General features: G+C 41.4%; 2 protein-coding genes across 2 annotated transcripts; both read left to right on the top strand.

The window, feature by feature from the left end:
- Positions 1-4,855: 4,855 nt before the first annotated feature.
- Positions 4,856-24,557, top strand: LOC138794942 (mast cell carboxypeptidase A-like). The gene is made up of 11 exons (XM_069973879.1): positions 4,856-4,932; positions 5,064-5,139; positions 6,621-6,745; positions 7,285-7,381; positions 7,453-7,554; positions 8,168-8,269; positions 10,857-10,967; positions 11,881-11,971; positions 21,293-21,495; positions 22,428-22,512; positions 24,283-24,557. Exons 1-11 carry the CDS (start codon positions 4,862-4,864, stop codon positions 24,468-24,470), a joined length of 1,251 nt encoding a protein of 416 aa, XP_069829980.1. The 5' UTR covers positions 4,856-4,861; the 3' UTR covers positions 24,471-24,557.
- Positions 24,558-28,045: 3,488 nt separating this feature from the next.
- On the top strand, positions 28,046-46,495 carry LOC138794941 (carboxypeptidase B-like). Its single transcript, XM_069973878.1, has 11 exons — positions 28,046-28,153; positions 28,238-28,313; positions 34,697-34,821; positions 35,741-35,843; positions 36,774-36,875; positions 38,435-38,536; positions 40,257-40,367; positions 40,545-40,635; positions 42,772-42,974; positions 44,120-44,204; positions 45,720-46,495. Exons 1-11 carry the CDS (start codon positions 28,083-28,085, stop codon positions 45,905-45,907), a joined length of 1,257 nt encoding a protein of 418 aa, XP_069829979.1. The 5' UTR covers positions 28,046-28,082; the 3' UTR covers positions 45,908-46,495.
- The last annotated feature ends 14,453 nt before the right edge of the window (positions 46,496-60,948 follow it).

Here is a 60,948-nt window from a genome sequence, read left to right as displayed (position 1 = left end):
CCTGGCAATGCGGGAGTTAAACTGATTAGTGGGAGACTTAATTAATGCAGCTGAGTGGGTCTTTAGACTGACTTGTTTCTCTGCCTATGTGGAACCTGGAAGATCAGAGCGCCGGTCCAATGGGGATCTGGACCGGGCTCTTGTTCAGCATCAAAGAAAGCTAAGGCAGTCTCACAGCGCTGGCTATTAGGTTCATATCCTGATCCCAGCTCCCCCCTATCTATTCCTGCAATCCCCGTACCTAATCCTTCTGCTTGCTCGACTTTGTTACCTGACCTCTTGCTTGACTTTTTGACTATGCGATTGTTACCTGATTTTGTACTGTGCTGCTCGTTTGGTTCTGACCTTGCATGTTTGACTATCCTTTATTGTGTTTGTCTGTCTTGTTCTGTGTGCATGTATCCAGTAAAGGGAACATCTTCCTGGTTGTCCGCGGCTGCCTAGGGCCGTTTGAGGCAAGTAGGTAAGGACAGTTGGTGGGTTCAGTATTAGGGCTCACTGTCTTGTCCCTGCCTCCCTCTCCTGACAATACTGTAAATCCTCCAGTATGCCTTATTTTCAGAGGATGTAGCATCAGTATTGTATCAGCAGTAAAATATATCTCAAGATACAGTGCATAGTACACTTGCCCATAAGGCAAAATCTGTGTAAAGTTTCACTCTGCAAATGTGTAAAATGAATTTACTGTGTAAGATCTAATTTATGTCTTCAAATCTATAAAGATTGATTTGTACGAGTAAAATAGTTCTGTTAGCATGTACAACAACTATGTTCTGTACGTTCATGTAAGATTAACACATCATACCTCTATCCCTGATTTATGAATCAATTAATTAATGACGTGTATATGAAATACATGTAAATGACACATTCAGAATTAACAAAAAACACACAAATAAAGGACCTTTAGGACATTCAATGCATAAAAGTCCACCAGCTGCTGAGGGATGTAGCACTTCTGCTGACTAAGAGAGAGTAACATACGGGACACATAAACATCCCCACAAAACATTGTCTAAACAAATGACAAACCGCTTTAAAAAAGGGCAAAGAGCAGAAAATTACAGTTATTTACAGAATACAGGCTGAATAATAATGGGCTTTTATAGCATAGCAAATAGATAAGAATAAAAAAAATGCAAGGTAATAATAAAAATGGGAAGAATATTCTAGTGTGGAAAAGCAGTCACTTGAGTACCAAAGGCCAGATCAAGGTCTTTGAAGGCCCCTTGAATAAAAACATTGGAAAAGATTTATTTTTAATGTGATAGTGTAAAGTTAAAGAGGTTTTCCGGTTAAAATTTATAAAGGGAGTATACACATGTATCCTTACTGACATGTGGATGAGGCCTTACTGAGAAAAGGGCTAAAAGTAAATTGGCATGGAAAATTAGCAAACTTTTGCGCAACTGCATAGCTGCAAAAAATTCTACAATTTTCCTGGACATACAAAGATAATGCCTACTTTAGCATACACTGAAAGTAGGCATGCTTTATCATGTGCAACTATTTAAAGGGAACCAGTCACCCTAGCACCCGGGGTAGAACCCACCCTACTTCTGGATTTAGGATCATATATTTACCCTCTTCTGTTGGTCCCACTCCGGGACCAGTGATTTTCTATAGTAACCAGCATCTGGGACAGCAGTGGGACTGGCATCCAAAGCGGCACCTTCAGGAGAGAGTAAAAATATGATCCTTGACCCAGGGGTAGGGTGGGCTCTGCCCTTGGTTCCAGAGTGACAGGTTCCCTTTAAAATAGTCACTTAGGGGTCGCACACTGACTCTACATTAGAGGTGGCGCATTCAGCTGCAATAGTAATAGCATCCCCACTCACTTCCTAAGCCCATACAGTAACAAGCGCTGCATAGAGCACCGCTAATTACTTGCATAGGAGTGATGAATTCCTTCATAATGCCAGGATTCCCTGCTCTGTACATTGTTTTCCGTCCAAGAGCAGAAAGCTTCTGTTCTTGAGCAGCCTATTTTAAATCCCTTGGACTACCACCTGGACAAGCAAGTAAGAGGTTAAGTAACGTAACCCCATACTTGCTGTTCCGTGCACAGTGTGCTTAGCCCAGCAAGTGGGGGGAGGTGCCAATACTATGCAGCTATGCTGCTCAGTGTCTGACCCCTCCCCTTCCCATTTGCTTAGCACAGCGCCCACACCAGCAAGAAAGAGGTAAGGGCACAGAATCCCCACTTAATCTCTTACTTTCTGGGGTAACAAGTGGGGAGGGGCCAGAAACACATCACTACTTACGGTCTGGCCCCTCCCCTCACTTGCTAACCTCAGCAAGCAAGGGGTTACTTGGTATTTGTTTTTCAGACACCTTTATCTAGAGGACTACTGAATTCAATTGGACTACATCAATGACTGGCAGATTTTAATGTTAAATAAAATCGTCAAGAGGGATGTGGGGGTGTTTGGTTTTTTTGTAAAAAAAAAAAAATGTTAGTGTATTTTTTTTAAATTAGTAGAAGTTGTCTGATAGACAACATCCATAACTAAGGCGGGGCTTAGTGTTAGACCATAAAATTGGTAACACTAACCCCTACATTATTACCCCAGTACCCACCTACACCGAGGTAATGGAAAGAGACGGATACCAGCAGTCCTAAAGCATCAAAAAATGTCGCTCCTGGTCTAGGCAGTGGCAAGCTAGTATTATTGGGCCTTCGGACCCTGGTATTACTAGGCTGCTGCTGTTTTTGCTTTGTTTTTGTTTTTTTATCTGGCTGGTTTTGGAAAAGAGGGGGTCCTACATGCTTTTTTAAAAATAATAAATAATCTAAAAATGTAAGAAAGAAACTAAATGAATTTTCCTGTAGAAAAAGGCTGAATAAAAAAAAAATGAGGAACACTTGACCATCTAACAATAGGAGGGACATTTATTAAGTTGTTTTTTGCGCTGGGCTTAAAAATGTCCCTGCCACGCCAACAGTACACAAATGTATGTAGAGGCACACTGCTCTGAGCTGGCATAGGTTTCCTTATCATTTTTCAGTGCAAAAAATCATAAATTCAAGAGACCTAGAGTCCACGCCCCCAGTTCCACCCCCTCCCCACCCCTTCCCCACCCCTCTGGCGCAAGCAGCATAAACTGAGCTGATGCAAAAATTGTGTTCGCAAAACAGGCATTTGCAAATAAGTTGATTTGCATCTGCCAGCTTTACAACGAAAAATAGAACTATTTACATTGATAAATTCCCCTTAATATTTAAAATAAAGTGTTTTCTTGTTTTTCCATTAGCACTTAAACCCATGACTAGTCTTGGAACCGAGACTAGGGTATCCCTTTTATTTTAAACCAGTATGGCCTGAGCCAAATTAATTAAGGTTTGGAGAAGAAACATCATATGTATTTAAGATAGTGGAATTGTCAGTTTCCATATAGAGTGAGAGGGTCTGGATGGACTGCAGACGTAGTGATACCTGTTTTCATATTCATATAACACTAAAAGTGTTGGGGGGGCTGCTTTTAATTATTTTCATGTCTATGGTGGGTCTGTATCTTGCTGTTGCGGTGAGCTGTTGCATTTTTCTGTGTTTTAGTGTGTTTGCAATTTCAGCCATGGCAACGTGCTCCTGCCTAGTGTGAACGGTGTTCCAGGACAGCTGACCAATTTTTTCTTTTTTTCTGTGTTCCAGTTGGCGGAGTGGCTGCCTACATTTGGTCGTGCACTCCACCTGTCTCACCCAGGTGGTGCAATCATATTTGCAGGTATTAGACGGATCTTGCATGCCCAGAGCATAGGCATATTACATGCCATGGAGAGGCCATTACAGTGTAGGGTCTGCCTCGATGTGAGTCCACCTTATCGTGGTGAGGCAGTTTACACTGTTTTCAAATAGTAACCAAGAGACTCATTATTTTTGTGGAAGTTTTTTTGGCAGTTGGGGGGGCTGCTTTTAATTATTTTCATGTCTGTGGTGGGGCTGTATCTTGCTGTTGCATTTTTCTGTGTTTTTGTGTGTTAACACTAAAAGTAAAAGGCATCCTGCAGTTTTTAATCTCCGAATTACAAAAATTAAAATCATCGAACTGTTAAAATGTCACCAGTTATGTTGCTACTGTAGATTGTATACTGGTATTGGTAATACTAGTTATAAAGGACAAATACCATATTTTATGCTGTATAAGACACACTTAGCCCAAACCCACCCAACACCAGTTAAGGGGCAAAATCTATCCAACCACAATATTTTGTTTTGCTGTGTAATGTTTTCAGATTTCATGCAGAAAGCAACTACTTCACAAAGACTATTGTGTTAGGTGTTTGTACTTGTCACACTGATGCCCTCTAGTGGTAGTTCTTAAATTCTTTTACAAACAAAATATATTAAAACTTTTTCATTATACTGGACATGAATTTATGTTGTAGCGCATGATTTAATAAAAAAAAAAAACTGTATTCAAATTCATAAATTGCAATACATATGACAAATCTAGAATGTGCTGCATTGCTGTATATTTCTATGAAACTTTTGGAAGCAGTATTTTTTAAAATGTGCAAAAAAAATCACATGAAATAAGGTTCTGAACGGGTATACACACAGCATTATATCCGAAAAAACTCATCCCTTATCATTCTTGGTACTCTGACTTATACATCTGCTGGTTATGATTCACTTTTGATGAATCACAACTTTCTGGTGGTTTCTGGTTTCAGTGGGCAACACTCTGTTGTTTCAGATTGGAGATATCCTATATGATATTGATTGGGACAATATGTTGATTAAAATGTTATCTAGTAATATTTCCTTAGAATAACGGAAGATGATCAGATGGTGATCACATGTAGTTGTCTGTAAAAAGATATAAGGGGGAAATAAATTAGAAAAGAACAGCAGACAATATGAAGCTGTTCCTTCTTCTGAGTACTGTAGCAGTCAGTCTCAGCGTTCCACATGGTCGGCGATATGACAAGTACGGTTCTTTTCTATGCCTGGTGAAGCTTTTCATTTAATGGCTGATCTGATGACCCTTTAATACTTACAATAATATATCTTTCATATTTCTGATTGTACCTTCTAAATTTATACTTTTTCCCTTTGCAGTGAGAAACTATTTCATGTTACTCCTAAAAGTGAGGATGAGGCACAATTCATAAAATACTTGGACTCCACAATGAAGGTGAGTTTGTGTTCATTAGGTTATGGCCGGGTTCACACACAGTATATTTCAGTCAGTATTTGATCAGTATTTTGCAACCTCAACCAGGAGTGGATTGAAAACACAGGCTATGTTCACAAAATGTTGAAATTGAGTGGATGGCCGCCATATAAGGGCGGGTTCACACTACGGAATTCTCGCGCTTTTCCGCTGGCTCCATAGACACCATTCTATGGGCCGGCGTATTCCGCGATCCGCTAAAAGAAGTGACATGACACTACTTTCAGCGTATAGCGGAATACGCCGGCCCATAGAATGGTGTCTATGGGGCCGGCGAAAAGGCGCCCAGATGTGCTGGCGGACAGCTGACGGAATTCCGCGGACATTGTCCGTGAGAATTCCGTAGTGTGAACCCGCCCTTAGGCTGGGTTCACACTGCGTTTATGCAATCCGTTTTTTTCATCCGTTTTTTGCAAAAAAAATAAAAAATCATGCATTTGTGTGCATCCGTTTTGATCTGTTTTTTCCATAGACTTCCATTTCCATTCCATTTCCATTGACAATACTTTTGTGTCTGTTAAGAAAACGGATCCGTTTGATCCTTATTTTTATAATGGAAGTCAATGGAAAAACGGATCAAAACGGATGCACAAAAATGCATCAGTTTTTTGCAAAAAAACGGATGGAAAAAAAAAACGGATTGTAAAAACACAGTGTAGACCCAGCCTAACAGTAAAAAACTGCCAATATTTCAATATAACAGCCGTTGTTTTTAATTAACAGCAAATATTTGCCGTTAAATGGCGGCTAGCCACTCAATTTCAACAGTGTGTGAACATAGTCTGTGTTTTCAATCCACTCCGGGTTTTGGATGCAATATGAGGACCACAATACTGACTGAAATATATTGTGTGTGAACCCAGCCTCATATTGCAGGCTTCAATACTAAGGATAGCAGAAAGAAATATAATACTGGTCAAGTGGATACTCATAAAGTTATCTTATCTTATAATACTGGTGTTATATGTAGTAGAGGGGCTTTGGGGGCTCCATCAGTCACCAGGGCCTAGATGTGATTTCTACTGTTGTACTGTACCCCTTATAGTTACTGCCCTGTGAATGTCTCATTGCTCTTTAAACTGATTCAGAGCCAAAGAAAAGAAAGATTTACATTTTTATTTATAAAGCCATCTCTTTTACTTAATAAGGACAACTTCCTTTCTCTTACCTACAGAGTTCAGCCACACATGTAGGCTGTGTCCCGACAACGCCTTTTTTCTTTTGGCAATTTTACAGCCATCTTTTTGGACGTCCATCATTTTGGTGCCAGAATATAATAATAAATAAAAAAGGCAGGTGTAAAACAGCCAAAAAATGAAGCTGTGTGAACATAAACATAGAGCAATTCATACTGCTGTGGATTTTCATAAAATCTCGATCACAACTTTCAAACTATAGTAAATGTGTATAATTATATCAATTAAAATCCATGAATTTTACAGCTTGACTTCTGGAAACCCAAATATGCTCATGGTGTGACCCCAAAAACCAAAGTGTATTTTCATGCTGATGCACAACAATCTAAAGTGATCGAGAAGCTCCTAGAACAAAAAAGAATCGAGTACAAGTAGGTAATATATAGCATCTATGAAATCACAATGTTTGACTTCACATAGTTCTTCCCTTTTCTGTGTTTCATGGCAAAATGGCATGAGAGTACCCCTGCCCCATTAATCTTCACATTAATTCATGGGCTGCTAAGGATGAAGGCCATTGATCTTCACATTGATTCATGGGCTGCTAAGGATGAAGCCAACCACTAATCAATAGGGGAAATAATCAAAATTGTGCAGATATGGCTAGAAAGAATGGTATATTCCATCTTGAAAAGTTATCCACTATTCACATAATAGGGGATAACCAACTAATTGGGGAGGGGGTGTTGGGGAGGCTTGGGGTTGCCCAGCAGTTGGACCCACCTTCCAGTTGGCTATTTATCTCTTATCATTTTTAAATGGGAATACCCCTCTATTGGGGTCATGGAAGACAGATTTGACTCCATATTGTGGCTCTTCTTATAAGCTGGCATACAGTAGCTATATCAGAACATACATTGTGGGGTGCTGTTTGTTATGTTTCATTATAATCCGTTATATTTTCCATCAGGATAGTTTTTCATGATTTACAAAAAACTATTGAGAATCAACGTACTAAAGAAAGAAAATACAAGAAAAGCTTTACCCGCTACCATGAATGGAGAGAGGTCAGTAACATTTACAACCTTCTGAGTCAATCATCTGAGCAGGACAATTTACATGTGTCCTGTTTTATTAGATTGCTGTGTGGGCTTATTCCATCTCGCTAAAATATCCAAAACTGGCCTCCTTAGTACAGATTGGAGAGACATATGAGGGGCGTCCCATGCTTCTTCTGAAGGTACAATTCTGCTGTCTTCGAATGCTCATATAAATACATCATCTGATATCTCTATACTGTATATCTATTCATATAGTATTCCTAATGATATAATATTCTTTAATCTGTTGACAGTGTGTTCAGCTTAATAATAATAATAATAATTCTTAGAGTACAAGAGAAGTGGAATCATCCACAGCTACAGTCTTAGTTGCCCCAGGGATCATCCACACCCATCAGATTTGACCTTTCATTTTTCAAAGAATCTGTGATGAATGAAAAGTGGAATCTGATTGGTTGCTAGGGGCAACTAAGAAAATTCTACTTTACACCAGTTTGATAAATCTTCCCATTGGTCTCAAAATGTAGCCTTGCATCACTACCTGTCAAATATCACTATACAGAGCTATAAAATAATAAACAGTTGTATCACCATCAATATTGACTTATTTGGTTGGGTTTGATGAAAAGGGCTGCACAAGGGGTATAACAGCCCTCCATGCATCATCAATGTATCCTAATAGGACATGCATAAGGGGGTTCTTTTAGTGAGAGGAAAAGCTGATTTTGTAACATTGAGGAACTCCTATTCATGTTATGTCAAAATGATGGTGTTTTTTTTTACCCTTAAAAGATTGGAAATAAAATATCTGCCAAGAAGGGGATCTTTCTCGATTGTGGAATCCATGCTCGGGAATGGATCTCTCCTGCTTTCTGTCAGTGGTTTGTGACTGAGGTAACTGGAACAGTTTTTGAATGAAAGAAGTACACCCATCTAATACTAAATCTCTCTCACTATTCCTGCAGTGCAGCTTGTTTCCTCCCAGCTCAGCTGCACATGATCTCCAGTGTAAAAATCAATACAAGATATGCTCTGATATATAGATGGAATGTTAGTCTTCCCTGTGTTGCTGATATGTTGTAAACTACAGAATTATATCATCACCTATCAAATCCCTCCTGGCATTTCTAAGACCACTCCCCCACGCCATTCAGCTCCTCTCTCTTTCTTCCTCTGTTAATTCCACCATGTATAGAATATTGCTGGAGATAGAATATCTGCCTTCTCTGAGAGATAAGGAGAGCAGTGATACAGTTGGTGAGTCCATAGATTGTTCTACACCTCCCTGATGACACTGCCTGTATCTTCTATAAGGAGATTCTCTATTGTGTCCCATGAGATGACACATTCTCTACTGTGCAAAAGAACACTGCAGAGAAGGGAAGGAACAACCAAGCCAAGGAATGTCTACAATTAAGGAAACCACCTAAGCAAGGTATCCATCCACAGACAGCTGTTTCGGGGTTTTTGCCCCTCATGAGTGTGGAGTAGGTTTCTGGCTAGTGGGAGCAATGACTAGTAAGTGCATGCAAAAGGACGCTGGTTGACCTCAGGGAGATCAACCGAAACACCACAGGGATACCATCACGTGTCTCAACGTCAGTGTATTCTAGAACATTGCCCCCTGGGTCAACCAGCGTCCTTTTGCATGCACTTACTAGTCATTGCTCCCACTAGCCAGAAACCTACTCCCCACTGATGAGGGGCAAAAACCCGGAAACAGCTGTCTGTGGATGGATACCTTGCTTAGGTGGTTTCCTTAATTGGAGACATTCCTTGGCTGGGTTGTTCGTTCCCGGAGGAAGGTCTGGCTAGTTCACTGACGTTGAGACACTTGATGGTGTCTCTGCGGTGTTTTGGTTGATCTCCCTGAGGTCAACCAGCATCCTTTTGCATGCACTTAATAGTCATTGCTCCCACTAGCCAGAAACCTACTCCACACTGATGAGGGACAAAACTCCCGAAACAGCTGTCTGTGGATGGATACCTTGCTTAGGTGGTTTCCTTAATTAGAGACATTCCTTGGCTTGGTTATTCCTTCCCGGAGGAAGGTCTGGCTAGTTCACTGATGTCAAGACACGTGATGGTGTCTCTGCAGTGTTCTTTTGCATATTTGATTTCCCAGGGGGCAATGTTCTAGAATACACTGATGTTGAGACACGTGATGGTGTCTCTGCGTTGTTTTGGTTGATCTCCCTGAGGTCAACCAGCGTCCTTTTACATTCTCTGTTGTGTCCCATGAGATGACACATTCTCTATTGTATTAAATAGAAAAAGACCGGCACAGCATGCTTATTTAAAAACGCTTATGGGGAGCACTATGTGCTTAGCTGGACTTTATATTCAGACCAAGTACCTTTTCACGAGTGGGGTGCTCAGCTATATGGTAGCTTTAAGAGACAGTCATAGATCATTCATAGAAAGATAGGAATGAAGCGGCACTCACCACTGTAATCGTGCAAAAATTCAGTGCTTGTTTATTCGTCCATACATGGCAAACAAATTTTCTTTAGCAGGTAAGACGCCAACACTTCATAATGGTAACAGGTGACAGCTGTTTCGCTTTACTAAGCTTCTACAGACCTGTATTTATAAATAAATAAATAAATAAACAAATTATATATTGTGATATATATTTTGAGATATATATATATATATATATATATAGCGATATATATATATATATATATATATATATATATATATATATTGTGATATATATATATATATATTAATAATAATAATAATTTTTATTTATATAGCGCCAACAGATTCCGCAGCACTTTACATTTCTGGAGGTACATACATAGACAAAAAATCGACATTACAGAGATACATATAATTATCCATACATGAGGAGTGAGGTCCCCGCTCGCATGCATGAGCTTACATACTATCAGGAGGGGGTGCGAGACAAAATGGCAGAGGGGCAAAGTGCATCGTTGTTCTTATGGTCCGGCCATCTTTATAAATAAGGCAGTGCGGGTAAGAGGGGGTGAACCTGCCACCAGCCAATGCCTGCATGCACAGGTCTAAGTGCTTAAATGCTTTGTGTGTGTGCGTGTATGTATGTGTCTGTGTGTGTGTGCGTGGTGGAGGTGTGTGTGTGTGTGTGTGTGTGGAGGGGGGGTTGAGGGTTGAGTCAAAATTAGGGAACCTGGTAAGCCTGTTTGAACAGATGTGTTTTGAGGGCACGTTTGAAGCTTTGGGTATTGGTGGTGAGTCTGACAGTCTTGGGTAATATGATATTAATAAAAACTAAAGATCATGGCAGGTGGAAAAATAAAAGAGCTATGGCTCTTAAAAAGCAGGGAGGAACATTGCATTAATTTGACCCGGACATCCGGGCATCGAAAGGCTCTGTCTTAAAGGGGTTAAGAAATGTTGTTTTCTACATCTTGTGTTGTCACACCTTGTGTTAATTCTTTAGGAATATTTTTACACTGTAAATTCAAACAATCCTCTTTCACATCCTAACCAGGCAATAAGAACATATGGAAAAGACAAAGAAATTACTAAACTCTTGAACGACTTCACATTCCATGTCTTGCCTGTATTTAATATTGATGGCTATGTTTTTTCTTGGACAAGTGTGAGTATATCAACAATTACTGTATGTTATATATTGTAAAAGAACCAAATTAATGACGTCACTAAAGGTCTGCAGCATGATCTACGGTCATCAGATAGTGTTGAAAAAATGGAGGATAGGCAAGATTTTCTTTGAAGACCTAAGCTAAAGGAAGTTACCATGAGGAAAGTGCTATCAACTAGCTAACAATATCATCTGATCTTTTCTTACCCCACCCAATCAGTTAGCTTGGGGAACTTGATAAAGTCCATAGCAGGAAAATGATGATCATTTGACAGTCTGGTCAGATCACCCCAATGGGACCACAACTTATAGGGGTTGTCCAGCATTAAGTATTTTAACATATTGTTGCTAGTGCATATAAAACAATAAACATGTTATACTTACCTCTCTGCACTATCCCAGTGTCCTGTTCTGGTGTCGCTGGTGTCCCCTACTGACTGCAGAGACTCCACTCCTGATACAAACTCATCTCAGGAATGACAGCCCGCTCAGCCAATTACTGGCTAAGACGGTCCCGTGGCCGGTAACATCACTGCCGAGGAGTTAGTCTCAGAGTTGGAGGCTCTGCATTCAGTGGGGGACACCGCAACAGGACACCAGGGAGTGCATAACATGTGTTGTGTTTTATATGCACCAGCAGTAAAGTATTAAAAATGCTTATCACCAGACAACCAGATAAGTTAGGGCTGTATGCACACAGGATTTATGGCCACATAACAAATGTTTGCAATGCTGCACTGGTATATGCGGAACGCATGATCCATCTAATTAGCAGGGGGGGGGGGGGGGGGACGCAAAAAAAAAATTAAACCCAATGCCTCTTAAACTCTGACAGTCTTTATAATAATAGTTATTCTGAAGCATTTTGTATACACTATAAAGTGACGTTCACATTTTGTAACATTTACAGGATCGTCTTTGGAGAAAGAATCGTGCTCCAACATCTAATGATAAATGTATCGGTACAGATCTTAACAGAAATTTTAATGTATCATGGAATGGTGAGAAACATATTCCAGTCACTAATTAAATTAGATTTGCCTCCCAGTTAATTATATATTATATGTATATTATCATTAATAATGAGTATCAGGCTGTTAACCCCTTAAAAACAGAGTGAATCTTGGCCTTAAGGGAAGAGCCAGTTTTCATTTTTGAGTTTTTGTTTTTCCCCTCGCCATCTAAAAGCCATGGCACTTTTATTTTTCCCATCTACTGGGCCATGTAGGGATTTACTTATTTTTTTCAAGAACAATTGTAGTTTGCAATAGCGCCTTTCAATACACCATAAAATTTATGACGAAACACCCTAAAACCTTTTATTTAATCCTGGTGTTTTTTCTCTTTTTCTTTAAGATGTTATTTGTGCAGGAATAATATTGTTATATTTTAATAGATCGGAAATTGTTCACACTATTATACCAAATATGTTTATTTATTTTTACGTTTTATTTGTAAAATGTGAAAGGCAGCCATTTAAATTTTTATAAGCAAAAGGGGCTTTGTAAAAAAAAAACTTTTTTTATTTCACTTTTTAATTCCCCATAGGGGGCTATTACAAGCAATGATTAGCTATGCCATTGGATAGCATTGATTAGTATTATTGACACTCTACACTCTACATCCAGACCGCTGATCAGACTGCATGGCGAACAAGTATTTTACCTCCAACAGCCAGGGTGACCGATTGGGACCCCCGCAGTCACACTGTGGAGATCCCAATCCATCAGTGACAGCAGCCGTTCCTGTGTCTCCTGTTACTTAAACACCAGTCGCTGCTTTCCATCATTGACAGTGAGGACTTTGCCCTCTTTAAAGCAAGCTTAGCTCCTGAGCTCAATTCATAGTTCCATACTAAACGGAAGGGTACACCTATGGCACTTTGAACTAAAGTGCAGGTACCGTTTCTGTAAATGTACGTTCCATGAAGAGGTTAAATGGGCATTGACACCAAGAAAAAAATTGATATGTCACAGAAAGAAGTCAAAAGTTTTTATCCATCTGAGGTTTCAGATCGCTATCAATCAGCAGAATGAGCTGCTAGAAGTCTGTGCTTACCCCTTCTCTCCTTTTTCTGTGTCACATTACCAAGACAGCTGTATAATCTAAGTCTTGATGTACAACAGGTGCACTAGTTCTCCTGATCAGTAATGGTCTGAACTTCAGACACCAACCGCTAAAATTTTTTATTATTATTATTATTATTATTATTATTAACCCCTAGACGACCCAGGGCGTATAGTTACGCCATGGAAGTCTGTCCCCAGACGACCTAGGGCGTAACTGTACGCCCTGGGTGTTTCTCCCGCTATGAAGCGTGCTCCGGAGCGGAGTGCGCTTCATAGGAGGTGGGGGCCGGCTGCCGCGTGTCATTAACTCCTTAAACACCACGATCGCTGCGCGACCGCGGCGTTTAAGTGTAAGTGACAGGGGGAGTCCCCTGTCACTTACCGATCGGGACCCCCGAAGTGTGACTGCGGGGGTCCCGATCGGTAAAACGGACTGCCGGAGGTCTCTCACCTGCCTCCGTGCGGTCCGATCGGCGATCTGCTACACTGAGCCTGCACAGGCAGGCTCAATGAGCAGATCGCCGATAACACTGATCAATGCTATGCCCAGGGCCGGTTTTAGGCTAAGTGAGGCCCTGGGCAAAATTAAAAGTGGGGCCCCAAAAAGGTACCATGTTTGCTGTAGATTGGATGTGGTGTTTCGTCATTCATTTTCACAGCATAGTTCACAGTGTGAAATCTGTAGCGTAAAATCTTCAGCAAACATAGTACATGTAAATGTCCCCTTGAAGATACGTTCTCATGGAACAAGTTAGCAGCGGATCTCACGCTGCAAGTTTCTCAGCAAATCCGCTGCGATACTCGGTATCATTATGTTCTCTGGCCCTGCATTCTGAATATCTGCTGCTAGCATGTAGTGACCGCCATGTTTACCTAATTACCTGCCAGTAAAAATAATAAGGCTGCATTCCCACGTTCTGTGATCCGTTATGTGGAATGCATGTACCGGAGTCCCCCCGCGCCCGGACAGCATCTGTAATTAGATGCTGGGAGCGGGGGAGACTGTATTCATGAGCGCCGCGCTGTAGTAACAGCACCGCGCGACTGATTCATTACAGCGCGGCGCTTATGAATACAGTCTCCCCCGCTTCCAGCATCTAATTACAGATACTGCCCGGGCACGGGGGGGCTCCGGTACATGTATTCCACGTCCATGATTCGTTAGGATCACGGAACGTGGGAATTCAGCCTAAGGAGCAACTGCTTACCTGCCGGCACTCCCTCGTCACGCTCCTCCAGGAGTCTCTGGGTCTCTGCACTCAGCCAGTGTGCTGTCCTGCGGCAGCCTGTGATTGGCTGAGCGGCCATCAGTGAGCAGGACTTGGGCAGGTAAGCACGAGCAGGTACGCTTGGGCTGGTTATTATTTTTACTGGCAGCTAATTAATTAAATATGACCGTCACTACATCCTCATAGTGGAATGAATATCCATTGTAAGAATCCAGGGCCATTGACTATAATGATACTGAGTATCACAGCAGATTTGCTGAGAAACTTGCAGCGTGAAATCCACTGCGAACTTGCTACATGTGAATGCATCCCAAAGGAGATTTGTTCTACTTCGTACAAAGCAAAACTAATCTACTTTGCTCCTCTCTAGTACCTGCATTAGATGGTTTGCTTGGCAGCTGTGCCACATGGCGTGCAGCAGTTTCTCTACATATCTAATGTCAAATTGGGCAGAAAAGTGCTGCGCTGCACAGCGGTATTGTCACTTATCTAAACCTCTGACATGTCACTGAGAGACCTGCTGAAATTGTCAGTTATAAGTGGGTGAAGCACGCAGTAGAGCACTTCACTCCCTGGCTGATTCACTCACTCCACAGACTAGAAATCAGACCTTGCAGCCGGCCTAGGAGTGGCGCACACTACTGCGCACATCACCCGCGTATAACTGGTGATCGCCATGGGTCTCTGAATGACATGTCACAAGATAAGACAAATGACAGCACCACTTTAATACCTCAATATATTTTAAATATAATACAGTACACCTTACACAGTGTGTGTATATATATATATATATGTGTATATATATATATATATATATATATATATATATATATATATACATACATATATATATAGTGCCACTTCCTATAATACTCATGCATTGAGGACCTTTATATTTACTCCATATTGAGGTGTTACTAGCCAGGTGCACTACATTGTATTATATCCACTACGCATTGTGATGTTTACTTGTACATGAGAACACAGGCATACACAGTGTCAGGCTATGTTCACACAACGTATGTTTTGTATCAATCACGGCTGTTGTTTCAATTTGCAACAATGGCTGTGATTTATACAAAATACACGTTCTATTGAAATTAATGGAATCCTGGCCGGAGTGTATACACATAGTACATATATATACATACACATGGTATACACTCCAGTCGGGGTTCCATCCGGCCACACTAAAAACCCACATGTCAGTTTTCTGCGGTCGCAGAGAACCTGTCAGTGCACACAATGGAGCATCTGGCTCTGGCCGCATGCTCCATTGTGTGCAGCGGTGAATTCGGATGCAGGTGCACACAGGTGCGCCCGCGTCTAAATTCAATAGAAGTGAATATCATCCAGCCGATACTGCAGTACCATCCAGAATGATCTTCAGAAACACCGACCGTTCTGTGATCCAACCGGGTCACAGAACGGCCGGTGTTATACTTAGTGTAAACCTGGCCTCACACATACAATCTCGTACATATTTAAACACACAATATTATGCATAAATATCCAGTACACACACAGACACACACCATACACACTAAATATACATTATATATTAGTACACCCCCAAACACATGATATAACCGTACACACACCCCCATACACATTATATAACAGTACGACCCCCCAAACATGATATAACTGTACACACAACCCCCATACACATTATATAACAGTATGACCCCCCAAACATGATATAACTGTACACACACACACCCATACACATGATATAACCGTATACACACACACACTTCATACACATTATATAGTACACACATATACAACCTCACACATATCTAAACACATATTATGTATATGTAAACCTCCAGTACACACACATTGACCATACATTATATAAGAATACCCATACACATTATAGAACAGTCCCCCCCCTACACATTATATAGCAGTACACCCATACACTATATACACATATACTTACATTAGTAGTTGGTAGTTAATAATTCAGCAGCTGATGACAGGGCCGGACTGGGAGCCTTATGCTGCTGCTGCTGGTTTCTTCCTCCTCTTACCTGTTGTCCCGACTGCCAGCAGTGTAACATTACACCAGCTGCAGCAGCAGGACAGGAAGCCTGGTGTGTACGGGACCTCGGGAAGGAGAAGGAGGGGGAGGGGAGGTGTCGGCTCCAGCAGCAGGACAGGACCCTCAGTGTAAGGAACCTCAGGGAAGGGGGAGGGGGAGTGTGGGCTCCAGCAGCAGCAGCTCCTCAGTGCAGGGGACCTCAGGGAAGGAGAAGGAGGGGGAGGGGAGGTGTCGGCTCGAGCAGCCGCTCTGTCAGCCTGTGCTTAGAGCAGAGCTCCCTCTGCCCTGGTGCAGGCTGCTGCCGTGTATTCCTGAATCTGATACCCAGGAATCACGGCAGCTGCAGGGGGCCCCCTGGGGGATGGGGGCCCTGGGCAACTGCCCTCTTTGCCCCCCCCTAACGCCGGCCCTGGCTATGCCTATGGCATAGCAATGGTCAGTGTAAAAATGCAAGTACTGGATGTAAAAGTCCCCCAAAGGGACTTCAAATGTGTTTAAAAAAAATAAGTTAAAAACACTAACACACTACTCCAAAACCCCTCCCCCAATAAAAGTTGAAATCACCCCCCTTTCCCATTATATAAATAAAACATATAAAAATAAATAAACAAATAAACATATAATATACCGTAGCGTGCGTAATTGTCCGATCTATTAAAATATAACAAGCGTCATTGCGAACGGTAAATGGGAAAGAGGGAAAAAATTGCGCGGATTACCGATTTTATGTTACATTATATAGAAACATTTTTTATAAAAAGTGATCAAAACGTCCGATCTTCACAAATATGGTATTAATAAAAACTAGAGATCATGGCGGAAAAAATGACACCACATACAGCCTCATAGGTGAAAAAATAAAACCGTTATAAGCGTCACAATAGTCCCATTTTATTTATAATTAATTGCCAAAAAAAAGGATTTCATTTAAAAAAAATATATAACATTAGAGAATCTGTGTAAACCTGCATATGGTTGTGTTCGGGCTGACCTATAGAATAATTGTATCATGTCGCTGTTACCATATAGTGCATTACGTAGACACAGGAACCCCCCAAACGTTACCATATTGCATTCTTTTTTGCGATTTCACCAATTTATATCTTCATAAATAATATATTTGGAATTCCATAAATAATATATTTGGAATTCTATAATACATGTTATGGTAAAATGAATGACGCCATTACACAGTACAACTATTCCTGTAACAAATAAGCCCTTACATGGCCTTGTAGATAAAAAAACTGAAAGTGCTAGAGCTCTTAGAAGGGTAGGAGGGAAAAACGGAAACACTAAGATTAAAATTTGCGCGGTCCACTGGGTCATTTTGGGCCTGGTCCTCAAAGGGTTAATATAACAATAATATTATCATTATTATATAACAAAAAAGAAAGAGTCCAACTGCACCAAAATAAAGTATGCATGGCAATGTAGAGGAAGGATGCACACCAGCAGGCCAAAACCAATGGCGAATAACATGAATGCTATGTTCACAATCTGTAAAATAATACCAAAATATGGTCTTAATTTTGAATTGAAAATACAGCCACATTTTCATTTTCACACTGGCTATTAGACTAGTTTTGCTAGTGTGCGCAGTGCTTTCGATATCTGCTACCTGTATTGTTATCTGGCTTTCCTGATCTCGGCTCTTGTCACATGACTTTTCTTTGGATTTAGTTTTTTTTGTACTTTGTTTGCTGTTTGGTTTTGACCCGGCTTGTCTATTATCCGTATCTGTAAGTTTGTGTTGTCAATGCTTTTGACATATCGTAAGTTAGTGACTGTCACCCAGTTGCCTGTAGTTACCTAGGGCTGTCTGAGGCAAGTAGGCAGGGAGAGTGGACAGGCACGAGTTCCAGGTTTGTGTCAGTAATAATGCGCTCCCTTGAAGTCAATGGGAAATTGGACACTACCACAGCCCCTCTCTATACATTACAAGGCAGGAGGGGGCGCTGTTTATGGTTCAATCCGTCTTGCCCTGCCCGCTGCATTATCTCCCCAGCCTGCGCCATTACTCCAGGCACCACTCCAGCTCTGCTACATCCCTGCACCTTGGCACTAATTTGGCTCCACTACTTCCCTGCACCCAGGCACTACTGAGGCTCCGCTACAGCCCAGCACCAGCTCTGCTATAACTCTGCACTACTCTGCAGCATTCCTTCCCTGTGGACACTACTCCAGGTCCATCACTCCGGTGGCTGAGGTGCTGGGTGTTTGTGGGTGGCCGGTGGCTGAGGTGAAGGGGGCTTGTGAGCAGCCAGTGGAAGAGGTGTGTGGTGGGTGGTCTTTGGCAGCGGCTGGTGGCAGAAGCAGGCAGCGAATGCATACTGTTGCTGTAGGCATTTCCCACTAAAGCTGATTTAAGTGGGTACGGGTAACCCTCTCTTCAATGGGCAGGGTTAAAATTGCTAACCCGGCCCACTGAATAAAGGGAGGACACGTGATCCATAACACAGACGGTGGGAGCCAGGAGAAAGGATTGTGTCCAGGGGCGAAGCTAGGATTCATGGGGCCCCATAGCAAAAAAACTGTATGGGGCCCCATGAATCCTGTACGCTCCCCTACCCCCCCCCCTCGCCAAACACAGACAATGACGCACATATACAAACACAGAGGCACCATTAACATATATACAGATAAGCCACTGACATACACACATATTTAGGCTACGTTCACACAGAGCAAAAGGGGCGAAGGAAATATTTCCGCCTGAAATCAACTGACGCTGAATTCCGAGCAGAATATAAGCAGAATGTAAGCAGAATCCCTGCGTATTCCGCTAGGAAAGTGTTCAGCTCGTAATCAGCTCTTGACAAATTCAGCGCGGAATACTCGAGGAATCCGCGCTGAATCCGCACTCATTCAGCGCTGAAATTCAGCGAGTATTTGGCGAATAAACTAGACTATACCAGAATATATACTAGAATCCTCCTCCCCCCTTTTTTACCCATTTCCGCGCTGATTTAGCGCGTAATTTCCGCTTGTATTACGCTTGTATTCCGCGCTGAATATGCGCATATTCCGCGCTGAAATAGAAAATCAGAGCCCCATTGGTTTGTATTGGCTTCCGCTAGTGGAAGAATGAACATGTTCATTCTTCTGGCGGAAAGCGGATTAGTTCAGTGCGGAAATTCCACCGTGGAAATTAGCTCTGCATCTATTTTAACGGCTGAAATTTCAGCGCTGATTCAGCGCAGAAATTCAGCTGCTTTTGCTCAGTGTGAACGAACCCATACGCTGTAATATGATTACACTAGTGCTGATGTATACGCCATGAGTAGACTGTACACAGGGAAATCATCTAAGTGTAATAAGAAATACTCAACCAGAAATAAAAGAAAATGCAGCAGATATTAATGGTGGGTTCTTTTTTTAGAGCCCAGCATTAATAGAAGCTGCTGCAGAACGTCTTTGGGAGCAAACATGTCAATCACTTGAGACATGTCAGGGCTGCGGCGGTGTCCCGCGCTCCGGACCGCCGCCGCACCCCCTCACCCTGTCCTGCAGCCGCCAGTGTCCACGTGCAGGGACCCGGTGCTGCTGCCACTTCGGCCCCTGGGGGCGCCTCACCTTGCCCCGCTCCTGTCCATCGCTGTGCCGGCCGGCGCGTGCGTCCCTGCCTCCTAGGGCGCGCGTGCGCCGGCTGTCTCTTAGTTAAAGGGGCAGTCCGTCCCTAATTGGTCACATCCCACACACTCTCCTATAAATTTCAGCCCTGCCCCACCTCAGGTGTTGGAGCCTCTACATGCTTCCCATAGCGTTTGGCCCAGCTCCCTGTTGTTCCTGACCTCAGTCCTTGTTCCCAGTTTCTGTCCACTGTCCCGGTCCCTAGCTCCTGCCGGCTGCTTAACTCGTTGTTTCCTGAGTACTGTCTGCCACCTGCGGTTACGCCTACAGACCTCTGCCTGCACTTCTGCCTACTGCTCCTGCCACGCCTCGCCTGCTGTCACTAGCAACCGAGCCAGGGGTAGCGACCTGGGGGTCGCCTGCCGCAGCAACTTCATCCCGCCTTGCGGCGGGCTCTGGTGAAAACCAGCGGCCCCTTAGACTCTGCTCCCTGGTGAGGTTTGTGCCATCGCTAGTGACGGTTCAGTGGATCCACGACTCCAGGCGTTACAAGACACTACTGACATACACGAACACACACATATACACCAGTGTTACAGACATTGCTGACATACACACACACATATATAGCCACAGATACATACACATACTGACATATAAATATATACACAGATACATATATACACACACTGACATATACATATACCCACAGATGCATATATACACTCACTGACACACATACACAGCACTTACAGCTCCCAGGCTTCCCCCCTCCTCCTCCTGTAGTTCGGGCTGATCTTCACATAGAAGTATTTAGGACCTTTGGGTCATGTGACCCAAAGGTCCTTCATCCCTCTCATGTGCCGTGCAGGACCTGGCAGGTCCTGCTCCTCTGTTCAGCCCGCTCACCCGGCACTACAGTAAGGGGGCTGAACAGTGCAGTGGGGGTCCCTCTTCCTCTCTGGACCCCTGGGGGTACAGTGGACGGTACCTAGCATGAAGGCAGGGCAGGCTTCCTCGGGCCCCCTTCCTGCAGGGGCCCCATAGCAGTCACCTTCCCTGCCTTCATGGTAGCTACGCCACTGATTGTGTCTGAGTTTAGCTCCTTTTTGTGTCCAGAGGGATTAGTCAGGGAAAATAAACAGGAAACAGCTCAAAACACATAATCCTTTGCTTTGAGCAATATTTTGACCTATAGGTTGACTATTTAACAACAGAAACAAAAACTTTTTAAGTGGAATAACCCATTTCATGGGATCTCTGCTGTACTTTACTCTTCAAATAAATGTTTTAAATGAACTTACACTGTTTTAATAAAAAAAAGTCATTTTATAGTGTGGATGCATAGTTAAAGCAGAAAATTGCAGCGCTCATATGCTGTACATCTTCCTTGCACAGGTATTCACTATGATGATGAGCCTTGTAGTGAGGCTTATGCTGGAAGTGACCCAGAATCTGAACCTGAAACAGAAGCTGTTGCTTCATATATTCGGGATAACCTTTCCTCTTTGAAGGCTTATATAAGTTTCCACTCATTCTCACAATTACTGTTATATCCCTATGGATATACAGAAGAAGAAGCACCAAATCACAAGAAGCTGGTAAGTCAAAATCTAAGTGAGTGACGTGAGCAATATATAGAGAGAGAGAGTCTCCTGACCTGTCTGTCTCAGTAAATACTTGCATTCACAAAAAATAACAATTCTAGAGAATATTTTCTTATAAATTAGCATTAGAGATGAGCGAACCGGGTTTGTGTTCGAGTCCATCTGAACCCGATCCTTTGGCATTTGATTAGCTGAGGCTGCTAAACTTGGATAAAGCTCTAAGGTTGTCTGGAAAACATGGATACAGCCAATGACTATATCCATGATTTCCACATAGCCTTAGGGCTTTATCCAACTTCAGCAGCCACCGCTAATCAAATGCCGAAAGTTGGGGTTCGGATGGACTTGAACCTGAACCTGAACCTGGTTTGCTCATCTCTAATTAGCATGCTTCCATTCCTCTCTTTTTCATTCTGGAAATATATTAATTAATTGACAACTGGGCATTATCATTCTCCTGGTCAATACTACAACAGCAGTGACTGGATAAGCTGAGAATCTGTAGGAATATGTCTTTGTTTTTACTGACTTAATGGGGCTGTCTAAACCAACCTATCACATTCTAGCTTTCACGCCAGCCAATAACACTTAAGTATATGATGGCAAAGGACTGCAATTTCCAGAATGGGGGTTCCACATCACCCAGTGGAATGGAACAGCGGGGATATGTACAGTATTATTGGATGGAGAATGACTTTAAGAGTCCAAATCTTGGTAAGGGCAGTCACCTTACAATGGAAAATTTCAGATGGGAAAAAGTTGATGATGCAACTTTAAAACCTTTGCAGGCTACAGCCACCATGGACCCCAGAGTACAAAGTTTCCCTCCTTACCTATTCATCTATAGCTAGGCATCAAAAAGAACGTATTTGGAACCTAGCCATTAAATAAAGGATATTAAACATTTCACATTGTTTCTTTAACAGGATGAAGTAGCAAAGTCTGCCGTGTCAGCGCTTCAAGGTCTATACAACACCACCTACACATATGGACCTATTGCCACCACAGTATGTAAGTTTGTGGTCTGATTCCACAGAAGAGCTACTATAGTACAAATAAAAATGTATCCCTGCTCCACAGTAATACAATTTTCATGTGAGTGCAAAGTATATGAAAAATCCACTCACTTTTGCGGTCTTCACTTAAACTTCTCTTTATTTTTAAGCAGCAGTATAAGTTCTCATGAGTAAGGAAGCCTTGCCTTCTGAAACGTTGCGCGGCAGGGGAGAGGACGCCTGGCCTCCAGCTATCTCCAGTGCTCTGTGCACATGCAGCCGAACTTATACTACTGCTTAAAAATTAAGAGAAGTCGAAGTGAAGACCCCAAAAGTGAGTGGATTTTTCATATACATTGAAACACATGAAACACATATTTCATATACATTTCATACACATGAAATTGTATTACTGTGGAGCGGGGATACATCATATGTTTAAGCTGTTACAAGCCAAGCAGGTGGTAATTGGCGGTATCCTGTGGCAGCACACACTAGTGTGAAAATAGTGGCACCTGACCAGAACTTGCATTATAGATAAATAAAAATGTTATTGCTTTTATGATAGAATGATGTGAGAACATAGGGTGCATTGCAGCTCGTTCTGCTGAAAGCACCTGCAATAGGCATATGGGCATCAATAGGCATAAGGCCTTAAAAATCAAATTGTCTTGAATATCATGTACACAGCCAGGGATGTGGGTATCACCTACATGGGGAAGAGATGATAAAAAGATGCACTTAGGGTTTTAAAAAATGCCAGCAGAAGCAGTGTGATGCTTTAGACCATGGGTCTCCAAACTGCGGCCCTCCAGCTGTTGCGAAACCACAACTCCCATCATGCCTGGCCAGCTAAAGCTTTGGATTTGGCTGTCCAGACATGATGGGAAATGTAGTTTCACAACAACTGGAGGGCCGCAGTTTGGAGACCCATGCTTTAGACAATATCCTACCGGGAAACCCTAGGCCCTGGTATGCATGTAGATGTTAATGTACCACCTACCTGAACAACTCATCATGGAAAAGAGGTCTCTTTTAACATGATAATGTCTTATGTTAAGCATTGGTTTAAAGAAGATACAGGAGTTCCCAAAATCCCAACCCAACTGTACATACTTGGGATGTGCTAGCTGGAAAAGCCAACACAGTGGCATAGCTACCATAAAGGCAGACCACGCCACTGCCACAGGGCACTACGTGGGCCCACAGGCCCCTGGCCCTTTAATTGTGAGCGTTCGTGATGAATGCTTACGTTTAAATGCTGCAGCACTCTGACTGACAGAGCAAGAAGCCATTGGCTTTTAACCCTGCCAGTCTCTCTTGTGGCAGTACGGCACCTACAGCCACAAGAGCACTCCCCCCACTCCCGTACACATACTCACCAGGCCTGGTGCAGTCCCCCGATGTTCATTCCAAGCATCCCAGTGCATGATTGACATCACTCATGGCAGCTGGGAGAATAAAGGGATGCAGGGGACTGCGCCGGGCCAGGTGAGTAGTACAGTTTTTTGTCACAGGGTCCCATGAACCCTAGCTACGCCCCTGAGCCGACATATAGCTATTTTACCCCTTTAGGTATTCCAATATTTCTTAGCAATAAACTACAAACATCCACTAATTTAGGAACAGTACACAGTGACAAAGTGGCAGGTAGACTACTGCTAAGGAGCAATCGAAAACACTTTAAGTGGAAAGTTGTACATCTCAGAATAAGAAAATATTGCCTTTTGCTTGTGAAAGTGTAAATGCATAAATGTTCCATTATTATTATCCTTTTTATTTTCAGATCCAGTTTGTGGCTCCTCTGTTGACTGGGCATATGACATAGGCATTAAGTACGCATTTGTGTTTGAGTTACGCGATGAAGGTGAATACGGGTTTCTGCTTCCTGAGCACGACATAGAACCAACCTGCAAGGAGACCATGCTGGCTGTGAAACAAATCACTAATTATCTCATGGATGAGGATATATAAGGCACATTGTAAAAAGACACATCACTTAAAGCTTTGGCTTTGAATTTTTTCTGATTAATATAAATACAAAAACTTTTTTACATGTTTTTTCTGCATTAAAAAATTTAAGATCAATTGATTTTGTTTATTTATCTTGTATCCGTTTCGTAGGTTTACATGACAAGTATTCCAGTATATATATATATATATACATATATATATATATTGGGATATATATATATATATATATAGAGAGAGAGAGAGAGAGAGAGAGAGGGATAAGCAAACCGGCCTAGAAAACCACCTGGAAAACTGGGATATAGCCATAGCCTGTATCCCAGTTTTCTAGGCAGTCCTCAGGCTGTATCCACCCTCTCCATGGAGCGGGCAGACAGCGGGAATCAGAAGCCGATAGTTCAGGTTTATACGAACCCGAACCTCGGCTGGTTGGCTCATCCCTAGTTTTAAAGTGTTCTTTAACATTTTTTTTCCTAAATGTTCAACAAATAGTAAGAAACTGCTCACCAATATAATATGTACATGTATTCTGTGTTCAGTCCTCTCAGTGCAAAACTGTTGAGAGCTGGATCACAGCTTCCCCAATGCAACAAATTATTTGTAGTTGTGAGTTTCCTACATGTATTCTTAATATACCCCTCAGGAAGAAAACTATTTGGGACTAGATTATGCTAATAGAGCATAAAGAGTTACTGAGACCCCAATTCCAGGGCCTAATTTAAAACCAGCATATAAGTACTGCGTATGCTGGTCCTCAGATCCCCCCCACCCCACCCTTTTTTGTGTTGAAATCCATAATTTCCTATTCTTTTCTCTGAGATTTTGGTTAATGGGGACTTTTCTTTAAGAGAGGAGATCCCCTTTAAAATCATATATACCACATATGTGGCAGTCACAAGACACTGTTAAATTCATCATTTTAAATAGATTGATAACATTTTGCAGTTTAACAATTAGCGTTATCTTATCATTTTTTGCAAAACAAAACAGTTTGAGATAGTTTAACCGTACTTTGTGCAATCAAGATATTATCATATTTTATCAGTCATACCCTGTTCTAAGGTCCTTGAAGAAACTCCTAAGGATAAATAAAAAAAATACTACTGCAAAATAAAATGGAGCTAGTTTTAACCTCTGCATCAGACACTTTTTTTTACCTTTGCAATAATGTTTTACTTTCCAAAGGGAAACAGTGAACATGGAGCAACTAAAAAAAAAGCAAATGTCAAATACATAGCTTAAACATTAGGCTGGCTTAACACTGGCTTTTTTTTTTTTTTTTTTTAACACCATGGCATTTAAAAAAAAAAAAAAAAACACAGCTGCCATATGTTTGCCTTATAATTTTGCCTTTTTGGGGTGGCGTTTTTCTCTCCTCCTTGGCGTTTTTGAGGCTCTGTGGCAGTTTTATAAAAAAAAACTCAGCATGATGAGGGTTTGGCGTTTTTCATCAAACTGTGGAATTTTTTTACCATAGACTTCAATGGAAGTCTTCTGCTCCGCTAAAAAAAAAAGTGCCATAGCCGCTGCGGTATTCTGTGAGAGAAACACCACAGTCTGGTCCCCAGGAGACCCCCCTAGCACTGAACCCATCCCAGCAAGGAAAGGGGGCAGGTTACTCCCTTCTTGCTGGGATGGGTACAGTGTGAGATTAATGTGGCCCCCCATGGGGATAAGTGTGTATGGTATGCATCCTCACTTAATCCCCTGGGGGACACATTGTTTAGTCTGGAACACAGAGGGTTAAGTGTGGCCAGAATGAAAGCAGCATCTGGCAAGATGCTGCATAATGAAAGGTGCAGCACACCTGTCAAAATGAGGGGTGTTCTGCTATATTTCTTTTCTTTGTGTTTGTCCCTTTTGTTTTTCAGATATCGCTATCCAGAGGATTGTGACGGATTTGGTGGACTACATTGATGGCCAGCCAGGTTAAAAAAACAAACAGCAGCAGCCAAGTCCAGGAATGCCAATTTTGACGCTCCTGGGCTGAATCTGAGGTAATCCTCTGAATACCGATATCTGAAAATTATCAGGGAAAAACACCAAAAAAAGCCATGAGCAGAACTGCTGCTTATAGTCTAGCACATAAGGGGTTAAGTGAGGATGCATAACAAACACATTTAACCCCATGGGGGGTGCAAACTGATCTCAGAAGGTGCCCATCCCAGCAAGGAAGGGGGTTAAGTGCCCCCCTACCTTGCTGAGAGGGGTGCAGTGCTAGGGGGAGAAGGGGAGACCTGTTTATACTCACCACTCATGTCTCCAGTCTTCATCAGAGCCTGGCAAACTGAGCTACAGGCTCTGGCTCTTCAAATGTCACCACATGGAATCAGCGGCTGCAGCTGGGACATCACTGATTGGCTGAGATAATGGTGCACATGCGTAATCTCAGCCAATCAAAGGCTGCAGCTGAGTCTTGGCTCAGCTGCTGGTTAAAGAAGATGGGGGGAAGACCGGGGGTAAGTTAATCATCCACAGCACCACACACACACAAAGGAGTACAGTCTGGCCCACATGGGGTTCATTTAACCACCTGGGAACGAGACTGTAAACCCCCCCCCCCAGCAACCTGGTACACAGAAAACTCACTTAACCACTTCCTTTCTGGAATGGGTGCATTCAGTTCAAGATTTTTGACCCGTACAAAGACTTCAGCAGTGAAGTCCATGGTTAGGTAAAAACACCAATCCAAAAAACGTCAGAATGTCAAAAAGTATAATAACCCCATGAAAAAATGCCATTGGTGTATGGCTTTTTTGTGACGTAGAAAACGCCAAACAAAAAGTATAAGTGAGGGCACCCTCAGGTCAATAATGATGCCCCAAACCCAGTTCAGTGGCAATATCTGTATTGCACCCACCTAGCGACACAACGTGCACTGTGGTAACAGGATGTTGCATGATGTGTCCAGCTACATTGTATAACTAGTCCTGTCATAAGCTGTGGGTGGAGTGGGTACATTTGTATCCATTGCAGGTTATTCTCTGTAAGCTACACCACCTGAATTTCAGATTAAGGCTATGTTCAGACGCTGTATGACACCAGCCTTTCTGTGACCCGGCCGGGTCACGGAACGGCCAGTGTCAGATAAGATCACCCCGGCGGTACTGCAGTACCGGCCATATGATCGTTAGCCGCTGAATTCTGATGCGGGCACATCAGTGTGTGCCCGCATCAGAACTCCCCACTGCACACAATTCACCGTGTGAACTGACAGAGTTTTCTGTGGCCCCTATTCTTTGAATAGTGGCCGCAGAAAACTGACATGTCAGTTTCTTGCGGCGCCACTAGAGATCCCGGATGGGATTCCCTCAGCCTTCAGCACAATGTAAGTTCCATACTAATCAGGCAAAAACGGCCGTGATTACTAAGGAACTTACCTTGTGTTAACATGGCCTAATACAGTGTAGCAAATTATCAGGCAAATTTATACAATGGCTGCTTTTATCATGAATATGGTAAGGGACAGAAAAATTGTCCACATCATCTGAAACCAGAAAGCTGTTAACAGAACAGTAACACAGAGCGGGGGAGGAGGAACAACTCCATCAGATAACACTATCTACTAAAAGTAGAAGACTGTGCTCAGACCAACTGAACACCAATGTGAGAACAATGACTTGGTTGTGGATCTGGTTTTGTGCTTCTGCCATCTGCTTGGTGTCACCAAGACTGACTTTTCATGGGTAACCTTTGTATTTCTAGATATTCATATAAGAGTAAGTACACCTGGCTAAGCGTCACATTCTAATCTCCAACATTCATTCCAGACATAAGGTGATCCAGGTTCAGCTGGAGACAGAAGAACATGTCGAGCTTATTAAAAGTATGGACAGGACATTCCATGTAAGTAACTGTCAATGACAAATGTTCACAAGCCACTTTGGTGTATTTTTTACACAATTGTGTGTCGGTATATATAATCGGTAATCATATGACCAGGATTAAAATGTCACAGCTATAGTTATGTCATTCAATGTCCTTTCCAACTGATGAAAATTTATAGCATCATAGCATACTGAGGCAATGCACACACACTGTTTGCAGCATGAAAAACCACAACCATCATTGCAGACTTATGGTATAGGTCTCTTCAAAAGACAATGGGGGACACCTATCACGGGCATTGTGCCTCTTTTTAGGTAAATAATTAAACTTTTCACCCATTTTTGGTCTAAATTATGAACCAGTATTCGATAGATGAATATTTTTTAGATGCAGCTTTTTTTCTTTTTTTTTTAATCAGCGAGTTTTTAGTATTCACCCAAAAATTTGTATAATCCAGGATTTGCAGCCAATTTATAATTTTGTGACTATTTAAAAAGTTGCATAAACTGGTGCAGGTCTAGGTCTGGTCAGTAAACAAAATGCAGAACAAAGTCAATGCCTGCTCACCATCCCGCTGTAGTATCCATAGTGCAGCTTAAAGAGTCACTGTCGTATTTTATTTATTTATTTTGCAGAAATCAATGGTCCAGGCAATTTTAAGAAACTTTGTAATTGGATTTATTAGCCAAATATGCCATTTAGGGATGGTCCAAACCTGCCGAGGTTCGGGTTCGTATGATTCGGGTGGATACAGAGGGAGGGTTCGGGTGGATACAGCGGGAGGACCACCTGGAAAACCGGGATACAGGCTATGGCTATGGCTGTATCCCAGTTTTCCAGGCGGTCCTCCCGCTGTATCCGCCCTCTCCACGGAGTGGGCAGACAGCGGAAATCATTACCGCGGGTTCGGGTTCAGACGAACCCGAACCAAACTCGGTTAAGACCATCCCTAATGCCATTATCTGTATTTCTGTTGCATCAGACGTACCCAGTCTGTTCTAGGGAGAGAGGAGGGGGGAGGAGGGAGTTAGCCGACAGCAGAAAGCTGTGAACAAAGGGATTACAGGCACAGAGCTGGGTGAACTCTGTAATCAGAGCTCAGAGAGGTCAGTGCTGACTGTCAGAGGAGATAAAGGGTGAGGTATTTGTAGATTAACTCTTTGTTGTCCTATTTTGGTCTTTTATTTAGCTCTCTCCATAGGAGAACAAAGAAGGCAGGGGGGAGAGCTTCAAACTGCTTTTTCATGATAAAAATGCATTTTTCGGCTAATAAACCCAATTAAAAAGTTTCTTAAAATCGCCTGGACTATTGATTTCTGCAAAAAAATATTTCACGACAGTGACACTTTAAGTGTCCCGTAGTAGAAGCACGTGTAATGCTGAGTATTGCGAGCAGTAACTCGCATGGATTCCAGCGAAAACGATATCCACAGCTCCTTCAAATGTAGAAAACTTTATTTGGCGTCCAACATCAAACAGAAAAAGACATACGTGGTTAAAACAAAAGCTCCGACACGTTGCGGAGGTCATGGCCATGATTAAGGAGTAAACCTCCTAAGAATCAGCTCTCTGGTCTAAAAGCTGGTTAGATTTATTGACCTTAGATAGTGGATAGTTCAAAATGAAGGTTTTTTTTTATACTTCTTACTACCAGCTGGCCACTTTTTTCACATTTAGGGTGGGTTCATACTGAGGAATTCTCACAGATAAACTCCGCAGAATTCCGTCGGCTGTCCGCGCGCACAGCTGCACACCTTTCCACCGGCTCCGTAGACACCATTCTATGGGCGGGCGTATTCTGCTGTCCGCCGAAAGAAGTGACATGTCAGTTCTTTCGGCGGATAGCGGAATACGCCAGCCCATAGAATGGTGTCTATGGGGCCGGCAGAAAGGCGCGCAGCCGTGCGCGCAGACAGCTGATGGAATTCCGCGAAGTTTATCCGCGAGAATTCCGTAGTATGAACCCACCCTTACTGTTCTTTGATTATTTATTCTGACTGAGGCTGTTTCTACACACAGAGCTTTTGTCAAATTAACAAATAATCAGGCTCACTTATGGCATTTTGTTGCATTGTTTTCAGAACAGCACCTCTCCTGCCTGTTTGGATGTGGTTTTGCAGCTAAGTTCCATTGAACTGAATTAAATTTAATTGTAATACCACACACATCCTGTAGACAGGGGTGGTGCTGTTTTGCAAGAAAACAATTATGCTTCTTTTAATCATGGATAACTTCTTTAAGCAGTGGCAAGTCCAGATGCAGCTATCATTGAATAGCAAGTGTTAGCGGGCATTAGCAATAATTTTTCTAGTCACTGATAAATTGCAGGCTGCACATGGCTGCACCATTGCTTAAAGTGACAAGTTGATACGCCACCTGCAGTTCGCAAAGAATGCCCATGTTAGCAACAGTTGGTAGTATATTGTATGGCTAGGTTCACACACCATCTTTTATTGGCTGTTTGATGGGTGTTTTTCCGGATACCGTCATTTTGAAGCCAAATAATATTTGTTATTTTGAAATCACAGATGTTGTTTTAGCCTCAAAATTACAGACATCCAAAAAGATGGCCGTCAAACAGCCATTAAAAACAGTGTCTGAACCAAGCCCTTCTCTGGTACCAGAAATCAAGAGAGTCTTTTTCAAGCTCCTGAATAGCTGCAATGCTGTAAGCTACCTCTCCCAACCCCCTGGAAACCTGGAGTCACAAGCAGGGTCAAGTATGGAAAAGCGAGGAGTAAGGAGGTGTTAGGGCCATGTCAATTCTTTGAGCAGAGAGGCACGAGCCCTCCCATTCAAACAGATAGAAGGCAAGATTCGGCGCCGAGGGGTTCTGCACAGAATTTTGTATTGAATTCCATAGTGTGACCAGGCCCTTACAGCTTGCTGCACTTCAGGAGCTCAGGAAAGCCTCTTTTACTCTTCATATATAATAAAAGCATTTTTATACATTCTGAAATCACAGACAGATATATGAGAAGTAACAGTTGTCTCCCTGATCTAATGGCTATCTAATAGTGCCGTTCGCCAGGGTAGCTACTAGATGGTGTTGCAGCTAAGTGGGTGTTGGGTCACTTGGGCATTTGTCACGGTAGCCAGGAGTGGTGTTGGAACCCACCCCCAGACACATGGGCACTGTGTTTGAGGTAAAAAGGGGTTACCCAAGTGTAAGGTGTGGGTGCAGGTGCAATAATTTAACCAGGGTAACTTTCTTTACTGGAAGAACTTCAGTGCAATTCAATACAGTTGTGGTGATAACTTTAAGAGCAGGTGCAGGAGACAAGGGAAGAGAAGACTAGAGGTTGAGGTAGCTTGAGGAATGAGTATGGAGACCGTCCTTGGGGCCTTGTCCAAGCAGTAGTGTAATCTGCTGGAATGAGTGTTAGTAGAAGTGTAGAGAAGAGGACAATACTCACATTTAGATAGGGTGCCATCTTACCACTTTTTGCCCAACAAGCACAGCAAGTGCCAGGTTGGGTATTACGAGCCCCAGCCCTTCACAACTGAGCGTAGCAGACTTTTCGAGACTTCCCAGAAGAGCAGTGCGCATTAAGTAGGAAACATCAGCTTCCAGCTATTTGCCCTCCATGACGTCACAGAGGGGCGAGGTCAACAGTGACACTGTGGGCGGGGCTAAGTGGCGCTGTTCCCGTTAAGCCCCGCCCACTTAGCACAATCTACAGTTGATAAAAGATTACTTTTTACTTGAACAAACCTGATGTATGATATAAAATAATGGTGCGCTTACACGAAACGATAATTGGCCCGATCGTACGATTAACGATGTCGGAGTAACGATTTTTTTTCATAACGATCAGCGTTAATACGGTACGATATATCGTACGGAAAATTCGTTTTGCGATCGTTTTTGCGAATGCTTAAGCCTATCTCACACATTGGTTAAATCGGCAAATGACTGTTCACACGTAACGATTTGCGAATTTTTTGCAAACGACGATTTGATAACATGTTGAAAGATCAAAATGAGCGATGTATCGTTCGTCGTTTGATCGTTCGCTGCGTTTACACGTACGATTATCGTTCGAATTCAATCGTTATCGTGCAAATTCGCACGATAATCGTTACGTGTAAACGCACCTTAAGGTATGAAAACTGCTAAATTTACCTTTTACACCTGTGTAGAGAAGTCAGAATGCAAAAGTGGGGTGACAGTGTCACTTTAAATAAAACAATGCTGACCTATGATTAAAGGGGTATTCCAGATTTTAAAAAAAAATTCAAATCAACTAGTGTCAGAAATTATACTGATTTATAAATTACAGTGGTACCTTGGTTTAAGAGTAACTTGGTTTCAGAGCGTTTTGGTTTAAGAGCTCACAGTTTTTCAAAATTGTGACTTGGTTTAAGAGCATTGCTTTGGTTTAAGAGTTCCCTGTACTGGGTGGGAGGGAGAGTGGGGGAGGGGCATGGTCTGCATAGCGGGGTCTACAGCTCTGTACTCTGACCCAGGAAGTCTCCGTCACCTTCCAAATCATGGCAGATCTACTTCAGGCTGGGGCTTGCATCAGGGGACAGGACTGTGGAGGTAATCTCTCCATAGCTGTAACCCTTCTCTCCCTGGACAGAGAGCGCTGCATGTATGTGCCCACATATGTCCTGCTCATTCCTTCATACTCCCTGCAGTCTCTGTCAGTCCTGATTGGTCCATGTTGAACACCCACCCTTCTCCATTGTTGTCATGTGACCACACAAACCTCTGACAGCAGCCCTGCTTCTCTATTCTAGCCTGTTGTACTACGCTACTGCATTATGGGGATCTGCGGTTCTTTCCTATATCTACAAGCTGCAGCTGTTTTTTCAGGTTTATGCCTTTACTATACATTATACTCCACATGCTGATTGCTATACTGTACAGTAACTTATAATATCACATATTCAGCTGTTTATAAATGTTTGTTTCATGTGTTTTACATGTTATTCAGAATATAAAATCATTATTTTTGGGGTGTGGAACCAATTGTCTGCATTTCAGTGATTTCTTATGGGAAAATTTGCTTTGGTTTAAGAGTGGTTTTGGATTACAAGCACTGTCCCGGAACGAATTATGCTTGTAATCCAAGGCACCACTGTACCTTTATTTAAAAAAAAAAAAAAAACCTCAAGCCTTCATGAACTTACCTGCTGCTGTATGTCTTGCAGGAAGTGGTGTATTTTTTTAATAATGACCAGGTACTCTTTGCTTCCACCTCTGCCCATAACAGGAACTGTCCAGAGTGTTATCAAATCCCAATAGTAAACCTCTCCTCTTCGGACAGAGGTGGCAGCAGAGAGCACTGTGTCCACACTGATCAGCAGAATGATAGACATCTGTATTTTTACTCCTGGAAATTCTATTTATCTGTTGTTCTAATGAACATCAAACACTTAAAGTGTAACTGTCATGTTTTTTTTATTGCAGAAATCTGTAGTCTAAGCGATTTTAAGAAACTCTGTAATAGGTTTAATCAGCCAAAAAAGCCTCCTTCTGTACTCAAGAAGCAATCTCCCAGCCTCCCCCCCTGACTTCTTATCTGTGCATTATCAGGCAAACACGTCTTCATTACAGAGAAGCCAGTGAAGACGGGCTCTGCTCTCTCCATTGTAAGCCTATGAAGGGGGAGGGGCTGAGGGAGATGAGGGAGCAGGTGACATGAAGGTCAGCTGTTTGTAGACTCTCTGGGCACCTAAAACGCAGGATTCTGGGGTCAGAAAGGTCAGTGCTTATCTATGAACTTACTGAGAGAAGATTGCAGGGTGTTGTGCTTTGCAGGACTGCTCCGTGCTCAGTCACTCCTAACAGCCCCTCCCCTCTCCATAGCCACATAATGGAGACAGAAATCCTGCTTCATTTGATGTGAGGGGGGAGGCTGGGAGATTGCTTTTTCAGTCCAAAAGGAAACCCTTTTAGTACATAAAACCTATTACAGAGTTTCTTAAAATCGCTTGTACTGTTGATATTTAATGTTTTCAGAAAAATGCCCCTGAAATGACAGTTACGCTTTAAAGTTTTTCTTCTCTTTTTTCAAAACAGGGCTGAAGAATCTACTGATCACTGCTCTAGCTTCATTTAGCAAGGGGCTTTCAATAAGGCTGGTGGGATACACAGCCATTCCTGGTCACATGACCAGGAATCACCATATCAAGCTTCCTAGCCCTAGATGGATTTTCTGCAACTATGGGGTCACATGTGTGAAGGGGTCGCACAACCAACATGGCGATTCCTGTAGGGCCAAATATGAATTAAAATATAGCTGTGTTTATTTAACAGTTTGTCAGCAATTACCCTATTCTGTCGAATGTATATGGCTAACCTAAGGAAACCAGTCTATGTCTTAATACTGTACATAGAACATAAGATATGCATTATCTCTATGCAGCACTAACCTTGTACCTTCCTTTAGCTGGACTTCTGGCACCCAGATTCATCATCAAGAATGGCACCAAATATGACAGTGAATTTTCATATTCATTCAAATCACACTGACACCGCCTTCCAACTCCTGAGGCAGAATACTATGCAATTTGAGTAGGTGCCATTATATGAACACCTTTAATTTTGATTTTACCTATTGATAAAGATATACAGACCATCGATCTGCGACAAAAATGTGTATAATTTGTGTCTCAAACAGATAGCAACCAATCACAGCTCATAATGTACCATGATTGATTCCTGAGAAAAAATGATACAGATTGATCATTCTGAGCCATAATATCCTACATGAAGCGATAATCTTCCTAATCAGGCTGATTTTGTCATTGGTCATTGTCTTTCAACATGTTGAAAAATTGACAACTGAGGACTATGTAAAATAAATAATAAAAGTTTCACATACCTGACCATGCTCTCTGGTGTTATCCAAATCTCTGCCCACTCCAAGCAGCTGACGCTGGAAATTAAGAGGCAGTCTCTAAAGTGACAGGCCACTCAGCCAATCGCTGACCAAGACAGGACAACTTTATGGCCAGTGATTGGCTGAGCGGCCTGTTATATCAGAGAACCACCCTGAAGTTCCAGCGGCAGCTGCAAGGAGCGGGCAGAAGTTTGGAGAACACCAGGAAGCGTGGTCAGGTAAGGTTTATTATTATTTTTACATAGTCCTCAGTATTCAATTTATTACGTGCATTTATTATTTTACACTTAACACAACGGATGCACGGACATCACTAACAAAATATAAACAGTATATACAAGTACCTTGCATAAGTATTTGGTCCCCTTGAACTTTTCAACCTTTTGCCACAATATGGTTGGACCTAGGATTGCCTCCAGTTGTATGGTTCAGCCCCAGTGTTTTTAAAAGCCGATGTTTCAGAGGAATATGCCTATTTAAACTTGAACGTGTCCACCCCAGAGTTCGTAACTGGTGACACAGACATAGAGTGAATCGATTAGGCAACAACATTAGAAAAAGTAACATATATCAACTATTCTTTTTTATTAGGGTTTTATTCCATGACCTTCAGGCAGGGATTGAGGCGCAGCTTGACAGCCCCGGTCACCAGAAGTATAAGCATAAATATACTAAGTACAATGATTGGAAGACGGTAAGAAACATTTATACATTTGTAGATACAGTATGTGTTATTGTTTATATGTTTTTAAGTGAAATTTTATATAAACCTGACACAGCACAAAAAATCCACACTCCATACATTATGAAGCTATGTTCACACACTGTCATAACGACGGCCGTTTTTAGCAGACTGATTTAAAAAAAATAACAGCCAGCATTTGCTGTTAATTGATGTCCGTATACTAAAAAAGGCCATCATTCTGATGGTTTATAAACAAAGCCTAACACACAGAACGCTGTATTCTCTACCTGTAATGTTGATATTGGAATAAAGTAAAGAATTTTTAAATTCTATTCAGTCAAGCAGTCAATTTGATCAAGCATCTTTTGTCTTTGAAGTTGAGCACTACACTGCAGGCCACTGGGGTGCATGCAGCACGTTCCTGCAGCCAATACCTCTGTACTGGCTGCAGGAACGTTCTCTTTTTACAACTGACTTGCGGGCACCTTTTAGGTGTGCCATTCGACGACTTTACAGCTGTTGTGTCAACAGCTATTATTTCCGGACGCTGTTTGGTGGACAGTGTCCATAAATAATAGGCATGTAAAGAACGGGCGTTAAAATAACAATGTATGAACACAGTGGGCAACATTGCATTAACTTCAATGCAAGGCCACCCCTGTAGTAGAGAACGGATGCTGATTCCTTTGCTTTCCTCAGCATTTGTTCTTTACTCAAAAACAACGTTGTATGAACATAGCCTAAGGCTGTTTTTTCACCTGTTCAAACATTTGTTTTATTTCCACCCAAAATTACAACTGTATTTAGATTTTTTTTTTACTGTGTATGAACATAGCCTGAGATGGCAAGAGGGAAGCGCTATAATATGCGGCTTTATTTTTAGAGAACCATTTATGATGTTTATTATCTTTTGTTTTTCTTTATTTTGTTCCATTCTAGATTGCTGATTGGATCAGCAAAATGGCTACTGATCATTCCAATCTGGTGAGCCGCATAGAAATTGGGAAAACCTATGAAGGCAATGAGATGTATGTTCTGAGGGTAAGAAAAAAATAGTGGTCACATCCAATAGTTCAGCCTCTATTAAAGCAGTAGCATGTTCAGCACCCAGAGTTTTTGTCTCTTATACCATGGATATGATTTAGTGAGTTGTGTACATCCAGTATATATGCTCTACAAGCTGATTCTATATCATGGAGTCTTGACCTCAGCATCATGATTTATTATGATGCTGAGAGCTCTGAAACAGCTAAACTTCTTCAAGAGTTCAATTTGTTGTATACAGTCATCTTGCAGACCGTATATAACTGAGGTGTGAATGACACCGAACAGAGGTATTTTCTTGTGAGACTTTTATGACACATCTGGTACTCCTCCGAACCTAAACGCTCTGCATATGACTCCATGTGACTACAGAGGTTGGATGCAGCCCTAGGGAGTCTTGGAAAACATGAATACAGTCATGGATCTAGCGTTTGGGTAGGGAGTCCTGGAAAACATGGATACAGCCTACAGCCATGTTCACATGGCGTAAGAGACCGGTCGTTCCGTGACCGGATCATGAAGTGGCCGGTGCCTGAAAAGATCATCCCGGCCAGTACTGCAGTACTGGCCGGATGATCTTTATGGCCGTAGAGTTCTGATGCGGGCACATTAGCGCGCCCGCATCAGAACTTCCCACTGCACACTATGAAGCAAGCGGCCGAAGCCGCTCACTTCATAGTGTGCACTGACATGGGTTTCTGCGGCCGCTATTCACCGAATAGCAGTCGCAGAAAACTGAAACTTCAGTTGTTTGCGGCGCCGCGAGGAATCCCGGCCGGAGCGTATACTATGTGTATACGCTCCGGCTGGGATCCCAAAGACAAATAGGCAACAAATCTTTTCGTATTAACTACGCCCATTGTTGCAATCGGCAACAACGGCCGTAGAAATACGAAAAAATACATTGTGTGAACATAGCCTATGGTTGTGTCCATGTTTTCCAGGACTTTCTGGGGCTGCATGCAACCTCTACAGCTGTGGGGAGTCAAATGCTGAGCGTTTGAGTTTGGAAAATGTTGCCTCTCTGCTCAACACTAATCTAGATTTATCGATAAAAGTTCACTTTTTAGGAGAGATATTTTGAACAGGCAGGTACCACGCTAAATAACAATGAGATGAGAAACTTTACCTTAAATATTTTGTACAGTAGACTTTTTAGGGATATGGACATTTTGTGTATTCAATATTTAACCTTCTCAATCAATAGAGCGACTGCCAGGACATGACTTGGCTCCACCATTTTCAGACTACACTTAATGCATAGCTCTCCACTTACTGTATTATGCATGGAACTGGTATTTAGTGGACATTTCTGATATGGAAATATTTTAAATTATGTAAACTGTGAATCTGAAAGCAGGAAAAAAGAGATCGATGGCTAAATGAGGAATTTTGTTCTTGGCTATCAATTCAAGAATGACACAAATAGTCAACATTTTCTCATTACATAAATTCTATTTTACTTTATTCTTCCTGAAACAGATATAATAATAGACAATGGTAATTATGTTCTGTACAGTACAACACTCGCATTGTATATCTCTTATTTTGCATAGGTTGGGCACCCAAACCTTGAAGGCCCGGCCATCTTCATGGACTGTGGTATACATGCCAGAGAATGGATCTCACCTGCTTTCTGTCAGTGGTTTGTTAGAGAGGTCAGTGCAGTTATTATACATAATTAGTATATTATTTAAGCATAACAGGGGTTTTTACATTTTAAATGGTTTCTGAGATTGACATAAAATGGTTAGTCATCAAGAAGTCAAAGGATGAATAAAAAAACTATTCTCACCCCTCTAGTCGCTCCGTGTCTGGCCAGGCTTCTTATCTAGAGCCCCAATAAAAGTGGCCTAAGCCTTCCTTATAGTAGCTGGCTAAGAATAATAAAAATGGTCTGCTTCTTGTTCAAGATTGTCAACATGCTTTTTCTGTTATATAAGTCTGTATTGCATCCTGAAGCATATTGTCCCACAGATGTTGAAGCTGGCCTATAGATACTGTAGGTTGCCTAAGCTGGCTCGCCATATATACTGAATTGATAATAAATATGATGATCAGGCAGGTCACAGAGGTGTTGCAATCTGCTGGGGACTTTCCTGGAAAACCCATATGGTGTATGGATGAGCATTATCCTGCTGGAAAAAATCAGTTTGGAAGCTGTGCCATAAAAAGTAACAGGTGTGGCTGCAGGGTGTCCTGCACATATTACTACTGGGGATGACTGACTGTCATATGCGATGGCTTCCTAGATCTCCATTAGTTGGAGCAGTGTGTATCTTCACAGTAAGGGCAGGATTGACATGCTGGCCATGGGGCCTCCATACTCCAGCAAGACCATCATGAGATCTCAAACAGAACCTGGAACCATAGCTAAAATTGCTTCAGTTCCAGCCCATAGGAGTTTAGGTTTCTTTTTTGCCACACTACTGCAAGTGAAGGCCCCAATGGCTGGCTGTCACATGCAGGACATGTAATAGCTGCTGTGCCACCAAAGCTCCTTCTGCTTGAAAATGAAGATGTCAACTGTGTCTGGATGATGGACAAGGAATCTACGGGGGCTGCTCATGCTTTTTGGTGGATCAACCAATCCTCTATACTGTTTGTCTGCCTGGGCCATCCAAAGAGTGTTCGCCATGTGTGCATGCCCTCTCATAACCTCTGCTCCTAACATAACCACTACTCCATTCCAACAGCTTGGTCAGAACGGCCTCTATGCCAGCCAGTTCATTATAATGACCATCCTACTTCTTTCAGTCTGTCTAAAAGTCTGTCAAGGGGCATTGCACTGGCATCGTACAGGCAGGTCTAGCGGTCAATGATCTCTTACAGTAAGGTATATTACCCAAAAGTAGACTTTTAATGGGGCAGTGGGGGAAGAAATTTTATGCCCTCGTGGCAGGACCCAGAGTCTAATCACACTTGTAATTATTGCTATATCTGTCCCCAAACATACAGTAACTACATGACGAGTTTTGCTGAAATTCAACATTTCTATCTGGTTGCATTTTTTTCTGTTAGTGAATGTACCTTCAATACATCTCCTAATGTTTATTATTTTTTATATGTAAGTTAGCAAGCCAGTGTGGTTAAAGAGTTATTCCCATCTGTGGAAGTTATGTACCATCCTAGCCCTGCATTTGGATCTCTTCTATGTAGAGAATTAATGTTGCTGCAGTATGTACATGGGGCCTTCAGCTCCATTTTAGGTTATCCATTCCCAAAATGACAAGGGGCCCCAGCAGTCTCTTAGGGACCTCTTAGTTATTCCCTGTCCTTTGCATACTGGGGATAGGGCATAACTATCCATTAGAAATACCTCTTTAAATGTCTAAGAGTCTATAATTGCTGCTGATTGTATAATTCCTTCCTCTTCAGCTTGTTTCAGGATATTCCAAAGATGAAGAGATAAAGCAACTATTGACAAAAATGAACTTCTACATTCTCCCTGTATTAAACATAGATGGCTACATTTATACCTGGAAAAAGGTGATGAAATATAATAAAAGCTAATATAATGCCCCCACAGTGTATACTGAAACATAGAAGATTGTCCGCAGAAAAAGACCATTTGGTCCATCTAGTCTGCCCTATTTAGTATTTAGTATTAACCAATACTTTAGTACTGACCAAGATTAAAGAAAAAACTATATATATATTTTGTAGGATCGTATGTGGAGAAAGAATCGCTCCCCTTCATCAGACAAGATGTGCTATGGCACAGATCTAAACAGGAACTTTAACATTTCATGGTGTGGTAAGAAAGCAATATACAGTCCATAGTACAATGAACCCCAAATGTGTCTGGATATACAATTGTCTAGCAGCAGCTCCTATATGACAAGGGACCTTATATTATTTGAACAAAGAAATGAGCAGAGATCCAATAATCAGTGATAATCCCCATTTCTGGGATAGCATAATACAGTTATTAAGAAAGGTGACTATACTTATCTTCAGCTAACCATGCAGATGGTGAGTGTCATGTCAGATGCTACATCTGAACTTTTACATTAGCAGCAAATATTGCCTTAACCCTTTGAGGACCAGGCCCAAAATGACCCAGTGGACCGCGCAAATTTTGATCTTAGTGTTTCCGTTTTCCCCTCCTCCCCTTCTAAGAGCTCCAACACTTTCAGTTTTTTATCTACAAGGCCATGTAAGGGCTTATTTGTTTCAGGAATAGTTGTACTGTGTAATGGCGTCATTCATTTTACCATAACATGTATGATGGAATTCCAAATATATTATTTATGAAGATATAAATAGGTGAAATCGTATAAAAGAATGCAATATGGTAACGTTTGGGGGGTTCCTGTGTCTACGTAATGCACTATATGGTAAAAGCGACATGATACTATTACTCTATAGGTCAGCCCGAACACAACCACATGCAGGTTTACAGAGATTCTTTAATGTTATATATTTTTTTTAAATGAAATCCTTTTTTTGGCAATTAATTATAAATAAAATGGGCCTATTGTGACGCTTATAACGGTTTTATTTTTTCACCAACAGGGCTGTATGGGGTGTAATTTTTTCCGCCATGATCTCTAGTTTTTATTAATACCATATTTGTGAAGATCGGACGTTTTGATCACTTTTTATTAATTTTTTTTTATATATAATGTAACATAAAATCGGTAATCCGCGCACTTTTTTCCCTCTTTTCGTGTACGCTGTTTACCGTTCGCAATGACGCTTGTTATATTTTAATAGATCGGACAATTACGCACGCTACGATATATTATATGTTTATTTGTTTATTTATTTTTATATGTTTTATTTATATAATGGGAAAGGGGGGTGATTTAGACTTTTATTGGGGGAGGGGTTTTGGGGTAGTGTGTTAGTGTTTTTAACTTTTTTTTTTTTACACATTTGAAGTCCCTTTGGGGGACTTTTACATACATTAGTTTGATTTCTGAACTGATGAATGCTATGCCATAGGCATAGCATTGATCAGTGTTATCGGCGATCTGCTCATTGAGCCTGCCTGTGCAGGCTCAGTGTAGCAGATCGCCGATCGGACCGCACGGAGGCAGGTGAGAGACCTCCGGCAGTCCGTTTTACCGATCTCCCCCTGTCACTTACACTTAAACGCCGCGGTCGCGCCGCGATCGCGGCGTTTAAGGAGTTAATGACACGCGGCAGCGCGATCGCTGCAGCGTGTCATTGCCGGTGAGGTCCCGGCTGCTGATTGCAGCCGGCCCCCACCTGCTATGAAGCGCGCTCCGCTCCGGAGCACGCTTCATAGAGGGAGAAACACCCAGGGCGTACAGTTACGCCCTAGGTCGTCTGGGGACAGACTTCCATGGCGTAACTATACGCCCTGGGTCGTCTAAGGGTTAAAGAGTCACTGTCGTATTTTTTTTTTTTTTGCAGAAATCAATAGTCCAGGCGATTTTAAGAAACTTTGTAATTGGGTTTATTAGCCAAATCTGCCATTATCTGCATGTAAAAAGCCTTTTCCCAGGTCCCCCCCTCCTTCCTCTTTTTCATCCACTCTGAAAAATCTGAAAATTGTGACTTGTTGCAGTAGACGTACCCTGTCTGTTCTAGGGAGAAGGGAGGGGGGAGGAGGAAGGAGGGAGTTAGCCGGCAGCAGAAAGCAGATAACAGAGGATTACAGGCACGGAGCTGGGTCACAGCTGTAATCCGAGCTCAGACAGGTCACTGGTGACTGTCACAGGAGATATCCCGTGAGGGATTTGTAGATTAACTCTTTGTTGGTCTCCTGTTTTGGTCTTTTCTTTAGCTCTCTCCATAGGAGAACAATGAAGACAGGGGGGAGAGCTTCAAACTGCTTTTTCATGATAAAAGGATATTTAAAGGATATTACTATTCCTCGAATATTCAATATATTAAGATAGTGATCATTTGTGTTTTGTAGACATTGGATCGTCGGATGAACCCTGTACAGAGATCTACTGTGGAGAGTCCCCAGGGTCTGAGGAAGAAACTAAGAATGTAGCAAACTTCATCCTCAACAACTTACAATCAATCAAAGCCTACATCAGTATTCATTCATATTCCCAAATGTTATTGTACCCTTACTCCTACACCTTTGATCCAGCACCCAACGCAGAGGAACTGGCAAGTAAACTGTTTATAGAACTGATCAGTGTAGCGAGTTAAAGAACTGACTTGAGAACTCCTGACATCATCATTCATGATGATGCCGGGAGCTCCGAAATAGTTTAAATGTTCATGCCACTGTACTGACTGAGCCACGCAAAAAAGTAAATTGTTACAGAGCTTGATTCCTGGAGTTCCAAACTCTGGTCCCTAGCACATGGTCTGTGCATGGACGGTAATTGCAGAACATGTGAATGGCCTCTTAGTATTTTATATTCCAGCAATCTATCATTTTAATTTTCCTGTTGCATGGATGTGCACATACACATTTCATGCAGAACATGCTACAGTCATACTTACCATATGGCTAGTATAGTTATGTCAGCGCTGTGCTTAGTTTTATTGGCCTATTCCTGTTTATGGTTAAAAAAAAAAAAAAAAAAGGACTTGATAAAAATAGAACAATTGAAAACCTATGCTTACCAATCCCTGGTGCCCTGACACCCCTCTGCAGTGTTCTTCTTCTGATCCCCCAATCTTTTGTCTTCTTCCTGCATACAAGACAAGCACTTTGCATATAATCTGCCACCTCAGCCAATCACTGTCTGCAGTGGTGTCCCATGTAGAAAGAAGAGCAGGGGACTAGAAGGGGAAAAACTGAAACAGCAAGGGAGCAATGGGGACCAAGGCTAGGTAAGTATAGGTTTCAATTTTTCCCCACTCCAGCAGCAATTTTTTTTTTTCAATTTGATTTAATACACCTTTAAAAAGAAACTGTCACGGTTAACATGAAGTCTAATCTGCATCATGTTATATAGAAACATGTTCTAATCAAAATGATAATGTTTTATGGAAAAAGATTCAGTAGAACTTGTCATATATTGATTTATATTCCTTCTTCTTCTGGTTTTAGGAGTCCAGTGGGCGGTCCTAATCAGTGACTGACAGTTATCTCTATAAACATTCAAACAGGAAAGACTCCTAAGTCTTCCAAAACATCAGGAGTATAAGTCAATAAGTTACTGAATAGTTTCCAACAAACAATATATGAATCTGTTCAGCTTGCTCCTGCTCTGTATGTTATGCAATGTGACAGGTCCCTGTCCTAGCAGATCTTTATTACAAGAAGATAAATCTATATAACATATTATGTTTATGTGCAGGACCAAATATCTAAAGGAGCCGTATCAGCATTATCCAGCCTTTACAAGACGAAATATGTCTATGGACCATCTGCATCCACAATATGTAAGTATATTATTGTGACTGTTTGTTTCCCTTTATTATTTTTTTCAATTCCTGGTCAGCAGTAAGTAAATCGGGAAAAGGAATACAGATGTCTATGACCATAGTAATGCATTACTTAATGTTGTATAAGCTTGACATACAATAGAGCAATCACAGTAGAAAGAGCGGACGGTGCCCAGAAGAGCTTGCTATCTGTGAGGGGGAACATAAGGGGAATAACATTCAATATCATGGGGAAACGCAGTGTTATTACAGCTGGCCTGGCTACATGTTATAGGTCAAGCTGGAGATGAATGGAAACAGGCAACACTGAAGTGGTAGGTTTTTTGGGATGGGATAAAAGGGGTTATCCAGCAAAAATCTTTTTTTTTTTCTTTTTTTTTTTTTTCAAATCAACTGGTTTCAGAAAGTTATATAGATTTGTAACTTACTTCTATTTAAATATCTCAAGTCTTCCTATACTTATCAGCTGCTGTATGTCGACAGGGACTGTCCAGCGCAGTAGCAAATCCCTATAGAAAACCTCTCCTGCTCTGGACAGTTCCTGTCTCGGCTAGAGAGGTCAGCAGAGAGCATTGTGTCAGACTGAAAAGAAAACATTTCCCGCAGGACATACAGCAGCTGATAGGTATGGGAAGACTTGAGATTTTGAAATAAAAGTAAATTACAAATCAATATAACTTTCTGAAACCAGTTGATTTGAAAGAAAAATATTTTTGCTGGATAACCCCTTTAAAAATTTTGGTACAAGTCTACTGTTTGGAAAAAGAGAGTTTCAGAGAATAGAGGCAGCTCATAAGAAGTCTTTTATTGGTGCAGACAGTAGGTTATAGGAGAACTAAGCCAGATAAGGACAGACAATGAGACACTGTCTAGGGAAGCATTTATGGATGAGGTCTGACGTATAGGAGCAGTAAGCAATTGCAAGGAAAATTGGAATTCTTGGAAGTCAGTGAGAGGAAGTAGGATAAAAGGGACTGGCATCAGTGTGAACTATAACCTTAGAGATTTTATATAAATGGGAATGGCAGCACTTGAAGATATTCTGGATAGCAGCATATAAACATAGGGCTGAATAATAGGTTATAGAAAGCTGTTGGGCTAGTGAGGAGAATAACAGAACTGTGCCATTTCTAGAGACATAGGGGAAGATTCATGAAACATGGTGTACAGTGAAACTGGCTCAGTTGCCCCTAGCAACCAATCAGATTTCACCTTTCATTTTTCAAAGAGTTTGTGAGGAATGAAAGGTGGAATCTGATTGGTTGCTAGGGGCAACTGAGCCAGTTTCACTTTACACCCTGTTTGATAAATCTCCCCCATAAAATCTATTTTATGATATAGTTATATCAATATTCACCGGTTAATACTACTACTACTACTACTACTACTACTACTAATAATAATAATAATAATAATAATAATAATAATAATAATAATAATAATAATGTAATCATATTATTGTGCCAGACACATATAATAGAATGTAATAATTGACTAAATTGGGCCATCTAGATCCCACCTCTGGATCATCTGATGACTGGGCCTACGCACAGGGAATTCGGTATTCCTTCACCTTCGAGCTACGTGACAGGGGCAAATGTGGCTTCCTCCTTCCTGAGTCTCAGATAAGAGGGACCTGTAAAGAAACTACACTGGCCGTAAAATACATTGCCAACTATGTTCTCTCCCATTCTTCCTAGCATGTTCTGTCACATTTGCTGTATTCATCACTGTGTATAACTCATCACTGTGTATAACTCATAACAGTAAAAGGATTTTCTGCATTATTTTGTGGCAGCTTCATCATTGGTTTATCAGAGGTTTATTGGTAGGGTGTATGCACATAATAGTAAAATAACGGGCCAAAACAATCCTGTACAACTGGAAGTTTAAAAGGAATTTTATTTCTCTGGTGACTTGTCTTATATTAAAGGAATTTCTTTTAAAATTTGTTTAGCATAAAACTTAATTAAAGCAATATGTAATTTCCTGATGACAAACTCCCTTTAAGTCCTATTGAAATCAATCATATGTTCCCACTACATTTTTTCCTGTCCATTTTTTTTTTTTAAATGACGTCCGTCATTTCGCTGTTTGTCCGCCAGTCAGTGCAATGACAGCTGTTGGTGCATTATTTTAGTTTGGGTGGACTAATTGGCCTTTGGGTGTGTTTTTAATTGAAAAGTCTATTGAATTTAATAGTAAAGATGGTAAAAGGACGGTGAAAAAGGAAAAATTTAACTTTTGCAAACAACTAAAAAATAACGTCCACGCAGAAAACATCCGTCATTAAATACATTATACACTGTGTGCATTGAGTGGCATTTCAATTTGGTTAATTAAAACACAGCAATAACTGGCGTCTTTTTTTGGAAGAAAAGGTAGATGTTTTTTAGTTGGGATGTTAATTCAAAAATGTGTTTTGGGCTATAGATTTGCTACAGCCCAAGGCAAAAAATATGGCGCATAAGCAAACAAAAAAATCCTTTAGCAGATTTTAGATTTGAGCTGTAAAATACAACCTAAACAATTTTCTGCATATAGTCAACCTGTGCAAATACACAGGTATAATCTGCAGCAATAAATAATATGATAATTAATAACACTGATGATCTCCTGTCTTCGGTAAACTGTGAGCAAGAGATCATTATGCCAGTTGTCCACTAGAGGGAGATGTTGTCTCACATTCAAAAGAATAAGGTTTGGCTCTTTGGAATACAAGCATGTTGTTCTACAGTTCTGTAGTGTGCAGATTAGACATCCACTAAAATATCATAAAGAGGCCTTTCAATTGTATAAAAATGTTTTATTATGTTAAAAAATATTAGTTTCCATAAATTTTTGTACATTTTTACCATCAGTTTTAAGCACTTTTCCAAGCATATAGTGCAGTAGATTTCACAGTCTCTTCTTGGTGTACATCAGCATACTGTCAAAAAGGTATGCCAATGTTTACTGATGTGTACTGGCATTTTCTGCATAAATTTTTGACCAGTGACAATGTTTGGGCCATTTCTCACATCTATATATTCAAGACTCGAAAGTGCAGCGGTGACATCAAACCCAGTTATTAAAGTATAAAGTTGTCATGTGGCTGAGGAAATTTTCTCAAAGTATCTAAATGTGTATCTGGGTGTTGTGAATTAACTTTATACATTGTCATTTCGTTTGTCACACTGCTAAACACTGTTAGTATCGCATACACTGAGGCGTTATGGATGTGTAAGTGTTAATATTGCTATTTTTGCCAGTACTAATGGGTGGAGGACACATGGAAGTTTGGTCACATGACCTTCTCTCAAATAGCTTCTATCAGAAGTGTTGTCAGAGGGAGGGGTCTTCCAGGCTCAAGCCTATCTCCCTAGAGGGCAAGATCACCCTAGTTAGTCCTGGCTAGACTAGGAAGGAGTAGAAGGTGTTTTAGTCTACTCTTGTTTGTTAAGCCCTGAGATAAGATTTCAAGTGTACCTGTCATTTGTAAAATCTTTTGACATGTCATAAAGAAAAGTTGTGAGCGGACCAAGTCTGAGCGTTCAGACACATACCGATCAGGAAAATGAGCGGGACAGGACACACTGCAGCGCGTCCTCTCCCCACTCTGTGTTAGAAGAATAAGTCTGTGGAGCCCAACTTTTTTTACTCTCACAGAGCGGGAAGAGGATTCGCTGTAGTGTGGTCCTCTCCCTGTTTGGTCTCCTGATCAGTACAGGTCTGAACACTCAGACCTGGTCCGCTCACAACTTTTGACATTTTTCTATGACATGTCAAAAGTTTTTATAAACAGGTACACTTTTAAGCAGCGCTTCTCAAACTTTTTCTACTAGAGCCTCACCCAACAGACCAAGGCAATGCTTGGGCCTCACCAGACTGACCAAGAGGGTAAAGTCCATTTAAAAGCTAAAAATAATACTAGGGCTTCCTTTCACCCATCTTCCAAGCTCTATATACTAATAAAGCAAGTACAAAATAAATTAATAATGTTGCTAAAATTGAGATTTTTGCAAACAGCAAAAGGACTGTGTAGATTATAGTTACTTTTGTGAAAACTGGCTCCCCAGCTGGGCCTCACCAACAACTAGGGGGCGCCTCACTGGTGAGGCCCGCCTCACAGTTTGAGAAGCACTGCTTTAAAGGATTACCCAGGATGAGAGAAAGCACAGCTACTTTCTTGCAAAAACACAACCACTCCTGTCCTCAGGTTTTGTGTAGTACAATTCAGATCCATTCAGTTCAGTGAAACTGAGCTCCAAAACCCCATCCAAACAGAGGTCAGGAGAGGTTCTGCTTCCTGGGGGGAAAAATGACATATTTTGGTAAACCTGGATAACTCCTTTAAGACCTAGTTAGTTCAAATTCCCATTTAGGGTGCGTTCACACATAGAGGATCTGCAGCAGATTTGAAGCTGCAGACTCAAAGTAAATCAAATCTGCACCATCAAATCTGCTGCAGATCCTGTACGTGTGAATGCACCCTTAGGCTAGGTTCACACTCTGTATCTGTGCGGCTGTATTGCGGGCGGTAAATCATCGGCCGGATTTTTCCGGTTCATGCGTACGCTGGAAAGTATACGATGTACGGCTGCACAGTGCACACTATGTATGAATCTACGGCCCGATTGTAAGCGGACCCGTAAAAAATTAACAAGACCTTTGTCTCCGGCTGGAAATGCGGCCGTGGATTGACAGGCGGTCCGTACGGAGTACTTCAAAAATAGCCGGCAATGATGCCGAATGCCGATGCCTCTAATAGTTCATATATTAAATTAATAAAATACATTTTCTTTGTAATAAAGTCCCTTTCAGTTGTTCAGTAATTTAATTCTAACGAATCCATCATTGTGCAATTAAATATACTGTTAAAATAAATATATATATATAAATAAATGTATATTCATATATATATTTATTTTTTAACAGTATATTTAATTGCACAATAATGGATTCGTTAGAATTAAATTATTGAACAACGAAACTGATTTTATTTCAACGAAAATGTGTTTTATTAATTAAATATTAATTAGTACAGGAAGCTCCAGTAAGCCGTTAATTCATATTGCCGGCAATAGAGCTTTCTGTACTAATCATCACTTTACTTTAATTAAAACATTAAATGTTTCTTCTAATTATGTTATCACAATAGCATTATTAGAAGAAACATTTAGAATTATATGTACGCTCAGCTGATTGGCTGATCGGCTGAGCGCACATATAATTAGCGGGTCCGCAGCACAAAGAAGTCAGCGAAGAGACAACATCGGGGTGAGTATAAAGCTCTCCCCACCCCCTCCCCAGCACTGCACCCATCCCAGCAAGGAAGGGGGGTTACTTAACCCCTTCCTTGCTGGGATGGGTGCAGTCTGACATCAGTCTGGCCCCCAAGGGGTTAAGGGGGATGCAATACATCCTCCCTTAACCCCTTGGGGGCCAGACTGTAGGCAGCGATCTGTAAAGATGCTGCATACTGTAAGGTGCACAACACCGCTCACAATGATGGGTGTTGTGCTCCTGTTTGTGTTTTTTTGTGTGTTTCTCCCTTTTTGTTTTTCAGATATCGGTATCCTGGGGATTACGTCGGATTCCATGGACTACGTCGATGACCAGCGGTTGTTTTTTTTTTTTTTTTAATAAAATGGTCAATGAGGGGTGTGGGGGTGTTTTTATTTGAATAAAAAAAAATTTTAACTTGTGTCTTGTCTTTATTTCTTTACTTTATAGACTTAGTAGTGGAAGCCGTCTAATAGACGGAATCCATTACTAAGTCGGGGCCTAGTGTTAGCCGGTATAAAATGGCTAACACTAACCCCCCATTATTACCCCAGTACCCAATGCCACCAGGGGTACTGGGAAGAGCCCCTAAAAATAGGGGGGACCCTATGCGGTTTTTTGGCTGCTGAGCCGCGATTGGCTGAGCACAGTTATGCTCAGCCAATCGCGGCTGATCACCCGATGACGCGGCAGAGGGCGGCCGGCACTCAGGATGGTCGGAGGGATTCAGCCCGGCCGTCCGAAGATGACATCGCTGACTGAAGATCAGAGACGAGTCGGCACGTGACAGGTATGTATAGCGCACCACACTTCCGGGTACACGGGTGGGGGAGGTGGGACACGGGGAAGGGGGCCATTCACAGACATAACATACATTACAAAGTTGTATAACTTTGTAATGTGTGTTATTCTGTGAATAATTCTTTACCGCCGCACTACCCCTTTAATGACAAATATTTGCTGTTATTTAAAACAATGGCTGTTATATTGAAATAATGGCAGTTATTTACTGTTATATGGCGGCCATCCACTCAATTTCAACATTGTGTGGACAGAGCCTTTCTGTGTTTTTAATCCACTCCTGGTTTTGGTTGCAATATGAGGACCACAATACTGACTGAAATATACGTAGTGTGAACCCAGCCGGGGGCTGCGTTCACACTACGTATATTTCAGTCAGTATATGTATATTTCAGTCAGTATATTTCAGTCAGTATTACAACCAAAACCAGGAGTGGATTAAAAACACAGAAAGGCTCTGTTCACACAATGTTGAAATTGAGTGGATGGCCGCCATTTAATGGCAAATATTTGCTGTTATTTTAGGAACAACGGCTGTTATATTGAAATTATGGCCGTTATTTACTGTTATATGGCGGCCATCCACTCAACTTCATCATTGTTTGGACAGAGCCTTTCTGTGTTTTTAATCCACTCCTGGTTTTGGTAGCAATACTGACTGAAATATACTGACTGAAATATACGTAGTGTGAACGCAGCCTTAGTAAAACTGCAAGGGAACTTATTCATAAACAGATATGATTACCGTAACTGAGGAAGGCATAAAAAGTGGCCATGTGATAAGTAACACACTTTCATGGTATTTGAAAAATAAAATGTTCTGTGTTGACGTTTCACATTAGAGGGTAATGAGGTGACAACCTAAATGTAATCTTATCAGTGCTAAATGTGCCAAGACTCTAAGCACTAAAAACCACATTATAAAAAGTTGTGAAGTCAGTGTATAGTTCATAGGGTGAAGATATCAACAGTCTTATCTGTTTTTAGCCCCCGTGTTACTTGTGTGACAGCTCACTGTATGAGGCACAGGCCGTTATTAACTTGCAGCTGTCTGCTAGCTTTGTAATAGGAGATGATCGCTCCAGTTTTCGGAGGATTAATGTTACCAGATAAGTAATATATCATGTGTATTAATGCGCAGGGCACTGAACCTTAATGTAGGTCCCAACAAGACCTCAGGGGAAACCACTCACATTGTCATGCTACTTGTCGCTTGTATGTTTATTCATTTTCTAAATTCTGCAGTGTAATTGATTTACTTCTAGGAAGTGAGCACTGACATTACACATACGAACAAAAAGAGTTATACTAAGTATCCTAAACTGCAATCTATAGGTTGCCCTTTGGTGATCACAATAGAACAGATATTGTATAAAGAGGTCTGCCATGTGGCTTCACTTACCTCTCCCTGTGCCTTTCTTGCGCTAGATTGCCGCTCAGGGACCCCCACCAGGATCCAAGATCCCCTTCCCAGCCAATATCCCAACCTGGTTGATGGACTGCCCACTCAGCCAGTCAGTGACTGAGGCAGGACACCGCTGCAGTCACTGATTGGCTGAGCAGGTAATCCATCAACCGGGTCAGGCATTTTCCCATACGGGCATTTTCCTTTAGAGTCATAATGTCATGGGAACTCGATGGAAAATGCCTTCTGGCGAGGGTCCGAGTCTGTGACATGGCGCTTTAACCCCTAGGCAACCTTAGATGTACCGGTAAGCCATGGGTGCCTGTCCCCAAAGGACCCTGGGCATACTGGTACATCCTGAGCTATGAAGCACGCTCCGGAGCAGAGCCCGGCCCTCACCTTTAATGACAGGCTGAAAAACTAGGTGAAAAACTAAGCGTCACAATAGGACCACTTTATCATTAATAGCAAAAAAAAAAAAAAGGATTTAATGAAAAAAATATATATAACATTAGAGAATCTGTGTAACCTGCATATGGTTGTGTTCGGGCTGACCTATAGAATATTGGTATCATGTCGCTGTTACCATATAGTGCATTACGTAGACACAGGAACCCCCCAAACTTACCATATTGCATTCTTTTTTACGATTTCACCAATTTATATCTTCATAAATAGTATTTTTGTTGTTCCATCTTACATGTTATGGTAGAATGAAAGACGCCATTACAAAGTATAACTACTCCTGTAAAAAACAAGCACTTACATGGCCCTATAGATAGAAAACTGAAAGTGCTGGAGCTCTTAGAAGGGAAGGAGGAAAAACGAAAACACAAAAATGAAAATTTGCACGGTCCATTGGGTCATTTTGGCCTTGGTCCTCAAAGGGTTAAGGGCACAGGCAGAGGTAAGTAATAATTGTTTATTATGTTTCCCCCATGGCAGCTGACAATTTTTTTTTAATTGTTGGACTTCTCCTTTAAGTGTGTGGTGACCTTGGATCCAGTGTAGGGTTATGCCTGAAGTGGTCACTATTCTGACTCAATGACCCGGCAGTAAGTGTGCGGTGTATGAGATGATCCCTGTATCTGTATTCCATATTACTTACTCCAAACCATCTATCAGATAAACTACACTGCAGAGGCATTGTAGAAAGATTCCAGGTTTATTCCAGGTAGAAATCTTGTAGAAATGCTGGTACAATGGTGTGAAAAGAATATAAATGACCAGGGTCAATAGCAGGATACAGTTGACTTGTACAGAACAGTAGGATAAAATGGCTGACAGGATGAGGGATAAAGAAGGAACAAACACACCACAGCTAGGGTACCGGAAGGGTCAGGAGGGACAGGAGGGTCAAACTAAAACAGGCAATGCAATATGACATAGACACATGTCAGTGAATGAAACCAAGTCCTGGGACATGACAGTCACCAAATTAGTCACAGTGGCAGACGTGGCTTCACTAGTCTTTCTTAATTCCCCCAGGTCAGTAGAGTGAGGTACACTGATGGCGGTATTTATCTTTTCCCCTGTGGTAAGTATGTATAGCAGTTGGTACACTACATGCCCTTAATGTTTGTAGAGCAATGACATGCACAACACACTTTTTGTTTGCTCTTTCATACATTTTCTTTTTCTTTTATATATTTCCATATATTCTGATAATGGCATCTACCAATTTATCTGTCTCTCAGATACATGTTAGCACTCAGGATCCACATTATGCAGATTATTGCTATATTCACACACTGTCATTTCATAACAATGGCCATTGTGTTAAAATAACGGCTGTCATTTGTCATTAAATAACAGCTGTCATTTTGACCATATGTGAACATAGCCTCATACTCAAAATACATGATAAAGTTTCCTTTTAAACAACTGGTATCATGAAGGTTGTTAGAACGAGTTAAGGTTCTCTTTATTATGTGACATTCTGTTACTTTGTCGACACCTGCAGACATGTAATATGAAGGTACTTATTATCCAGTGAATTTATCCTTACAAGGCCATTGAGACATTTTATCCAATATTACCGCTTGTATAAACTCACCACTAGATGACAGCAATGACATGGTGGAGGCAATGCTGCAAAAAAACAAATGTCTTAAAGTTATATTTTCATTCCAGCTGTAATTGAGGAAACCAAAACAAACAAAGCTTCAAGGCCAAATTCCCATACACACTGCAGATATGTGCGCTGGGAACATGCCAAGGATCTTGTTGCCAAAAATGGACATTCACCTTCCTAGTTGGAATAGTGGACTTCTTCATAGAAGGACCTGTTTACGCTTGTGACATTTGTAAATACTAATAATTCCAATAGAAATGGTATTTTACTTGTCAATTTAGTCATACATCTCCAGAGGAACAACTAAACACACAATTAAAAAAAAATCCAGAATATTTATGTTAACGAATGCTATAGTCAATCAATGGTCTGTAGTGGTACTGCACATGACTAGACACTGAATCACTGCAGCAGTCAGATGCATTCCACTAGTAAACAAAGACCAGAGCCACCCCCTGGGCATCTGCACTGGACCACCAGGTGAGTAAGAGTTTTTTATTATATTTTACTACCTTTGAGGCTCTTTTTATTTTTATTTTTTTTATAGCTGACAAAGCCTTTTAATGTGCATGATAATTTTATGGAGATGACCAGACAACCTGACGCCATCTCGAAAGGAAGAATGAAATGGGACAAGAAAAAATTTGTCTGTCCAATTAATTTTCTTAGTTAGTATGTATATTTAGTAGGCTCTCTAGCAATATCCCTAATGTGATATTTTTGAGACAACTATAAATCTCAAGGTATAATTAAATCACAAGTAAATATATATTACACTTTATCTAAATCAATATAAAATTCATAAAAACATATAGACAAATAATCATGTAAATATCTACACACTTACATATAAATCTCTGTATATATATCACATAAAGTTGCAAATAATATAATGCAGGATATGGACTTGATAACTATTTGTATATATAAAAAAAATGATGCAATAAAAGTTCCTACAATGCGGTTATGCACACGATGCGATTAAAAAGCGCTACTAAGTGTTGCAACTTATATTGAACTGAGAAACAGAACAGTGATAACTGACTTGCTTCAAATACAGCAGTAATAAAGCAAGGGCCCTGCATTAGTCGCATGCAGTTTTAATCGCATCGTGTGCATAACCGCAATGTAGGAACTTTTATTGCATCATTTTTTTTATATATACAAATAGTTATCAAGTCCATATCCTGCATTATATTATTTGCAACCTTATGAGATATATATACAGAGATTTATATGTACGTGTGTAGATATTTACATGATTATTTGTCTATATGTTTTTATGAATTTTATATTGATTTAGATAAAGTGTAATATATATTTACTTGTGAATTAATTATACCTTGAGATTTATAGTTGTCTCTAAAATATCACATTAGGGGTATTGCTAGAGTGCCTACTAAATATACATAATAACTAGGTCATTTGGTGCCAGCCAAGTAGTGCACTCGCTATACACCCATTCCATAACTGCACTAGAGGTAGAGTTCTTACACCAGAGTTTTCCAATTAATTTTCTTACCACCAATTGAGCAGTGAAACCACTGTATGTGATGTTTATGGCACGAGTATATCTACAGCCATAGCATCCAAAGCAACTGCCTTAAAACAGAACTCCACCACCGCTGCTTACAGAGAGTTACCACCAGCGACAGCTGGTTGCACGAACTGGTATATGCACCCGGCTCAACTCAGACCCATCAGGGCACTAGTACTGTCTAAGAATGGAAAGTGCAGGTGGATAGGATGAAGTATACTCCTCCGGCACTGCTGCAACCCAATAACCAGAAATCACTGTGGTGCCGCATCAACAATGAAATGTGTTGCAACAAATAATAAAAACCCCAATCTTTGGTACATATGGCTCCATATGGTTGTTGATGTGGCACAGCGTCGATTTCTGGTTATTGAGAAATATACTTCATCCTATCCTCCTGCGCTTACCATTCTGAGAGAGGACTAGCGGCATAGCCGTCTGATTCGAGCTGGGTGTATATACATGTACCTAACTGTGCATTTCCTTACTACATCTGCATTTCCTTACTTGTGAGTATTAAATAACGTCCATTGTTTAACATACTTTGCCGGCCATTGAATTTAATTGAAAAGATGGTGGAAATTAATCTGTATGTGAACAACGTCACAAAAAGTTTTTTTTATACGACTGTTGTTTCCATAGACTTCAATGGAAATCATTAAAGACTGTATACAACGGCCGTTATTTTAAATTAAAATATATTAAAATGTGTAAACCAGTAACCTTTAAACTTGGTAAAAACTTTGCAGCACCTGAAATATTCTTGATGGACAAGTAAACAGGTGGTCACTGCCACATACTACGTTTCACTTTCTTTAGTCAAGCTTGTCTTTGCACACTGGGAGATATAGGAAGGTTTCAGTGAGAACTGAAATAGTGAACTATGGGAATGTTAAACCCTCGGGGTAGCCAGGCAACAATACGGGGAGCCCTGTGGGATCCATTATGGATAATAATAGACGTAGTCTACTCTCAGTAAGTAGAAACAGAAGTCTAGGAAACAAGCGGCTGAGCTTCTAGTAGGCTGCACACATTGACAGGATGTGCTCTGGGTGAGGGTATGTGCACACAACGGAATCCCGAAAGAACACCCATCGCGGATTCCGCAGCTCGCACCCGCTCGCAGACTCTGGCAGCCGCCCACATCTCCACTGCTACCATAGACTCCATTCTATGGTTTGCCAGATAATGTATATATAGGTTACATCAGAGAGAAGGTCAAAGGGGACAAGCTGTGAGTTCTGTAAAAACAATCTGAATTATATGATGGACTTTTCTGACAGCGTAAATTTTGCAACATAAAATATTATGACAACCAAAAGGTAACGCCGATTGGACAATGGAGGGAGACCTGTTGGAAGCTAAGGCTAGTGGTTCTCATGTTGAAAAAAGTTGGAAATAACAATAAAAAATTACATGCCAATAATGAAACCCCGATCACGGCAGACAAACACCAGATAGATTCTCAGAAATATATGTAGAATATGGCACACAAATATATTTACAAGTCAATGTATAATGCAATCATAATGACAGATAACAAGTGGATCATAAAGTTCATGTTCAGTTTTTTTTTTTTACCCCAGCCTGACCACACTTAATGGGGTACTCCCGTGAATTTCCTTTAAATCAACTGGTGTCAGATAGTTATATAGATTTGTAATGGACTTCTATTTAAAAAATATCAAGTCTTCCAGTACTTATCAGCTGCTGTATGTCCAACAGGTAGTGTATTCTTTCCAGTCTAACACAGTGCTCTCTGCTGCCACCTCTGTCAGAAACTGTCCAAAGCAGTAGCAAATCCCCACAGAAAACCTCTCCTGCTCTGGACAGTTCCTGACATGGACAGAGGTGGCAGCAGAGAGCACTGTGTGAGACTGTAAAGAAAACACCACTTCCTCTGGCGAAGTTTGATAGGAAAAAATAAATAAATAAATTCCGCCAGAGTACTCCTTTAAGACAAATAAGAATTCCCTGATAATCCCTTTAATTAATTAATGCCAGGGATGGGTACTAAATCTATATAAATAATGTAGAAGAGGTTAATAATATATCTATAGTCACCAGCGCTTTATAACACATATAAATATATAACACGTAATTTAACAAAGATAAGCACCAAACAACCTTATTGCTGAAACAATTATATTAGACTTTATTAGGAGAAATTTATTTGACATGCTGAGATACTAAAAATGATAGAGGCAACCAAATATATTCAATGCTGCAGGTTATACAGGTACATATATTATCACTGTGAATCACATAGCAATAATTGTTTGCTAAAGGGAACGCCTAACTTGTCAACTGTTATGTACATGTAAAGGCCTGCCTCAAGTTCACATTACAGACAGGAATACATGGCTTACACAGCTAAATGACACAAAAAGGTTAAAGTTGATCATAAGTAGACTACAGCAATACAAATGACAAGCTCAGGCTACGTTCTGTAATTTGTATTTTTAATAATTATTAATCTAGATCATGGACATCAAACTGCGGCCCTCCAGCTGTTGCAAAACTACAATTCCTATCATGTCTGGACAGCCAAAGCTTTAGCTTTGGCTGTCCAGGCATGATGGGAATTGTAGTTTTGTAACAGCTAGAGGGCCTGAGTTTGCCATCTGTGATCTAGATCAGTCATGTCAAACTCTGGCCCGCGGTGCCATTATTTTTGGCCCGCCAGGCAATTCAGAGTTTTAATTACATCTGGCCTGCTATGGCTACTATAAACGAGACTATGGGGGAGGGCTGGTTACTATATAAGAGACTACAGGGAAGAAGGGGCTGAATACTATATAAGAGACTATGGGGGAGGGCTGGCTACTATATAAGAGACTATGGGGGATGGCTGGCTACTATATAAGACTACGAGGGAGGGCTGGCTACTATATGAGACTATGTGGGAGGGCTGGCTACTATATAAGAGACTATGGGGGAGGGCTGGCTACTATATGAGATTATGGGGAGGGCTGGCTACTATATAAGAGACTATGGGGCAGGGTTGGCTACTATATGAGACTACAGGGGAGATCTGGCTACTATATGAGGCTACAGGGGAGAGCTGGCTACTATATGACACTATTAGGGAGGGCTGGCTACTGTAGGAGACTATTTGGGTGGGCTGGCTACTATAGAAGACTATGGGGGAGGGCTGGCTACTATATAGGACACTTGGGGTCTGGCTACTATTTGGGCACTACTGGGAGGGCTGGCTACTATGTCGGGCAATTTTGGTTGGGTTGGCTACTACATGGGACAATATTGGGAAGGGTTGGCTATTACATGGGATGGGGTTTAATCATATTATAGCAATTTATCATGTAATTTATCATAGTGCACAGTGCTGGGAGACTCACACCACTAACAGTGCCAGGACCGCAGCATTCGCGCTTCAATAATTATCAAGGTTGGCCCGCGACTTTGTCCAATTTTTTCATTTTGGCCCACTGTGTATTTAAGTTTCACGCCACTGATCTAAATCTTCTTATAATAATGCATTCAATTGTTGTCAATGAAAAAACGGTGTAGCAGGCCAGATTAAGCCCCACACAGATTATATCAGGTATAGTTTGGCCTAGGCCAGAGTATATCCCAGGGTATAAAATAGCCTAGGCCAAAATATACCCCTCAAGGCCAAAATATACCCCAGAGTATAAAATAGCCTAGGCCAGATTATACCCCGGGGTATAAAATAACCTAGGCCACACTATACCCCGGTGTGTAAAATAGCCTAGACCAAACTATACCCTGGGGTGTAAAATAGCCGAGGCCAAACTATATCCATCCAGGCCAGACTTTATCCATCTAATATCAAACCTGGGTATAGTCTGGCCAATGCCAGAGAATACCACGGGGGATAAACTCTATAATGGGGGAGTAAAACAGCCTAGGCCATACTATATTCCTCCAGGGCCTAATGTAATCGTTTTACTGGTTTTCTCACACTGTCTCTAATTTGTTGAAAAGTGTGCTGACTCCTATGTCTGCAGGGTTTCCGGGTCACCTGATGACATGTCATGTGTTGATCTTTGTATGAAACGTCAAGTGCTGATCAGGTGACCCATAAATGTTTGTCTGATAATCGCCCCATGTAAAGCCACCTTTATAAGATAAAGTTTCAGGATGTTATGACTTCCTTATATTATGAACAGCCAAGTTTTTCTGACTGAAGTAATAAAAGTCTTTGGGGGGAATTTATTATCTGCACAATTTTTTGAGCAGTAGGAGCTCTTTATGGATTGCACAAAATTTTACGGTTGTTGCGGAAAAAAATCATCATTAGACGCAAGTGCCTTAATAAATCTTGCCTTAATAATCGTGCCTTAATAATATTTATGCCTAAAACAGATTGGCTAAAAAGAAACGCTAGGGAAGAATTTTGAGCAAAAACTGAAAATTCGCTCATGATAAATATAATTTAAAAAGTAGTTAATAGAAAACCACGCCTCCTCCCAGTGCAAAAAATTTTAAAAAGGCACAAGCGTCGGAGCATCAAAGTTGTAGTTTCATGATATTTTTGGCTACAATTCAATAAGCGCTCGTCTGTCCCTAATGTTAAAGGGAACCTGTCACCCCCCGTGCTGGCGCGCGCGCACCTGAGATGAGTCCGACACTCATAGAGAATGAATGGTGAGTCCGACAATCATAGAGAATGAATGGTGAGTCCGACGCTCATAGAGAATGAATGGAGCGTCAGACTCACCATTCATTCTCTATGGGCATCGGACTCAAGCGCCCCGGGCTTCGGGTGCTGAAATCTCCGTCACTGGGATCAAGAAGTGGGACCCGGCATGGGGGGGTGACAGGTCCTCTTTAAGCTTTGACTTTCAACCACAAATACCTCTGTCTGCAAATGTTTTGCTGGTCTATGTACAGCAAGAAAAAAATAAGACCCTAAAAAAACCATCAACTCAGCAACTTGGGCCACAGTTGTCCACAGGATATACCATAATATTCCCCTAAATGTAAGTCCCACCTCTGGAACCTGATCTACTGTATATTCAGATCAAGGGTTTCCTAGCCCCCCTTGTGTGTGGCTGCCGAAGGTAGTCAGGGGACGAAAACAAAGTTACAATTCCAATGTAACTAAAAAGTGTTTAATTTAAAGTGTTCTATTCTAATAATAGATTTTCTTAATATCTTCATATCTATTAGGGATGAGCAAATTTAGGGTAATGAAGTGAAGCGCTATGTGAGATCCGCTCATTAGCCTGCTGCCTTTTAACTCACTGCTGCTCCGTGCCGCTCTGCCCCAGCTGCTGGAAAAAGCTGGACTAGTCCTGGAAAACTTCTCCCAGTTTCCCAGGACTGGATCCAGCTTTTCCCAGCTGTTTCACTATATTACTATAAATTCCTTTATCTCTAGCCCCTGTACATGGATATTGTGCACCACACACAATGAATAATACACAGGTCAGGGGCGTAACTACCACCATAGCAGACATATCAACTGCTATAGGGCCCACCACATAAGGGGGCCCGGTGGCCCGTTGCTGCAATACACTGGGCCCCCTGAGCTGTCATTATTTGTAGAACCCGGTGGCCTCTCAGGCCTCCCAAGTTTTGAAAAATGTCCCTTTAACTGAAAGCATTTCTGATGAGCGCTTGCAGTTATAAAGTTATGACTACACTTGAGGGCTTAGGGGTCAGTTGGGGG

This window comes from Dendropsophus ebraccatus, chromosome 6, assembly GCF_027789765.1.
Source record: "Dendropsophus ebraccatus isolate aDenEbr1 chromosome 6, aDenEbr1.pat, whole genome shotgun sequence".
NCBI classification, from domain to species: domain Eukaryota; kingdom Metazoa; phylum Chordata; class Amphibia; order Anura; family Hylidae; genus Dendropsophus; species Dendropsophus ebraccatus.
This window is presented reverse-complemented; position numbering and strand designations above follow the sequence as displayed.

Excerpts from the sequence above, each read along its gene's own strand:
- LOC138794942 (XM_069973879.1), top strand. The coding sequence starts at position 4,862 with ATGAAGCTGTTCCTTCTTCTGAGTACTGTAGCAGTCAGTCTCAGCGTT. Across the intron at positions 8,270-10,856 it reads GTCAGTGGTTTGTGACTGAG|GCAATAAGAACATATGGAAA; the intron begins GTAACTGGAACA and ends CATCCTAACCAG. Across the intron at positions 11,972-21,292 it reads TTTTAATGTATCATGGAATG|GTATTCACTATGATGATGAG; the intron begins GTGAGAAACATA and ends TTCCTTGCACAG.
- LOC138794941 (XM_069973878.1), top strand. The coding sequence starts at position 28,083 with ATGACTTGGTTGTGGATCTGGTTTTGTGCTTCTGCCATCTGCTTGGTG. Across the intron at positions 36,876-38,434 it reads ATGAGATGTATGTTCTGAGG|GTTGGGCACCCAAACCTTGA; the intron begins GTAAGAAAAAAA and ends TATTTTGCATAG. Across the intron at positions 42,975-44,119 it reads CACCCAACGCAGAGGAACTG|GACCAAATATCTAAAGGAGC; the intron begins GCAAGTAAACTG and ends GTTTATGTGCAG.